General features: G+C 44.4%; 1 long non-coding RNA gene across 1 annotated transcript; it reads left to right on the forward strand.

Annotated features, from left to right (window-relative positions):
• Positions 22,287 to 43,173, forward strand: LOC108637426. The gene is made up of 3 exons (XR_001919074.1): positions 22,287 to 22,601; positions 41,687 to 41,806; positions 42,898 to 43,173. It is a non-coding gene; the product is annotated as an uncharacterized LOC108637426 (long non-coding RNA).

The following is a 72,089-nucleotide window of genomic DNA, read 5'->3' on the forward strand; positions in this document are numbered from 1 at the left end:
TCTAAAACTGTATGCAAGATTTCCAGTATTTTTCTGGGGCGATTCTCAAAGTTACATAATCATTTCCACATCAGGGCCTTCCCCCTTAAAGGTTAAGAACCTCTTTGTTTGACTCTGAGTTATTTGAGGGCAGGAACATTGATCTTCAACTTGCATCCGCACTGAGATGTTTTTCCTACCTTCCCAGGCCTGTGTGGTGGAAAAAACTGGGAATTTGAAGTTAAACCACCACCCTCCCCGCCATGTGACTCTGACTTTTTCAAACTCTCTTAGCCTTAGTTTTATCAGCAGAGTGGATATGGTTAGCGTTAGTCACTCAATGATGTTCTACTCTTTGCAGCCCCATGAACTGTAGCCCGCCAGGCTCCTCTGTCCATAGAATTCTCCAGGCAAGAATATTGGAGTGGGTAGCCGTTCCCTTCTCCAGGGGATCTTCCCGAACTAGGGATCTAACCCAAGTCTCCCACATTGCAGGCAGATTCTTTACCATCTGAGCCACCAGGGAAACCCAGATATGATAATGACCGTGGCAAAAAATAGCTAAGCATACAAAAAACATATAATGTATATATGTGTGTGTATGTCTGCCAATTTGCTTGATTCTTTGAAGGATTTCTGCAAAATCCAGCTACAGCTCTGCCTGTCTCTGCTGCATCCAAGGCAAGCCGAGATGAGGAGAAAGCTTGGGCTTAAGCTGACTTGAATAGACAAACAAAAAGTATAAGGTTGAGGCTTTGCCACCATATGCTAATTTCACCCAGATGGCCTATGAACTGGGTATCCTTACAGATCTCAGGTGATGAATAAATCTCTCCACCTCCAGGCAAGAATGTTTTCTCCCACTACGGATGATCCACAGCCCTTGAATTAAAGGGCCCCTTGTGTGTGGCCCTGCTTAATTCAGGTTGTGGGCTGCAGTCTATCAAGTTCATGGTTTCCTGCCTTTAAACAGTGTAAGTGTTTTGAGAGCACGAACTTTATCTGAATCCACCACTGACCTAGCACAATGCCAGGAGCCCAGCAAGTACTCAGCTAATGCCAGAGGAATCTGAAGTTCTTAATGACCAAGTCTGTGGCTGAGTTTAGCCTGAAATTATAAGTAAACTGTGTACGGAAAAGCCTGTATAGTTCCCTCTGGCCCCCAGAACAGAAAATGAGCAGGTGGTGTTCATCAGATTATCAAATAATAGGAGTGATAATGGTGATCTTTGAAGGAGATCACCCCTCAGTCATCTCCCGATGCTCCATTTTTATATTAATTTTTATTGGAGTATATTTGTTTTAAAATGTTGCATTAGTTTCTGTTGTACAGCAAAGTGAATTAGCTATACATATACTTATATCCCCTCTTTTCAGATTTGCTTCCCATTCAGGTCACTACAGAGTTTTGTGTTGAGCTCCCTACACTATATACAGTAGGTTCTTATTGCTGCTAAGTCGCTTCAGTCGTGTCCGACTCTGTGCGACCTCATAGAGGGCAGTCCACCAGGCTCCCCCATCCCTGGGATTCTCTAGGCAAGAATACTGGAGTGGATTGCCATTTCCTTCTCCAATGCATGAAAGTGAAAAGTCAAAGTGAAGTGTCTCAGTCGTGTCCGACTCTTCGCAACCCCATGGACTGCAGCCTGCCAGGCTCCTCCGTTCATGGGATTTTCCAGGCAAGAGTACTGGAGTGGGGTGCCATTAGCTATCTATTATATTCATAGTATCAAAAAATGGTGTATATATGTTAATCCCAATCTCCCAATTCATCCCACCACCTCTCCTTTCCTCTTTGGTATCCATACATTTGTCCTCTATTCTGTCTCTGTTTCTGCTTTGCAAATAATTTCACCTATACCATTTTTCTAGATTCTACATATAAGTGATATTACATCATATCTGTTTTTCTCTTTCTGACTTACTTCACTCTGTACGATGGTCTCTCGGTCCATTGACTCCATTACTCTTGATTCCTAAACTCTGCTTCTGCATTTTGAGATGTTCTCTGGATTTCCTTCCAGAGCCATGTAGGTTATTCAGTTTCAATCACACAATGGCTGGGCTGGTTTCCCCAAACCCTGGCAAAGTTTCCATTGCCCACAAGATGGCGTTGAGGGGTGAACCAAACACCCCTAGGTCTGGATGGCCTAAGTGCACAGTGCTGCTATAGCTTAAACGTCTCATCACTCTTTAGCAGGATCTGCTTACAGGTTGGAAGCAAAGAAGGACAAGGGACTTGGTTAGATAAATCAATTACCTGGCATGGGCCATGTTCTACGTTAAGTGTTTTGCATCAGAGCAACATCTCAGAAATTCCCTAGAGTTCCCTGGCAGGTGCTTGGTCTTTGTATGCTAAGCTAAACTGGATTGGTTTAACCCCAAACCCTTAGAAATCATATCTTCTTTACTTGAGTTTCCATTATAGATGGATAAATATGGGTGTTCATTCTGCTAAAGAATGGAGGCATGATATTCCTTACAATCCCTTGAATTCCAGCCCTCTCTGGATACACTGGAATAGATTTCACATGCGGAAAATAGGGAGGGTGCCACTGAGAGTATAGATTCTGGAGAGGAAAGAAACAGGGTCTTCTGGAAAGACATGTGGACCATGAGGACCCCGATCTACAGCTCCAAGTCTGCTTCCCAGAACCCTGGACAAATCACAAGAAGCCTCCGTGTTCTGGCTGGACAATTGCTGTGTTTACCCTGAGTAGCTTACATTATTGAAATGATCAGATATGCTAAGGATTGCAAATCTCTATGTGGAAAAAAAGGCGCTATGCCAACTATAAAAGTCTATACACAGGAAGAGAGCATGTATTACCTTTGTACATGAGTCTGTACATGAGCATGTACATGAGTCTGAGCAAACTCCAGGAGATAGCGATGGACAGGGAAGCCTGGCACACTGCAGCTCATGGGATCCCAAAGGGTCGGACACAACTGAGGGACTGAACAGCAATAACGATGGTAGATGACATCAAATTCGGTCATGCGTTAGGATTCTAGAGTCAGGTCTGTGTCTGAACCTCAGCTGTAGCTTTTATTAACAGTGAGACCTTAGATGAATCATGTCATTCTATGAGCCACAGTCGCTACCTCTGTAAAATGGGATGATAGGACAAACTTGCTAGAAATACCATGAGAACTGAGATAAATGTATTCAGAATGATGCTTTAGTTGACACTCCAAATGGTGTTACTAATAATATCAGTATTGTGGACAACTTTTATTTCGTGCATATTGTGAGCTCTGGTGTGCCATATATGGCTTGTACTGACTCCCATAAGCCAACTGTGCACATCTCTTTCTAGTTTCATGTTCCATGACATACTGGTAGCTTGAAATCGGCCATGAGGAAGCTATTTACACCACAGAAGTTGGCAGATTCCACAAATCGGAGCTGTTGGTTTGTTTTTATTTCCAGAAAGTTAGTTTACTATCATCCCACTGGCTCTGAATTTTGAAGGTGTTTTAGTTCAGGTCCTCTAGAAACAGTTCCTGAGATAGACATTCATACACAAATAAGTTCTTAAGGGTGTGCTCCCAAGTGAAATCTGTAAAGGTGTGAGAGAAGCTAGGCATAGGGAAGACACCAGACTGAGCAGTAGTTACAGCTGAAGGCTTGTCTCAGACTCATCCCATAGACAGCTCTGTAGGCTGAAAGGCACCTCAGAGTTCCCATCCTAAGACTAAGGGGCCAGAATTTTCCACTCTCATATTAACTGGCCATTGGCTACTGACCACCTTCTGGGTGGGGTGTAGCCTTGCAGACTTTTCTGGGTGAGACAGCTCCTGATCTTGGGAGTAATTCTCTGGAGAAGTGTCTAGCTGTGAGTCACTGACATCCTGTATTGTGGAGAGACAGATGGCCCAGCTCAGTAAAAAAAAGGACCTGAACAGGACACCAACCATATCCACCGCAATAAGGAAAACATTGCATTGTTCTAGACATTTGAATTGGGATAGGTTTGGAAAGCCTCTCCTATGTGTGTAATGCAATGCAGAAAGGTTGTTTATTCAATCAATAAACGTTTACTTCTTATGGACTGCGTTCCTGGCATCGGGATAGATGCTGAAGATTGAGGGATGATACACTCAGATGTGGGATCCCTGCACTGGAGGAGTTTACATTCCAGCCCTGGAGACAGACACGAACCTAATACTGGGCATAAATAAACACATATTTACAACTGTGATGATAGTTGCTGTGAAAGGGGATAAGAAAGTAGTACAGTCCACCCTCCTTATCTGTGGGTTCCACATCCCCAGATTTAGCCAAGTGGGGATCAACTGTTGAAAAAAAAAATTCAAGATGTTTCCAAAAAGCAAAACTTGGATATGCTCTATTGCCAGCCACTATTTACATAGCATTTAGACTGTATGTAAAGTCTAAGCTAGAGATGATTTAAAGTGTACAGAAGTTTGTATATGGGTGAAATGCAGATTTTATGCCATTTTTATCAAGGACTTGAATATCCTTGAATTTTGGAATCCCTACAGAGTCCTGGAACCAATCCCTTGTGGACACTTAGGACTGACTGTCCACTTGGATGTAGAGAGAGGGGTTTGATAGACAGGAAGATCCCTGAGGATCTTCCCAAAAAAGTGACAGCTGAGCAGAGATCTGAAGAACCTGGAGCTCTCTGCATGAGTGTGTGCTTAGTTGTGTCCAACTCTCTGTGACCCCATGGACTGTAGCCCACCAGGGTCCTCTTGTCCACAGGGATTCTCCAGGCAAGAATACTGGAGTGGGTAGCCATTTCCTTCTCCAAGGGATCTTCCTGACCCAGGGATTGAACCCGTGTCTCCTGTGTCTCCTGCATTGGCAGGTGGATTCTTTACCACTGAACCACCTTAAAAGGCCCATTGGAGCTCTCTAGGTGCGGGGATGGGGTGGATCTAGAAGGGGAAATCAGTCCTGAATGTTCATTGGAAGGACTGATGCTGAAGCTGAAACTCCAATACTTTGGCCACCTGATGCAAAGAGCTGACTCAGTGGGAAAGACCCTGATGCTGGGAAAGACTGAAGGCAGGAAGAGAAGAGGATGGCAGATGATGAAATGGCTGGATGGCATCACCCACTCAATGGCCTTGAGTTTTGAGCAAGCTCCAGGAGTTGGTGATGGACAGGGAGGCCTCGCGTGCTGCAGTCCATGGGGTCACAAGGAGTGGGACACGACTGAACTAAAGTGAGGAGGGGAAAGCACTGATTCCAGGCAGGGAAGTGAATCTTCCCAGCAGTCTGGCTCCTGGGTGAGCTTGCATATGGAGATTAGTCCCTGAGACCCAGGGAGTGGGATGGCTCCCTGAGGCCAAAAGGAGGGGTAAATGGGGAAGCAAAGGAGAGTTACCTCTGCTCAGAGAGCAGCACCCAGAAGGCAGACCATCTCTTCTCTCTTTCCACTGAGATTCCAGCAACCTCTATTTTGAAAACAAGACTATTTTTATGCTCTCAATATTTTCTACGATTGGTTACTTTCTGTTTCTCTTTGATGTTTAAAAAAGTGCCTTTTGAAAATTCCTGCCCGATTTAACTGTGCCAAGGAAGTCGGGGTTGGCGGGTGGGTTTGGGGGGGGGGTAGTGAATTGTCTCCTTGCTAAAACCTGAAACTGGAAAAAAAAAAGGGGGCAGGGGTAGTGATATGGATATGCAAAATGTCTATAAATGTGTGTGATTCTGTGAGCACATGTGCGTGTCTGTGTGTGTGACCAGGGCTGAGGTGGAGAGTGGAGGTGGGGGAAGGGAGGGGATGATGGGGCAAGACCTGGAGGGAGGAGGGGAAGTGGTTCATTGCTGCTGCTTGGCCAGTTATTAAAGAGAAACAACATTCCCAGCAGGAGGCAGAAGGGCCATAAAACCAGTGGCTCCACAATTTATGATGCTAACTGAGATTCCATAGTTGGAAGCGAGACTATCCCCTGAGCATCAAGGTCAACAAGCCAGCAATGCCCAGGCTCCCAAAGAGCTCCCCAGTGCCCCCCTATTAATCAACCCATTGCGGAAAATGCACCAATGAGCTCTGCTCTGGAAACATCATTAATAAACAGGGACAGGCCAAATTGCTAAGAATTCCAGGATAAGGGCAAGAAGGCAAGGAAAAAAAAAAATATTTATGTACACATATGTGCGTGTTTGCATACAGGGCGTAGCCTATTATGCATACTGGGTCATCTATTACTGAGGTCATATACAAGTGTGTCTATTCATTTTCCATATATTTTATATTCTAGGAGAAATTTTCAAGCTTTAGAACCTTGCCAGATGGAATTAGAGCAATTGTTCTTCTGCGGAGACTTTGGGAAATTAATGAGGTCCTTACGCAGAGTCATGAGAAAACAGAAATTTGTTTCTCTAAGTGCCCAGTTTCCAAAAATACAGCAGCCAGGATCCCAGAGAGAGCGATCAGTTTAGTGGCTAATCTTGAGGCTCATCAGTGGCCCCGGCGTATCTTCTGGGTTTATTGCAAGTCTGAATAGAGCTTTAATCAGCTTAGCCTAGCCTGGTTGCTGGGGCGGCAGGGGGGACTTCAGGCAAAGGGCATTTTCCTACAAATCCTCTGGACACCATCTTCTCTGCTTGGAAAGAAATGGATCATTCTTTCTCCAGCTCCATCCTGGAGCCCAGAGCTTAACTCTCTTTTGTGTTTCCCGAAGAAAGCAGGGAGGAGATCTTTGCAATTCGAATCCCAAAGAGCATGCATTCTCTCTGTGTTTCAGGCTTACATACTGGATGGGGGTTTGGACCCCAAGTTGAAATCCCAGCCCCGAAAATGTGTTTCTGTTTTAATGTTCTATCGTCAACACTTTCCCTGGATGCTCTGTTCCCGTCAGAGACCACCCTGAAAATGAGAACTCTGTGCCACCTTTGTCACCCTCCAAGCCCCGCGGGACAAGTCTTTGGCCAGTAGGGTGACCTCCCATTCTGAAGGCTTCCCGCACAGATCGCTAGTGGTGGGGAAAGGAGCGCTCAGCTCTGGGCCCCCGCCTCTATCCGGCGAGCCATCTGGGCCCAAGCTAAACCAAAAAGCTGGCTTGCTTCCTCCCTCTGCTCCAGTCTGCCTCCAGTTTGGAACAGGAGGGGCTTTTTGTCAGCAATCAGCCCCAAAGGGTGTTTTCCTATTGCCTAACAGACCTCAGGAGCAGAAATGCTGTCTGTCTGCCCAGTTCCTCTGTCCCCTGCAGCTCTGTCTTCTGTTTGGAGCTCTCTTAGAGGGAACCCAGGGAATTTATAATATGTTGTGTTTGGTCTGAACAACAGCAAATGACCCCGGGAAGATTTTAAAGTGCTCTTATTAACAATGTAGGGCAGGGCATATATGTATTTTTTTACACTGATGTGTATCAAGATGGTTTATAGAGGATTTTTTAAACTGCCCTTTATTGAGCATGTACTATATACCAGCACTATACATTAAATATTTATATCCATGATGCAATATGCTTTGATGAAATGAAAACTTTAAGGGACATTTTCAGAACTAGTGAGTATAAGAGTTGGGGGGTTTTAACTTAAGTCCATCGGATTCATAGGAGGTTCTGTCACCATGAGTCTTAGTCTACATGTCATCAAATATCGGAACTTCCAATAAACAAGGTTAAGCTCACTACACTGACATTTTTGCAAGTGGACCACTGAACTTGTCAGTTGGTAAGTTAGTAGAAAAAAGAACTTTTACGTCAGGGGTCTTTGTTCTGTGTCTCTGAATGATGAAAAAGATGGGAGAGGAAAGCTTTTCTCCTTCTGCTCCAGTCTCAGCAGAAAGTACTTACCTTCCTCACTAGTAGTAGTGTGTGCCTGCTCAGTCATGCCTGACTCTTTGCGACCCCATGGACTGTAGCCTACCATGGGATTTCCCAGGCAAGAATACTGGAATGGGTTGCCATTTCCTACTTCAACCTTCCTCATTGAGCAAATGCAAAAGGCACTTACTAAACGACCAGGAATGGGATTCAGGCATCCCATCATCCCAAATGTGCCCTGGGCAGGAGTGACCTGAGCTAGGAGGATGGCATTTGGAGGACCAAAGGCAGACTGTAACCAAGAACCAAGTTCAGCACTCACGCCAAGATCAAGTGCCTCACTCGTTGTGGGAACTTAAGAGGTCCCAGTTCTCTGCACACACAGACAAGGTGAGGGCCGCTCTCTGGGCTGACATCCCTAGGTATGGCTCTTGATTCGCAGAGGTCTCAGAGAGAAAGAGATTCAGGCTGTGGAACCAAGGAGAATGGGGCAGACGGTGGGTACTGGGGATGTTTCCTTTGTGATCTTATTACACTGGGGGAAGACCCACAGTGCTCCTAATGGCCCCTGAGAGAGGAGGTCTGTTAGCTGAATGGATGCACTTTGTTTTTAATTAAAATCACAGACACCCTGACCTTAACAAGATGAACTAAAAGTGAGGAACTCACAACCAACCTCCAAGGCAGCTTTAGGAAACCCAAATTTGAGTCTGCCCTTAACAGTTTCGTGACCTCGAGCAAGCTCTGTTACCATGCTGCGCTTTTGTTTCACCATTCACGTGGCCAGCAGTTAATAATTCTTGTTGATCTAAATTGTTACACGCATGGGCTTTTCCAACCCAGCTCTGAATATAGACTTCAGCTACCATAGGACCATCATTATTCATACTGAGCCTCAGAAAGAGGGCAAGGAAAATTAATCCTCACTGAGAATTTACTCTGTACCAGGTACCATGTCAGATACTTTGCAAGCACTAATCCGGTTTCATCTTCATCCTGCATATCTTCAGCTCTATGGATAAATAAGTTTCAGAGAAGTTTCGAATGCTCTCTGATCGCAGACAGCTCTGAGGTGAAGCTGATCCGATGCTATGCTCAAGCTCTCTCAGATTCTTGGCATCACATTTAGACATTTCTACACTCGCATCAGAAAGAAGAGGTGACTTCTTTTATTCTTCATGGTGTGTGTGTGTGTGTGTGTGAGTGCTCAGCTGTGTCTGACTCTTTGCGACCCCATGGACTGTAGCCACCAGGCTCCTGTCTATGGGATTTCCCAGGCAAGAAAACTGGAGTGAGCTGTCATTTCCTTCTCCAGGGCCTCTTCCCAACCCAGGGATCAAACCCACGTGCCTGTGTCTACTGCACTGCAGGCAAGTTCTTTACCACTGAGCCGTTCCCTCTACATTACTTTTATTTGCAAATGGATCCTGCTTGCTCAGCTGGCCCAGTTATTTTCAAAGTAATGTCTTCATGCCCAGTTGTTCATCCATCTCCACTCATCCAGGTCTAAAGGACTATAGAGGACACTTCTTCAATCTCACTTGAATCTAAATGCCCCGAATCCAACTTGTCCTTGAGCTAAGTCCATGGAGTAGAGGAGGTGTGAGAGACGTTGACTGGGTCCAAAAGATGAACAGGTCTCACCTCACATTCCCAATCCACTTCCACCACGACTTCAAAATGTTTGGTCCACAGGTTGATTTTCCACCACTAGTGCTCATGGAAGTCCTGTCTTAGCCAGGGCCTGGAGCTCCGGAGCTGCACAGAAGGTCCTAGGGTTATCAGTGGGGATAGCTTGGCAGGCTTGACAATTCAGAGGTGTAGCAGTTTCAGTATTCTTGCCTGGAGAATCCCAGGGATGGGGGAGCCTGGTGGGCTGCCGTCTATGGGGTCACACAGAGTCGGACACTGACTGAAGAGACTTAGCAGCAGCAGCAGCAGTTTCAGGAAGGGGAAAGTAACTCAGTGCTTGTGTATCAAAAGTCAAGTGAGCCAAGTGGTTGTTGATCAATGAAAAAATGAATTACTCAGACTTTGAAGACAAAGCATGCTGCTACGGGAGAGGAGACTCAAAAATCAAAACCTCTAAGCAGAGCTTTACAACCTTTTTGGCACCGGGGACTGGTTTCATGGAAGACAATTTTTCTGTGGACCAAAGTCCACAGAAGGAGGGAGGCGGGGAGGGGAAAATTGTTCAAGTGTGTTACTTTACTGTGTACTTTATTTCTATTATCATCGCATCATCTCCACCTTAGAGTACCAGGCATTAGATCCTGGCGGCTGGGGACTCCTGTGCTAGGGTCAAGTGGAGCCCTTCAGCTTCCCACTTTTACCTTTTTTTTTTTTTTTTTTTACTCCTTTTACTCTCTCTACTCAAACCTATTTCCATGTGATGGAGCATCAGAGTTTCATGTCCTGTGTCTCTTGTTGGCCAACTCTTTGTGACCCCATGGACTATAGCCCACCAAGCTCCTCTGTCCATGGGGTTTTCCAGGCCAGAATACTGGCATGAGTTGACATTTCCTTCTCCAGGGGATCTTCCAGACCAGGAATCTAATCCATATCTCCCGCCTTGGCCGGTGGATTCTTTATCATTCAGCCACTAGGGAAGGCCCCCCCACCCCCCGCCGGCCCCCGTGTCTATTACTTCACTGTTAGTACAGAGAGACAACGTCTATCTCAAAGAACTCTTGAGTTTTTAGCGTCTGATTTCTTTTTTCTTGCAGGACCAAAGGCCCCTGCTCTGCTTGGCTCTGTCCAGTTCTGTCTGGCTGTGCTCTGTCCTCTGAAATAACTTCTCTGCTTCAGTTTTCCTTCTCCTTTCCGAAGCCAGTCCTTCCTGCTTCTCCTCTGGTTTTTCTAGTGAAGCCCATGATGCCAATTCCAGCTGTTTATAATCACCTCCCTCAGGCTTCTTGGGGTGAATGACTCAGCACTCTGCCTTATTTTCTTTGTGTGTGTGTGAGTGTTCAAGAAACCAGATATTTGTTTAACATAGTCCCTGCAATGTCATAATCACTAGATCTTCCTGCATGCTTCCCTTAAGTAAGTTGCTCCTACAGTTCTCAAGTCACTGAGTAAAGAAGGTAGATTTTGAAATTAGAAGTAACTGGACTTGAATCCACCTCTAACTGAACATCCTGGTTATTTAGCCTCTCCAAGCCTCAGTTTTTTCATCTGTAAATAGGGTTCATGGCACATATTTCTCAGGGTTATTACACCAAGCCTCAGTTTTTTCATCTGTAAATAGGGTTCATGGCACATATTTCTCAGGGTTATTACAAAGATAAAATGAAAACATGAATGAAAAAGGCCTGTTGAAGTGCTTACCTACTGGATTTTTTTTTTAACTCAAAGCATATTACTTCTTTTTTGTCTCAGATATCCAGTCAGCAATTAAATCGAATGAATTCTTCCTTCCAAATGTCTTGCAAATGATCTCATTTCTACTACTCCTTTTTTAATCAAGGTCATAGTGCTTAGTTCTGAACTATTAAAATGCTCTTCTGAGTGATTTTTTTTTCAGCTTCTCATCTTCAACTTTTTGTATTAGATTAATTTCTCTAAATTATGCATTCTATTCCTGCTCTAGGATCAGCACCCAACCCTTCAAGGTCACTCTTAGCTGCAGGTTTGAGTTTTATCCTTGCGGATTCAGCTCTCCCCACCCAGTTCTCTGAGCTAGCATCTATCAAAGCATGGTGCCCAGGTTGCCTCTGGGCATGCTAAGGCATGCTGTCAGAGACACCCCCCCCCCCACACCTCAAGAAATTTACCCTGGTATCTAGACTTCCCATAATCTTGGCCCATCTTGCTCTCCTTCCTTTCCATTTTATCTCGTCTTGTCTTTGCATTCCAGAGAGTCTTCCATCTTAAAACACTGAAATGGGACTTCCCTGGTGGTTCAGTGGTTAAGAAGCCTCCTTGCAATGAGGGAGACGTGGATTCAATCCCTGTCGGGGAACTAAGATTCCACGTGCCATGGAGCAACTAAGCCCATGCGGCACAACTTCCGGGCCCTCGTGCCACAGCTAGAGAGTCCACGCACTACAGCGCAAGATCCTGCAAGCCTCCAACAAAGACCCGATGCAGCCAAATTAAAAAAATAATAATAAAGGATATTATCGTTAAAGGAAAAGACTAGGCACTGAAATATCACCAGATAAAGAGTCTGATCATTTGATCCATGGAGACTAGGGTTTGAATCTGGACTGCAGCCTACCAGGCTCCTCCATCCATGGGATTTTCCAGGCAAGAGTACTGGAGTGGGGTGCCATTGCCTTCTCCCAATTTTAAGGAGTAACTTAAAAAGTCACTTATCTCCCGGTCATCAGTATAAAATGAGGAGGATGACACCCATATTAGATAATATTGGGGGGACTACATAAGAGCACAGGGTCAAACTACCCACTGACCAATGGAAAACACTCAACAAATACTCATCCTTCTTTCTTTCTACTCTGGTGTTGCCTTCTGTCCATCAGAGAAGGGATCGTATCCTCACGCTCTCCACATTGCGTGTCACCTCTTTGCTTCACCAACTCTCTTTTTCTCGTGTTCTTCTTTCTGTTCCTACTAACTATTTATGTTAAACCAATCCACCCTGTGGGCTTCCCTCGTAGCTCAGCTGGTAAAGAAGCTACGTGCAATGCAGGAGGCCCTGGTTGGATTCCTGGGTCTGGAAGATCTGCTGGAGAAGGGATAGGCTACCCACCCCAGTATTCCTGGGCTTCCCTGGTGACTCAGCTAGTAAAGAATCCACCTGCAGTGCAGGAGACCTGGGTTCAATCCCTGGATTGGGAAAATCCTCTGGAGAAGGGAAAGGCTACCCACTCCAGTATTCTGGCCTGGAGAAGTCCATAGACTGTCTCCATGGACTGTAGAGTCCATGGAAGGTCTCAAAGAGTTGAACACAACTAAGCAACTATCGCTTTCAATCTACTCTGTAATGACAATGGGAAAAAGAACACTCGGAGTAAACATTTTTATATTTTTGGACACCAAGCAGCATATAACCAAAATGCACAATGAAACAACTACAGAAATAAGAAGGAGACATCGATGGAAACACTTTCAGAGGATCAGGAAATATAGCCTCATCTTCCTCAGCCCAATATGCCTTTGCAGGAAATATACATAGGCTCCAATTAGAAAATACTGGTTTTGTAAAATATCCATGGGCCATCAAATAGCATCTGTTAGCCAACACAGAAATTCTCCATAAGGAACAAACTCAAAAATCAAGCAACAGCAAAAACCTGTGGGCACTATTCAGACCCCAGCTCATGTTCTTCCTCTTCTCAAGGACTTTCTAAAAGCCTTCTCCTAGGGCTGCAGGCAGCATGGACATGATGGCTTTTCTGAAACCCAGTTGGCCTTGCTTCTCATTGGGAGGGCTGCCATGCTCCCTAAATGCACTTCCTCCCTCATGTCCCATCTTAAAAAATTGCAGGAAGTTTGTTTCTTTCATTCATGAATCCAGTTGCCCATGTGGTCATTCATTCCCTGATGCATTCATTTAAGATATTCACCTATTGAAGATAAATAACCACCCAAAGGCATCCCTGGCAATTAATGTTTACTCCAGAAATCATCCTGGGTCCAACCCATGGTTGGTGTGCAACTCAGCAACTCAGTGGTGCAAACATCTCATATTGGGCAAGGTGTTCTACAGATTTAAGGTTGTTAAGAAAAGTAAATTAGGACACTTGCTTCATGAAGGAGTGGAGAATGGGGTTAGCATCACATCTCTGATTTTGAGATGTGAAGGACAACTTCACTCCTGGCCTCTTCTCTGTGAGCCCTATGGCTCCACGTCTTCCATGTTGTCTGTCATCAATCCCTGAATGAACATGAGACGACCTGGTGGCCATGGATTCTTGGCCGGTCTTTCCATATTACTGATCCCATATTACTCCTCCTCACCTGCCTGCCTTCCCTCCGTTGGCTGCCCTTGCCTCCGCAGCCAGGACCAGCCTCACCTGGAAGGACCTCAACATCTAGGATAAGGTCTCTCAGAGTCCTCTGTGTCTGGTCCTCCTAGCTTTACCCAGGTGGTATATCTGACGCTCATCATCTGTAAATACAGTCTTGTATCCCCTGGGTCAGTTCCAAACAAGGCAGACTCAGCCTCACTGGGGAGTGGGCTCTCCAATGAATTTTGCATTCTGACACCCAATTTTTGCTACTGGGTTCCATGTTATCCATTTGGTAAATAATTAACCATCACCTACTAAGTTGGTGTCAAGGATCTTAAATTCAGAGATGAATAAGACACAACATATGCCATTTAAAGAACTATTAGAAGATGTCCTTAGTGGTCCAGTGGATAAGAATCTGCCTGTCAATGCAGAGGACATGGATTCAATCCCTGGTCCAGGAAGATTCCACATGCCACAGAGTGACTAAGCCTTCAACCCACAATTACTGAGTCTGTGGCTGTAAGGAAGAATAGCCCCTACTCACTGCAACTAGAGAAAACCCTTGGCACAGCAACCAAGATTCAGCACAGCTAAAAATAATTAATTAAATTTTACAAAAAGTAACTATTAAATTAGTGGAAAAGATCAAATATTTTGCAAATAATAAGCACAATACAGCTTCATTAGCTGTATTACTTATACAACTCAGACAGTGAGACATACAAGTTCTTGGGCTTCTTTTGCCAGTTAGTAGCTACATCTTCTCCTAATCTTCACTCATTCTTTCACTTGACAAGTGTTTATTAAGGACTGAATATATCCTAGGCCTTAGGGAAGAAAAGCTATGACCAATATAGACAGCATATTAAAAAGCAGAGACACTACTTTGCTGACAAAAGTCCATCTAGTCAAAGCTATGGTTTTTCCAGTATTCATGTATGGATGTGAGAGTTGGACCAAAAGGAAAGCTGAGCACCAAAGAATCGACGCTTTTGAACTGTGGTGTTGGAGACTCTTGAGAGTCCCTTGGACTGCAAGGAGATCAAACCAGTCAGTCCTAAAGGAAATCAGTCCTGAATATTCATTGGAAGGACTGATGTTGAAGCTGAAACTCCAATACTTCTACCTGATGCGAAGAACTGACTCAGTGGAAAAGACCCTGGAAAAGATTGAAGGCAGGAGGAGAAGGGGATGACAGAGGATAAGATGGCTGGATGGCATCACTGACGCAATGGACATGAGCTTGAGGAAGCTCCGGGAGTTGGCGATGGACAGGGAGGCCTGGAGTGCTGCAGTCCACGGGCAGCAGCTGAGCACAACTGAGTGACTGAACGGACCTGAGGGTTGCAGTAATGAAATCACAGACGCACTTTTCACTGTTACAGAGTTTACAGTCTAGTGAGAGATGGAGATTAAAAAAAAGGTGTTAGTTGCTAAGTCGTGTCTGACTCTTTGCAGCTTCATGGACTATAGCCCACCAGGCTCCTCCATCCTTAGGGTTTCCCAGGCAAGAACACTGGAATGGGTTACCATTCTTTTCTCCAGAGGATCTTCCCAACCTAGGAATTGAACCTGGGTCTCCTGCTTTGCAGGTGGATTCTTTGCCATCTGAGCTAGCAGGGAAGCCCCATATAATTACAACTTGTGATGAATTTCAACATATACTTATTGAGGGCCTGCAGTGTCTCTGGCACTGTTCTAAACACTGTGGACATGGGGACAAAATGACATCCATTTCCAAACTTCCTAAACCGTCTAGAGAGCAGTTAAGAAAAAAGATAAAAAGGGAACACATGTCCTCAGCTCAGTTCTCTATGAAGACACAGAGGAGTGGGATGGGGTGAGTGGGAGGGAGGCTCAAGAGGGAGGGGATATATGTATTCATATAGTTGATTCACTTTGTTGTACAGCAGAAACTAACATAATGTTTTTAAAGCAATTATAAGACCAATTAAAACTAAACAAATAAAAGGGAACCTGTGTCATAATTTAGTGGTCAGTGCCAAGGAAAAGGGCTTCCCAGGGAGCTCAGTGTTCAAGAATCTACCTGTCAGTGCAGGGGACACAGGTTCAATCTCGGGGTCAGGGAGATCCCCTGAAGAAGGAAATGGCAACCCACTCCAGTATTCTTGCCTGGAAAATCCCGTGGACAGAGGAGCCTGCCAGGCTACAGTGCATGGGGTCTTAAAGAGTCAAACATGACTAAGTAACTAAGCGTACATGCACAGTAAGGAGTAAAAGTGTAAAACAGAAACAGGGGCCAATGGAATATTGGGAACATTGAAGATGGAGTTATATTGTTAAATGAGAAGGAAATGCCTCCCTGAAAGTGAGTTTTTAAAAAAAAAAAAAAACAACAACTTTGAAGCAGTGAGGTCACAAGGCCTATGGACTTTTGAGAGAAGAGCATTCCTAGAAGAGGAAATGGCAAGTGGGAAAGGCTTGACGTGAGTGTATCGGAGTAAAGAGAACACAGCACAGCAATAAAGACGTGCAGAGGCCATCTCCAGTGGTCTAGTGGCTGAGACGCTGTGTTCCCAACACAGGGGGCCTGGGTTGGATCCCTGGTCAGGGAACCAGGGCCCACATGAGGCAGCCAAGACCAGGTTCATCCAAATAAATTTTGAAAAATAAAATAAATGGAATTTGTTTAAAACATTTTTAAAGCCCGGGGACATTCATTTGACGTGGTCAACAAAGGCCTCTGTGGGGAGATAATCTTTAAGCTGAGATGGGAGACCGAGGCAGTGCTTCTCTCTGTTACATGACTGTGTTCCTTTTAGGATTTCTGTTTCTGATTCTAACCGCTTCCTGTGCTTAGGACTCCTTCCTGAGAAGCAGACCCCACCAATGGTGCCCGATGTCTCCCAGGTCTCTCCCTCCCGGAGCTCTTAACCAGGACAGTGCTCCAAACAAGGATGTCACTCCAGCATAGTCGTGCCCACAGATTTCTGATCTCTTTGCTCACATGTCCGCTTTTTGCTCACAACCCCACAGTGCCCCACTGTAGAAATGAGACCACCCCGGGAACCTGAAAGAATTTCCCATGTCCATGTGGACAACTAGGACCCCTCTCTCCATCAACAGTCAGCTTTCCGGCTGGGCAGGTTCCCTCCATTCCAGTCCAGCACCAATTCCTCCTCCAGACGCCTCAGGCTTCTGAGGTCCTGGCAGGCCTGGCAGCCAGTCCTGGCCAAGTTATGACACATTCACGCTGCCCTGGAAAAGGCAGCAATATAGCTTCTGGAGACTTGATGATTTATGGGGCTTCAGCCTACTTGGAAAGCCTACAGAGAGAAATGACAAAGGAACATGAGCTATGATGAGTTCTATTCAGTTCTCTTTTGCCATTTACTAGCTATACATCTCTAGAAAAGTTGACTTCACTGAGCCTCGGTTTCCTCATTTGTAAACTGGGCATTCTTTCCCTACTTCGCGGCTCTTGAAGGATTCAATAAAAATAAATTAACTGAAGTATCTGACACCTAATAAGTGTTCCAATGAATGTTTGTTGACTATGAAACTTCAATCCCCTCTTTGGTTTATGCCAGGAGTCAGCAATCTATGGTCTACAGGTCAAGTCTGGCCCATGGCTGGTTTTCATAAATAAAGCTTTACTAGAATAGAGCCACGATGTTAATTTGCATTGTCTATGGAAGGCTTTCATGCTACAAAGCAGGTCTTGTGCCACAAAGACCACATGTCCACAAAGCCTAAAACATTTATTACCTGGTCCTTTATACAACAGATGTGTAAATCTCTGGTTTATACCATCCTGGGACATCTAGCACTATGGTTAAGCACAGGCTCTGGAGTCAGGCTGCCTGGGTTTAAATGCTGATTTTATCACATACTAGCTTTGGAAATCTGAGCAAATTATTTAACTTACCTGGACCTTAATTTCTACATCTGTATTAATAAAGTGGGAATACTCATTTATCACATTTGGCTGATGCAAGGATTAAATAAGCCAGTCTAATACAGAGGATAGCACACTTGCCTTGCAAACAGTTAGAGTTAATCAACATAACAGTTATACTGTCAGTGTTATGTAATACTACAGATGGCATCCCAGGAGTTTCTCCATCAACTGGAGCTAGGAATAGTTTTCAGAATCAACCTGAAACCCAAGGATCCTGCTTAATGTGCGTATTAGGCATATAAACATCCCTCAAGGTGGCTCATACATGGCCCAAAATTCCAGGATCTGATCCCACTCTTTCTAATTCTCCCCGTGGATGCTTGCCATCTTCTCCCTCCTGGAACCTGGTTGTAATCTGGCCTGAAGATTCAGGCCTCCAGATGAGGACCTCCTTGCCTTGCTTCAAGCCCAATGAGGGCATGCAGTCCCTGCCAGTGAGTCACTTACCAAGCCACCCTGAAGTGAAGGGCCTCCTTACTAGCAAAATGTCCTGGGCTTAGCAGAGACTCTTTGTGACCCCATGGACTGTAGCCCACCAGGCTTCCCTGGCCACGGAATTCTCCAGGCAAGAATACTGGAGTGGGTTGCTGTTCCCTTCTCTAGGGGATCTTTCTGACCCAGGGATCAAACCTGAGTATCCTGCATTGCAAGCAAATTCTTTACCATCTGAGCTACCAGGGAAGCCCTAAATCAACCTAATCTAACCAAAACAGTTGTTTGTCCTTTTTGGAAGAGGGTTGTATAAAAAGTCTAAGTCATAAATTCAATCACGTGGATTTACCTGCTGCTTCTATTGACAGGATCACAGCCTCGTGTTAGCAGATGAGTGTCTGCTAACTCTCAGAGCCCCAGATTTCCTGAGACTTAACACTGCCCACATCGACAGGACAGATGCGTACACTTTTGAGCAGCTATCAAATTCCTGGAGATGACTCCCCATGTGAATCAAAAGCAGTTTGATTAAGAGCCAAGCCACCTGTGGGGAGTGTAGCAGAAAGTGCCGCCACCCCACCCTAAATGGATAAAGACATTCATGCTGCAAATCAGGGGTGCCCGCACACACCCCAGGTGTGGCAATATTAGGAGGCAACAGTCCTGTCCAGGGATCCACGTGACTGTTGAGTTGGTTTGTCTGAACCAAGAAAGTCTCTTTAGCAAGTATGGACACCTCCTTGAAAAGTAAAGATCTCAGCCACAAAAGCTGAGAACAATCTTGCCCCAGTGTGAGATCACTTTCTAACTTAAATAACCCCAGACGGGCCTTGGCAAACTCTCCAAACAGTTGATGAAGGCATTTGCTAAGGAAAAAAATTCAATCAACTTCTGTTACTGACACCTTCTTTCTCTGGCTTTATTACCACCCCAGATGCAGAATTTAGGATTCTGAGGGCAAGAGAGTCCCAGTAAAGGGCTTCCCTAATTCTAGAGCAGGGCTCTCCAGAAATCTGTGTTGACTTTCTGGTTGACCAAGCTTCACTTTCAGAGAAGGCAATGGCACCCCACTCCAGCACTCTTGCCTGGAAAATCCCATGGATGGAGGAGCCTGGTGGGCTGCAGTCCATGGGGTCGCACAGAGTCGGACACAACTGATGCGACTTAGCAGCAGCAGCAGCAGCAAGCTTCCCTTTGCACAAACCAAAGTCATTTATATATTATCTGATGCTATTCTATGAAGTGTTATTCCAAACCCAATTCCTCCAATGTCCTCTTTGCTAACAAGACCTAAATACATCTAAATATAATGCTGGCAGATTTCTTTCTGATGTCACCTAACTAGATTTTTCCATTCTAATTTAGACAGCGATGAGATCGAGGCTTTCATTGCAGCCTGTCTGTCAGTCCGTCAGTCAGATTGGTAACACATTTGCACCATACCAGCCAACCCACCACAAAGCCTGCCATGCCCCAAGGCAGCGTTCAATGTGCTCCAGAACTTGACTAGGAGACTCAGGGGGAGCGTGATGGAAGAGGGAATTACTCTTGCCAAATTTTGCAGAATTTTTAAAAGACATCAGATTTCCCACAAACTTGGGAGTCCTCAGAGTTGGAAATGAGATGCAGAGTGTCTCCTTACACAGATACACATATGTACCATCCCCATGCTGCCTCCAGGAGCTGGGAAAAGGCACGAATGGGCTGCAGAGCGTGTCCATCTAAGGACCACAGTTCAGGGCTGGCCTTCGACTCCTCTCATGCCCGGAGGCTCCAGAAATCCAGACTGCAGAGAAGTGAAGGGAGAACATATAATCCAGAAGCCAAGTTCTTTCCCGCCTCCTTCTTGCTATTCAACCACTTGGCACTTGAAAGATGTTTCTCATTAGGGCTGATGCAGAAGCTGAAGGGAAGACCTAGATGGCTGAGTGATGGAAATCCTCTTCCCCATGGCAGGAAGATGGTCCGAGCCACCTTCCAAGGTTCCGCAGGAGATACCTTGGAGAGACGCTGGGGGAGGCCACTCTTGAAAGCTTTGGAAGGTCTGTGAGGCTCATGCCCAGTGCTGGCCTGACTGCAAAACATGCTCCCTGTCCTTCTTCCTCATCTGTGGCTGAGATGAAACTTCCCAGCAGCATGTCTATGAGAGGCTGAAGGGAAGATCAAATGAGGCAAATAAATCCCTCCAGTGGCTGCCACGTGGGGGTGACTCCACCCATGACCGAGCATGTTGCCCTGAGGATTGACATCAGTGGGTAAATTTAGCCCCACAGTGAGTCTGTCCCAGGTATATACATTTCCCAAGTGCCTCTGGTGAGCTTAGAGCAGTGCACGAAGGCTTCCTGTTTTTTCTTTATCTCAGTTGATCTTCCATTCAGCCTCTCATAGACGTGCTGCTATGAAGAAGTTTCATCTTAAACCCAGAGCTAGGTCCTGGTGATATGGTGGTTAACAAAAACTAGAAAAATGGTGTGTGTGTGTTCAGTTGCTCCGTCATGTCCAACTCTTTGGACTGTAGCTCGCCAGGCTCTTCTGTTCATGGGATTTTTCAGGCAAGAATACTGCAATAGGTTGCCATTTCCTCCTCCTCCAGGTGATCTTCCTGACCCAGGGATCGAACCTGAATCTCCTGTGTCTCCTGCATTGTAGGCAGATTCTTTACCACTGAGGCATCTTTACCCATTCTGGGGAAGCCCAGAAAAATGACATAGATGATCTTCTTTGCAAAGCAGAAATAAAGACACAGATATAGAGAGCAAATGCATGGATACCAAAGGAGGAGGTTGGGATGAATTGGGAGATTGAAATTGACATATATACACTATTGATACTATGTGTAAAATAGATAGGAAAGATGCCGAAGCAGAAACTCCAATACTTTGGCCACCTGATGCAAAGAGCTGACTCATTGGAAAAGACCCTGATGTTGGGAAAGACTGAGGGCAGGAGGAGAAAGGGGACAACAGAGGATGAGATGATTGGATGGCATCATTGACTCAATGGACATGAGTTCTGAGCAAACTCTGGGAGATGGTGAAGGACAGGGAAGCCTGACGGGCTACAGTCCATGGGGTCCCAAAGAGCTGAACACAATCGAGCAGCTGAACAACCACCATAAAATTGGTAACTAATGAGACCCTGCTGTATAACACAGGGAACTCTACTCAGTGCTCCATGGTGACCTGAATGGGAAGGAAATCCAAAAGAGGGGATAAATGTAAACATAAAACTGATTCCCTTTGCTCTACAGAAGAAACAAAAACAACATTGTAAAGCAACTATACTCCAATAATAATTAATTAAAAAAAAAACCACAAGGCACATAGGTCAGAATCCAATAAAAGAGACCTGTATTCATCAGATCATCATATCCACAACTGAGCTTTTCCAAGGTGAGTGGCTGATGTATTTGAACAGAGAGGGGTGCTAGGCAAGATCTGGGAAGCAGAGCATCTTGGTTAAGCTTGGAGACATTGGAGCCAGTCAGCATGGGGTCAGATCTCAGCTCTGCCTGTTTTGCTCAGAGAGAGACCTTGGCCAAACGATTTGGTCTTTCTGGTGCCTCATCTGTGAAACAAGGCTAATAATAGTACCTACGTCATGCAGTCTTTAAGGGATTAAGTGAGATCATATTTGTGAGATACCTGGACTGGCAAGGGGAGGATGGAGTGAAGGGACACTCACTAAAGGGCCCTGAGGGGGTGAGAGGGCATCATTCTCACCCAGCTGATGCAGAGAGTGGAGTCCAGGGAGGTGACCTGACTTCCCCCAAGGTCACATGCTCTGTGTTGGGGGTGGCTACCCGCGCTCCCCACCAAACCCGGCCCTCTGCTCCCTCCATCGCCCCGCCCGGTGGAGGGACACACGTCAGGGGAGGGACACACGTCAGGGGAGGCACAGCCTTGGGCACGGCTCGCCGTCACTTCCACAGAAGCAGCCTCCCTATCATAACATATCTCTGTTTAAGAAACATAAACCACCCTTTGGCAGCTTCTCAAGTAAATGTCAGCGTCAATAAAGAGCTCCCGCCCCTCATCCCCGCTTTGCAGCATGGACTGCAAGACCCAGCCTTATGGGGAAACACATGGGAGCTTACCCAACAGGTTTCCCCAACAGCCATGCCAAAACTGGCAGGCCCCAAGGAGCCCAGACAGGTGGCGGGGGGCCCTCTCCTGGCTGCCCCGTGCCCCCTCTGACCCAGCGCAGGCGGCCTCTCTCTACTCCTGTCTGAACCTGCTGCCTGGGAGGAGCTGATGTCAGTCATCCCGCCAGTGGAGCTGCGGGCCACCTCGGGCTCCCATCCCGGCCCTGCACAGGTCCTAACTCCTCCCTGCTGGCATCTCTCCAGCCATGGCAGACAGCCCAGCTTGGGAAAGCACTGGGCTGGCCCAGTGGTGAGTGTCCCAGCCGGGTAACCCAGCCCCAGCTTGACAAATAATATCTGCAGCTTGTCTAGCCTGGCAGTGAGAGCCCGGCCAAAGGGCCAAGTTCCAAGCTAGGTCTTCAAAGGACAGAAAAGACTCTGGAAACTACATGACAACTGGCCACAGATCTCTACGGAGTTATCCTAAGAAGAAATCACACCCGGTCCCCAAACGGTGAGTGTAAATGGCTCCTCAAAAAACCATTTGCTGTGCCTGCCCTTCCATTTCTAATTAGGAAGCTCCTTGCATGCCTGGACTATCTTGAGGCCAGATCATGTTCACATTCTCTTAAGATGGAAACTAAGGCCCTGCTGAGAAATACTCAAGGGCTCCTGAGGACAGCCAAGGTGGTGGGGAAGCAGGTGCTGGGCCCAGAATTGGCAGAACAAGCTGGAGGGCAGTCAGATTTAGCACCAGAAGACATAATAATATAAGAGCAATAATAATAGTTGATATTTTATGCCAAACATTTTACATGCAGGACTCATCAAAACCTTACAACCACTCAGGAAAGTTGATCTTGATAATTTCCACTTTATAGACAAGGAAGCCTGAATCTGATAGAGAAATGACTTGCCCAAGTCCACTCAAATGAAAATGGTAGGGACTTCTCTGACAGTCCAGTCATTAAGACTTCACCTTCCAGCACAAGAGGGTATGGGTTCAATCCCTGGTTGAGGGGCTAAGATCCCACATGTCTCGCAGCCAAAAAAAAACAAAATTAAAGCTGAAGTAGTATTGCAACAAATTCCATAAAGCCTTTAATAGTGGTCCACACTAAAAAAAATCTGAAAATAAAAAAATCGATAATGGCAGCCTTCATGCAAACCCAATATGCCAAACTCCAGGGCAGACCCTCGATGAATAGTGGGAGCAGGAATCTCCCTGCTCCTCCTTGTAGACTGTTGGGTCATGGTTCTACAAACTATGGAAACTAACCTCTTTGCTTCTGTTACTCTCAACCTGGACCTCAAGAGCTTTAGATCCAATGCCAGGTGTGTAAATTTGAGCTATCTTCATTGAGTGTTTGAAACTGACCAAATATTAGTCATTGGCCAGGTGACAGACAGGATGGGAGTTTGGCATATATGGAGATACTTCCCAGCCATGCCACAGAAGGACTACACAGCTTTGGGAATGTTCATATACTTCTTTAAGCTGTAGGCTTTGTATCTATAAACCAGGGGTAGTTATTGTATTAGTGAGCACGGCAAGAGTGAGGACATGGTGGAGTGTGCATCTGAAATGTAACAGTCAGCTAGACTGCAAACTCTGTGAAGGCAGGAAGCAATAATGTCTTGTCCCTGCTGCATTCATAGCATCTAGTCTTCCACCTGATACATAATTTGCTCAAAAAATTTCTGTTGAAGGATGAATATGCAAGGATGCACAAATAAGCATGTCAAGGGTTACATGTACAGCCAACAAGAAACAAGGCGTATGACCACGGATGGGGCATGACTAAGCAAATCTGAGGACTTGTATGAAATAGGCTGGTAAACAATCATTAAAGAGAAGGGGGCAACTCCGAATGTAATCCTACAGAAAAGTCAGCAGAGTATATCAATAGGAAGATTGTACAGCAGTGTGCCCTTACAGTCACATTCTTGAAATCCATTTGAGATGAAAATTTCAACACAGATATAACACAAATGAACTTATAAATGAAACATGCACAGACTTGCAGACATAAAGAACAGACTTGTGGTTGCCAAGGGGGAGGGATGAATTGGGAGTTTGTTATCAGCAGATACAAACTCTTATGTATAGAGTGGATAAACAACAAAGTCCTACTGTATAGCCCAGGAACTATATTCCATCTCCTGAGATAAACCTTAATGGAAAAGAACATTAAATATATATATATATATAGGGAATTCCCTGGTGGTCCAGTAGTTAGTACTCTTCACTTTACACACATATATGTATATACATATATATATTCATATACATATATATTTGTATATACATATAACTGAATCACTTTCCTATGCAGCAGAAATTAACACAACATTCAAAATCAACTATACTTCACAAATGGTAAATAAATAGCAAAATTTCAACAAGGAAGGACAAGTAGAGAAGGAAATACTGTTGTTGGTGTGGGGGTGTTTTCACTTTTTACCCTGTGCATTTGGCATTGCTTAATTTGTTTCGACAAAGAACCTGGGACACTTTACTTATGTAAAAGTGCAATCAAACTTATTCTTACATCTTAGATAAGTGAGTAGAAGACTGCGGGCTTCCCTAGTGGCTCAGACAGTAAAAAGTCTGTCTGCAACACAGCAGACATACGTTCAATCCCTGAATCAGGAAGATCTCCTGGAAAAGGGAATGCCTACCCATTCCAATGTTCTTGCCTGGAGAATGCCATGAACAGAGGAGCCTGGCAGCCTGCAGTCCATGGAGTTGCAAGGAGTCGGACATGAATGAGCGACTAACACATTCATACTTTCAAACATCTTAAGCACCATGAATAAAGTAGGCCCCACAAATGTTCAATCCCTTTCCACCCTTGCTCCTAAAGAACATTTCTCACAGCCCTGTATTGCGGTGATCAGAATGAGACATGCAAAAAGTTCTGCTTCAGTTGGTTTTGTCCCTCAGTGTGTGTGGCCCTGAAACATCCGACAGCACCCAGCCTTCCAGAGTTTTCTGGCTTGGTCTTAAAAGGACGCATGAGCTGAAAGCACAGCCACTGGTTTGCCCCAAAGCAGAAACAGAAACTTGGATGCTTTGGCCAAATGTGAAGTCAAAGGTTTGGGTGGGCTTCTGGGCCATTTGTCTTAGAATTCTCTGAGGTTTTGGCCTGGCCTTGATGTAAAAGAATATTCATTGTTCCAAAAATCCTTACCAAAAATTATAACTTCAATTTAAGAAGCTGCAGGTCAAAGAGACAAGCAAAAAGGGTAATTACTTAACAATGCAGGAGTGATCTTCTGAGTCTCAGGCCAGAGAGCTGAGCTAACAGTCTCTCAGAAGAGCTGAGTTCCCCTACAGCTAGCGGGGCCTCCATTGACTGCATTTGTGTGTCTAATTAACAGACAATTGCAGCACTTCCTTGTCTCTGCTGTGTAGACCAAACCATCACCACGCAGTCCCTGACTTTGGTATGGTGGTTATAAAAACAGGAACTTAGGAAACAAACATTGAGGAGGTACCTAATATGTTTCTGGAACTACTCTAGATATTTAATGGAGAAGATTTCTTAAAATTTTCAAAGCATCTTATGAGGTAGTTTAGATTTCCCCCTTTTAGAGATGACTCAGAAAGGTTAAACACATGTTCCACAGGATTTAATGGTAAGACCAGAAAGGAAATTTTGGCTTGTCTTTCTCCAAAGCCCATCCCCACCCAACACAACACACTCAACATCACACACACACACACACACACACACACACACACACCTCTTCTCACTGTAACTACTTACCCAACCAGAACAGGTGATCGTGGGTGATATTTTATATCCAATGTTTTATACCCTCTGAGAAAACAACACACCAAAAAACATTGTCATCCATCACATTGCATATGAAACTGCTGCTGCTGCTGCTAAGTCGCTTCAGTCGTGTTGATTCTGTGCGACCCCATAGACAGCAGCCTGCCAGGCTCCCCCATCCCTGGGATTCTCCAGGCAAGAACACTGGAGTGGGTTGCCATTTCCTTCTCCAACGCATGAAAGTGAAAAGTGAAAGTGAAGTCACTCAGTCGTGTCCGACTCTTAGCGACCCCGTGGACTGCAGCCCACCAGGCTCCTCCATCCATGGGATTTTCCAGGTAGACTCTAATAATTTTCATATTGTTTGTGGAGTCCTTTGCATGTGTGCATGCTAAGTTGCTTTAGTCATGTCCAACTCTTTGTGAGCCTATGGAATGTAGCCTTCCAGGCTCCTCTGTCCGTGGGATTTCCCAGGCTGGAGTACTGGAGTGGGTTGCCATGCTCTCTTCCAGGGGATCCTCCTGACCCAGGGATTGAATCCACATCCCTTATGTTTCCCACATTGGCAGGCAGGTTCTTTACCACTAGTTCCACCTGCAAAGCCCTTGGGGTCGCTTAGGTGTTTATAATCCTGATCTCCTTATACCAATAGTCAGGCTCTGTTCAACATTCGGTGTACAGCATTGGCAGATAGCAAGTCCTGCCACACTTCACAGCCTAGTAGGTGACTGTGCCAAACCATAGCAGTCACCATTCTCGCTTCTCCTTCTTTTTTAAAAATTTACTAATTTGGCTGCATTGACTGAGTCGTTGTGGCACACAGGCTTCTCTCTAGTTGTGGCATATGGGCGCCAGAGTTCACAGGGTCATTAGCTGCAGCACTCAAACTTAGTTGCCCAAGGTGTGTGGAATTTTAGTTCCCCAATCAGGGATTCAGCTTTTATCCCCTGCATTGGAAGATGGATTCTTCACCACTGGACCACCAGCAAAGTCCTACTTTTCCTTCTTCTTAGGGACTATGTGTAGGAAGCAGACTCAGTTGCTCAGTTGTGTCTGACTCTTTTTGACCCCAGGAACTGTATGTAGCCCACCAGGTTCCTCTGTCCATGGACTTTTTCAGGCAAGAATACTGGAGCAGGTTGCCATTTCCTACTCTGGGGAATATTCCTGATCCAGGGGTAGAAACTACCTCTCTTGTGTCTCCTGCATTGGCGGGTGGGTGGATTCTTTTTCACTAAGCCACCAGGGAAGCCCCCATACTACACTTGATTTTAGCCAAAATGTCTTCTTAGGGACTATCAGAGCTTAAAAGTTCCCAAGAGAGCATCAGCTCCAACACCTGAAACTACTCATGAAGAAACCACGCAGAGGAAGAAAGTCCTCTTTTTAACATCAGATGGCAAGTCAGTGGGTGATTCTGGAGTGATGTGTCCTCCGTGGCTCCCTGACTTTGAAGAGCTAACGTCTGCAAGCCAATCATATGTGCATTTTAACAGCTTTGTTGAAATAAAAGTTACGTAACGTTGAAGTCACTTGTTTTAAGTGTATGGTTCAATCACCTTTTGTACATTTACAAAGCTGTACAATTATTGCCGTCTAATTTTAGAACATACTATCACCCCAAAATGGAAACTTTGAACCCACTTGCAGTCACTCTTCCTTCTTACTCCAGCACCAGATAATCACTACTTTCTGTCTGCATATTTGCCTTTTCTGGACATTTCATATATGTGAACCCATATTGGGTTGTCCAAAACATTCATTCAGATTTTTCTGTAGGATCGTACAGAAAAACCTGAATGAACTTTTTGGACAACACAATACAATATGTGGTCTTATGCGTCAGACTTCCTTCACTTAGCATGACATTTAGAGGTTCATCCCCATTGTAAATATTCACGTTCCATTCATTTTTATTAGCAAATAGTATTCCATTAAGTAAATGGCCAAATATTACCATTTATTCACCAGTTAATATATATCTGGGTTATTTTCACTTTGGGCCTACTGTACTTTTACTCACATTTCAACCCCATATGACTGGTGACGCGCGTGACATACATAAAGACCATGGACTACATCTAGACTCAGTTGAAGAAGTGCCCTTAATAATTAGTGATGTCTGCCCCGGTCAGATAGTAGAAAATTGAGGCATGCATGCGAATCATAATTACATCATTTCTTGTCCTAAATGGGGTAGTCACATTTCTCCCAAGAAAAGAGTTTAAAAAAGGCAAGACATTGCAACTAGGAAGAATCGCCTCATTTTTGGTGAAGAACATACCTTGTAGGGTACATTTTATTATTAAACAACCAGTGGTCTTTAGCATATTTTTCCAGAAAGGCAATGGAGCCACACTGTCATGACTTCTTCAGGCCAATTCCTTACCAGGCTCAGGATTGGCATCGTTTATGTGGCCAAGGATTGGTGAACACAGCCACAGTTATGGCCCCAAGTGGCTGATGAGTTAGCATTCCTGGTGATCATATCGACAGCCAAGATTTTTCTTTTTTTTTTTTTTTTTGAGTAAAAGTCAGAAGGGTAGTTCTTTACTTTCCTCTTGGGAATACAGAAGTAGGCTTAACTCTTTCAAAACTCTGGGCTTGCTGTTGTCTTTGCACTGTTGGCCATGAAAAAACATGGGAATTTGAGTTGGCCTGATGGAAGAATGTAGAAATCATGGTTTATATGAATACGCCCCAAGCAAAGAACCTGGTGTCACTTTAAGAGCATGTAAAGAAAACATTGTTGGTGTCAGGGGGAAAATGGGAGGGAAAAGTCAAAGTATTAGAGAAGGGTGAAGAAGAGGATAAGGCAGAAATTTATAAATGAAGAGTAAAATAAACCATAAATGTTAAACTGGTGGTTTGTTAGCCAAACCCAGACCGCAACAATCTTTCTACTGTTCAAGGCTGTTTTTCAAAAAGAAATGAATTTAACACCTAAAAATAAGGAAATTTGGTATAAATTTCTGAGTTTCCTACTTGTTAAAAAAAAAAAAGAAAAGGAAAGGAAAAGGAAAAAGGAAGAGAGAGAGAGGAAGAAAGAATGGAAAGAAGGAAGTCCGGCAAGCATTTGCTATAGCAGAATAATGACTGCTCCCTGAGTCTGGGGCACGGATGCTCCAGTTTGCCACAGTCCCCACCATACCCTTTTGATTATATTCAGCAATCTGACAAGTTTGTGAGACCCTTTGCATCTACAACACCTCATATAACTATGTTTACATTGGCTCAATCATCCCAGACATCTGCTGGGCCCCTGTGTTACCACCTCTCTTTCAGAAAATGAAATGAAATTCATAGAGATTAAGCAACTTGCCCTAGCTCACCATCAGTAAGAGTGAAAGTTATTTCTCATCAACAGAGCTACTGCTTTTTCCAGTGTATCACACCTTGGCAAGCAGAAAAAAAGAACTGATTAAATATAAAGCAAAGAATGGAGCAAAACTGAAGGGAAAAACTGGGGCAGAAGAAGAAGAGGGAGCTTTTTCAAAAGAACTGTTTAATGAATTTATTGGAAATGAAGCTAGATCACGGACTTACCCAATGGAGGGCTAAACACAAGCCTAGTTGGACACACATATTCTTTGCCCTCTTTTCTAGAAACAAGTCCAGGCCTCCCAGACAGAAAATGCTCTTTTTTTTCTTTCTTGACTCATAAAGGCAGCTCTGAAAAAGCATTTGGGAGCTGGCTAAGGAATAAAATAACTTGTTCAAATTAGCAAACATTTTCCAAATATTTCTTAAAGAAAGAGTTTCCTACGTATCATTCCCAAACCTCACGGCATTAGCAAAGTCTCCAGGTGGCTCCAGAAATTCAGCTTTAGGCCACAGTTGCTATCTGGTGGTATAACCCATCTCAGGGACTGATCCCAACACTGTCAATTGTCAGAGATTATTGGGGCAGCTTAAGACCCTGTTGCCCACTTTGTTACGCTCTGCCAGAGAACCTGAGATCTCCCCTGAGAGTCACCACGTGTACAGAAATAGAGGAGAACAGAGAAAACAAGCATTTCTTTTTGCAACTTTGAGATCTATTTCTGGGGTTGAACAGAAGCCATTAAAACATTCCCATGACTCTGTGCCAAGCCCCCAAATTACTAATGACAGACATGCTGGCTCGAAGGGAGTCATTGCTGGCAAATAGCCCTTTGGTATCTTGTTAACAGTAATAACCCCGAGCCTTTCATTGAAAGATCTCAAAGCACAGGGCAAGACTTAATTGACGCCCCCCCTTAACTCTGTCCCTGAAAAAGGTAATTATCACTCTAACCCTCAGACAGTTTACACAGGGGTTAAATGAGCGACAGAGGTTGAATGATTTATCCTCGTTTCATACTCTAAGTTGAAAGGAAAAGTATAAATAATGTCATAACTTGGGGTGAACTCAGATATGCGAGTTGGAACCAGTGAGAGAGTCGAAGCAGACAAAATGAGAGCCTGGGGAGGCTGGCATGATTGGAGATACCTCTGACTAGTAGCCCTGGACAAGCACCACTTTCAGAGGTGCTGATCCGAACTGGGTTTACCCTAAGGATGTTAATCCTAACTACCCAGTCTAGGTTAGAAGGAGACATATCAGAGCCAGAGTCCTGGAAGGGTTGTTGTTGTTCAGTTGTTCAATCATGTCCAACTTTTTGTGACCCCATGGACTGCGGTACTTAGAATTCCCTCTCCTTTACTACCTCCTGAAGTTTGCTCAAACTCATACCCATTGAATTAGTGATGCGATCTAACCATCCCATCCTCTGCCATCCCCTTCTCCTCCTGCCCTCAATCTTTTGCAGCATCAGGATTTTTTCCAATGAGTTGGCTCTTCGCATCAGGTGGTCAAAGTACTGGAGCTTTAGCTTCAGCATCAGTCCTTCCAATGAATATTCAGGGTTGATTTCATTTAGGACTGACTAGCTTGATCTCCTTGCAGTCCAAGGGACTCTCAAGAGTCTTCTCCAGCACTGCAGTTTGAAAGCATCAATTCTTTGGCACTCAGCTTTCTTTAGCCTGCAAGGAGGACACCCTCAAAATTGTGTATGCAGTTTCCAAAATGAAAGTTCATGCTTGGTTGCTTGGAGAAAAATAAGGGTCTTATCTCCCTGTCAGAGAACCGGGGCAAGAGCTGGAAGTGGATCTGGCCCCCAAATAAATGAGGGCTTCATCCCAGTGGAGGATGTGAATTCCAGGCATGGAATCTGAGGCAGTCACCCGAATCTAGAACCTAAGCCACTAAGGAGATGATTGCCACTGACATCACAAATCTCTCCTTTCTTCTGTAAATCCTCATCTCAGTAAGTGGGACCTCTCCTCACTCATGTACCACAACCAAGGTGCAAGGGTACATCTTCTCCACTGCTTTTTATATATGATCTCCACCTTCTGATAATACAATATATCTCCCAAATCAATATTCTTAGCACCATTCCCACATGCTTTGACTTATTTAAGACTCCATCAAATTTTCTCTGGATTATTTTAGCAATCTCCAATTTCTGTTGCTTTTACACCTGCTTGAAGTCAAACAGTTCTTTATGATACTATCCATGGAATATTCCGGAAACACAAATATAGTCATGGCACTTATAAATTGCCCTTAAACCCTTCAACTTCCCTTCCACTTGGAAAAGTGCAAAACAAAACTGCCAATCTAATATTCTATACTAACAAAATCATATTTTAAAAATAAAGATGAAATAATGTTTCAGATAAATAAATAGCTGAAGCAATTTATCACCAGCAGAACTTCTATACAAGAAATATTGAAAATTTTTCAGATAAAAAGAAAACGGTACTAGATGAAAACTTGAATCTATACAGTAGAAATGAAAAGCATTAGAAATGGTATGCATTTGAGCAAACATAAAACACCTTTTTTCTCATTTTTTGTTTCTTTAAAAGACATTTTTTAAGTAAAAATAATACTACTTACAACAGATGAGTAAATAACTGAATGAGAGCAAAACTGGGAGAGGATAAATGGAAGTGTGTGGTTGTACAATTCTTACATTATTCAATAAATTACATATGATGTTATTTAAAGGTAGAATGAGACACACTAAAGAAGTATATTGTATTCCCTAGAGCAGTTAGTAATAATAAAAGCAAGAAATAGCTAATAAGCTAATAGTGGAAATAATAGGATACTAATAATTAACGCAGAAAACACTAAGACAGGAGGCAAAAAATAGAAAGAAAAAAAAGAACGTTAGGACAGATAGAAAAAAGAACATTACATATCTAAACCTACCATATTAGTAATTATATTGAAGTTTACTCATCTTGACACTCCAAGAGAAGACATTGTGGGAGGAGGTAAAAAAACAATACCCAAATATATGACAATAGGATGAAGCACACTTTAAACATAAAGTCACAGGTAAGGGAATGAAAAATTATGTACCATGTAAATTCTAAGGAATAAATTAAAATATCTATATTCATATTATACAATGTAGATTACAGGATAAGCAATATTATCAAAGATTAAATTTGGCATTCCATAGTGAAAAACTGATACATATAGCCAGAAATCATAGCACTTCCTAAAGTATATGCAACTTTAAATCTTTGGGGAAAGTCTCCCAAAGTATGCGCAAAACCTCTAAACCTAAAACCACTGTGTAGTGCTCAGAGATATGACAGAAGCCCTAAATAAAACAAGAGACATACCATGTTTGTGGATCAGAAGAGTCAATATTGGTATAATAATTCTCCCAAGATCAATCTATAGATTCAACACCATCTCAGTCAAAACCCCCAGAGACCTTTTGCATAGCAATTGACAACTGTTCACTAACCATGGGAGGATTTTGTGTTTGTCAGTAAGATTCCAATAAGTATACACCAGTCAATAATTTTTATTTTTTTTAAAAAGATACAATGATAACAATAAAAATAAACTCACCAGAAATTTAAAATAATTTCTGTGTAAAGGAAAGAAGGAGGTCAAAAATAACATTGTGAATTTAAGTATTTTGCACAAGATGAACTAAACTTTAAAATGAAAGTGGCAAATTACTTTGGGATAGCAATTAAGGTTTGAGTGGACATAGGGCTAAAGACCTCAGCTAGCTTCACTAATAATAAAATTAATAAAGTTACATTTTTGCACATCTGAGTACTTTGCCTATGAAAATTCAGATCTTACTCCTTGTTAACAAGATACCTATGCTTCACACTTGAGGCATGAGGATCGCTATGTTCTTGGAAGACCTGGTCCCCAGGAAGATGACTTGTGTGGCACAGTGAAGAACTGGCACTTGGGCCCAGGATTAAATTCTAATATAGAATATCACAGTGTTTGAAAGGGCCTAAAAATGAATTTGTTCCTCTGAACTATAAAAAATTTCTGGTGGAGAACATTTTGGCTTCTAGTAAAACAGGAGTTCACTGCTTTGAATGGGAACTCATTCCACTATCATCATGCTTTATTAAGATGCCCCTGAACTTGTGGTGTTGAGGAATAAACACATAAATGCAAACTTAGTCTGCCCTAGGTCAAACACAGGGACTTTCACCTTCCTCAGTCTTGACACTAGTTATAGTTGATTTTGCCTGGATTTTACAAGCAATTTTAAAAGTTGACTTGCCATGTATGAATTAGATATTTTTTCCATCAAGAAAGATAAAAGACCACACACTTAACATAAAAGCAGAAGTTTATATTTCTACTCATGAATTTTCAAGGCATTCACTTATATCTGTTTCTCTTAACGGACAAGGTCTTGCTTTAATGTGAATTCTGTTACACATCTTAGCAATACTTTATTTGATTGCTTTATTGAACACTTAGTGATATTGAATTTGTACCTTTGAAGGAACATTGGCAAAAAGCATGAAAACTTTGCTGACAGCAAAAGGAACACTTTGAGGAGGCTAGAGAACAATAAGGAACCACACAAGAAGTATCCTTAGGATGCTGACGTAAGAAGGCTTAGGGTGTACGTGAGCAAATAGTCAAGGATTCCCGGAGGAAAAAATCACCACAAGAGACTACTTCAGCAGCTGCATCAACCAGAACTTGAATAATGCTTTCTTATCCTCAATCTTTAAGACCAAACTACAGCTTCCAAACTAGCTCTACAGCAGTCTAGGAAGAAAGATGCTAGGAAAATGGTGTTCTTTGGCAACTGACTTGGTGCTGATGGAGCTGCTTTCAAGATGTCTCACTCACATCACTGGCAAGTTGATGATGAGTGTTGGCCCAGAAACTCAACCCAGTCTGTGGGTCAGCGGGCTTTGGTTCCTCCCTGTGAGAACCTCTCCATAGATGCTTGAGCTTCCTACCAATATGGTGGCTGAGTTCCAAGAGTGAGAATCCCTCAAAGAGCAAAATGAATGGTGTGGCATTCTTATAACCTAGCCTCAAAAGCCACATTGCATCACTTCTACTGTACACCATGTGTTGAAGCAGTCAGAGACCCAGGCAGACTCAAGAGGATTCGACATAGACACCACCTCTTGAGGGGGTAGAATTCCAGTGTGTCAGATGAGCCTGAGATATGGGAGATACAGTGGCAACCATCTTTGGAAGACATGAAATGCCAAATGAAATGACTTTCGGGACTGTCCTCCACCTTTCCACCCCTGTATACCCACTATAGCGTGATTACTTTACACATAGAACACAACTATATTTTTACTTTGTTTTTGTAGCTTGCTGTTTTCTTACTCCCTTATTGGATGTGTATTTGCTTATAGTCAAAAGCTTTACAATCATTAGTTCTCATCTTGGGTGGCAGAAGACAAGTAATAGCAAGACCATAAGGATCCCCTTGCCCCTGACAGACATTACCCAATCTGAACAAATCCAGTTATTACCTCTAAATTATTCTTCACACCGCTTTTTCATGAAATCACTACCAGTAGTTCATGGTAATGATGTGGGAAAAGTTGCTTTTACCATCTCAGTATAGTTTCTGTATCTGACTGAACCAGGATGTTAGAAGCTGGAGAATAAGAATCTGGATGCTAGGGGTGGTAGAAGTTCAAAGAAATACATGAAAACAAGATAAATCACTGTACCACAAAAATATAGGATTGGTCAAAATTTTCATTTGAGTTTTCCAGTTACATTGCATGGGAAAACCCAAACAAAACTTTTGGTCAACCTACTATCTGGCTGAGACAACAGCCAGTCTGGAATACAACAGGTTCAATTTAGGTTTAAGATGAGGCTGAGGATGTTTATGGAGACACATCTGGGGAAATCTATTTGGTGCATAATGTAGGGGCTTAAGAGTTGTACTATACTGGTACCAAGTTCAGGGTAAGACTGTGACCACAATTCTGCTCAAGTGGGCAAAATGTCCTCTGCTCAATGGTCAGGGGATGTATAGGGACCAAGCAGTGGTTAGGGACTAGCCTTTGAGATGAAGATCACAGAAAAGGCTCCCGACAGGAATTCCCTAATAGGAAAGGAGAAGCTGAAGCATGCGCATTCTCCAGACAGAACAGGTTCCCTCATAGTCTGAATACCAGGTTGACATGATGAAATCAGAATTCAACAGAAGAAGACTGATCTCATCTGGTATTTGGTTGCACTAGCCATCAACAAAATTTGAGTCAAGTAAATTTAGCATTGCCATGCCATGCTGTGTTCAGTCATGTCTGACTCTTTTTGGCCCCATGGGCTATAGCCTTCCAGGCTCCTCTGTCCATAGAATTTTCCAGGCAAAAATACTGGAATGAATTGCCATTTCTACTCCAGGGGACCTTCCTGACCCACGGATCAAGCAGGCATCCCCTGCGTCTCTTGCATTAGCAGGTGGATTCTTTACCACTGAGCTTCTGGGAAGCCTAAATTTAGCATCAAGACCATGAAAATATTCTGAATAGCTCAGAGTAAATTATGAAGAAAAGTTACATACTATTGTCATCCCTCCCCTAAACACAATTAAGATGCAAAAGAATATGCTTAGCATGGAGCATTTTGCACAAAAGTTTTAAATATACAAAACAATGCTATATATGATTATGAGTAAATGTGTATTGTGAAAATAAAGGTTAATACATGCATAGACAGACTATACTCCAGTTGCATAATTGTGGTTATAGCAGAGGGTGGAGGGAAATTTGGGTAGAGGAATATGCCTGTTTCCGTAACATTTTAGATCTCCATCTTAAAATACCTAATGCATACACAAAACACAACCTGTCGTGTTTTGATTGATACTTTTATTTTCTGTATGCTTGAATATTTATCATGTAAATAGCAATCAATAAAGAGATGGAGATGAAGGAGGATGAGAAGGAGACGGGGGCATGAGAGAGAAGTACAGATTTTTAAAAGAAAGTAAAAAATTAAGGGAATGGCAGCCCATTCCAATATTCTTGCCTGGAATATCCCATGGACAAAAGAGTCTGGTGGGCCTCAGTCTTTGGGGTCACAGAAGAGTTGGACCTAACTTAGCAACTAAACAACCCTGAAGAATGAAGAAGAAAAAGAAGGTGAAGGAGGAAGAAGAGGAGGAGGAAGAAAGGAAACTCTCAAATCTTAGTGAAAGACAAAAAGCTCAAAAGTCCGTGTGTATCTCTGCTGAAAACTTGACAGCCTGTTTCTGATTCAGCTAGACAAAAGAAACGCATGAAAGTGACTCAAAATGTAAAAACAAAATAAAATGGAAAAGGCGAAATCTGCCCTACCAGATGTCAAAACATACTAAAAAGCTACAGTAATTCAAATGCAGAATAAAAAATACAAGTATTAAATAATTCAAAGTGTGGGGTAGGATTATTAAATAAACATGGCATGGATGATGGGTTAAATATTCTGGGGTTTAGAGAAAGACAAAATACCCCCCACCATCACTTACCTCGTATAATTGACCTAATTTGATTTAAACTGATTAAAATTTCAAAGAGTAAAGATGAAATGTTAAAAGAATTGACAAAAACATAGTCTGTGTGTCATCTCATGAGAGAATCCTTAAAGAATCTGCATGTGAGGTTTTAAAAACATTTGCTTTATTCTTCCTTACAGACAAATTTTCTACCGTTAGCATGAATTGTTTTACTTATTTTAATTAGATTGTAAGTTATTAAATTATGATATATTCATTATAAGGTCGAGAAATACATGAAAGAATAAAACACAAACTAAATTCTCTCCCTTACCTCATGCCCCTGTCCTATTCTCCAGAAGTTCACCTCAACATCTTATATGTGCCTATAGGCACAAATCTATATAAATACACAAATGTCATATATGTGTAGCAACATCATACATATGTGTGTTTTATATTTATAGTATGTGTGCATATATAGTATTTTAATCTCACTACACATAAAATTTGGTACAATTGTGTATATATATATGTGTGTGTAAATGCCATATATATATGCACATATATGCATGTATTTTTTTTTCATCGTTGTATCTAAGACTTTAAGGGAGGAGAATTGCTATCTACTGACACCTGCAGATGGCTGGATGCATTTTGGTTCACCTGCATCAGTTATATCTGGCTAGGATAATGCCAACATCCACAATACCTTGGTGGCATTCAATAAAAGAATTTTTTGCTTATGCTTCTGGGTAAGTTGGGAAGTAATCTAGAGACTCTACTGATTTTTGACTGGGTTCGCTCACACATCTAACTTAACTACAATGATCTTAACTGTAGCAAGTGGAGTGGCTCTGCTCTGTTCCATGTATCTCGTACCCTCCAGCAGGCTGGCCCAGGCATGTAAGATTATGGCAAGCTGCAAGAAAGCACCTGGAAACAGGCAATGCCTCTTGGGTGGGCACTTTGAAATCATAAGACAAGGAGTGCAGATACGAATAGAGATGAAGAACTGGCTTCTTTGTTGCAACCTATCATGCTGCCATGAACTTCCTGGGTGCCGGGGCAGTTTCAGTTTTGAATACTGTGATTGATTCATTCATGGAGTTCCCAGCCAGTGGTTAATGTAGGCACAAACACAGATACAGGTCTCTCCTGCTTTTCAAAAGTTCACTTTATGAAAGACCTACATTAGAACCTGTTTTCACTAACCGAAGGAAATCCCAAGAGAATTTTCACTTTTACCAAAAAAAAAAAAAAAAGGCATAAAGGAAAAATAGAATTCAGTGTTGGTTTGGCAGTAAGTCTTTTAGAGACAGCATGCACCCCAAGCAGAGAGAGAAGCACCACCAAGGTACCTTCCTCAAGAATGACACTCAGCATCTCAGCGTCAAGCTGCCATAGCGTCTCTGTTTTATCTCGATTTTATGCCTCTGTTAACAAGATGTGTCCTAAGATAATTGCTTCTTCACTTAATGTTGTTCCAGCTTACAAAAGGCTCACAGGTACCCTCTACTCTCAGCAAGGAAACCTGTAATTCTCAGAGGGAGTAAAATAGAAGTAAGAAGGTTGGCACTGGGGACTTAGAGTTGGGTGTGATCCTTACTAGTTATGAGGTGAGGTTGGAGTTACAAGAACCCTTCTGAGAGTGGTTTGCCTTTGATTTGATCACTAAAAAGTAGGATGGACTTTCTGATATTAATTACTCACAAATGGAGACGGGAAAAGGATATTTTTGACAGATGGAAGATACTGAGTTAGGGACATTGAGAACATGATCGTATCTGCTGATCTCAAAGAGCATGGAACTCGAATGAAAGCTGAGATCGGAGAGGGGATTTAGGGGAGTTCTTAGGGGATTTAGATGTGGGATGTGGGTTCTGGGTATTGATTTGCAGGTTACAGGAGCCTATGGCTATTCTGAGCAAGAAGATGATGCTTCTGAGGGAGTGATGGACAGACTGAAGAGAGTAAATCAGGGAAGCAGAGACGTGAGTCAGACACCTGGGGTCCAGGAGCTAAGGCTCCACACTCCCAGTGCAGGAGGCCCAGGTTTGATCCCTGGTCAGGGAGCTAGATCCCACATGCTACAACTAAGAGTTCACATGCCGCAGCCGGAAAAAACAACAACAACAACAACCAGATCTTGTGTGCCTGTGTGCCACAACTAAGACCTGGTGCAGCCAAGTCAGTAAATAGTTTTTAAAAAGAGATAGTGAAGGCTAGAACTAGGACATTTTCAGTGGGACTAGAGAGACGGAAGAGCAACATCAGAGAGATTACGGGGTCAATATCATTAGGGTTAGGGAGGAATGCGTTGAGTTTGGGATTAACATATATACATTACTGTATTAATATAAAATAGATAATCAACAAGAACTTACTATATAGTGCAGGGAACTCTACCCAACATTCTGTAATAATCTACACGGGAAAAGAATACATATATACACACCCACAACTGAATCACTTTGTTGTACACATGAAACTAACAGAACATTTTAAAACAGCTATACGCCAATACAAAATGAATTTTTTTTTAAATTTTGAAATACATCATAAAGATTAGAAAGCTGACTGTCCCTGGTATTCCCAAGGAATGTGGTCAGAAAGGACAAACATTATAAGAAAATGTGCTTCACTCTTTTCACTCCCTGATGGCTCAGATGGTAAAGAATCTGCCTGCAGTGCAGGAGACTCAGGTTTGATCCCTGCTTTAGTAAGATCCCCTGGAGAAGGGAATGGCAACCCACTCCAGTATCCTTGCCTAGAGAATTCCATGGACAGAGGAGCCTGGCAGGCTATAGTCCATTGGGTCACAAAGAATTGGACACGACTTAGCAACTAACCCACAAATGTGATTAAAGCATTTAAAAACTATTTCTAGTAGCACTTCTAATGTCTCATGTGGCTTTCTCCCACAGTCACCTTACACCCAAACCTAGAGGAAACTAAGAGACATTTGTAGAAGAAGCTGGAAGATGTTGCCTGCAGTCACCTCCAGCTTAGAGATATGGACTTCGTGGTGGAAAGACACAGGAGTGACTGGGGAAACATTTCAGTATGACTCATTCCTTGATCCTGCTGAAAAGGAAGGCCTGACAATGAATTCACACAGATGCTGTCATTGAAAGGGCCCCCATTTCCTGAGTCTTCAGTCTGTTTAGGTTTCCATTCGCCCCTCCCCACTCTCTATACATTTGCCTAGATTCTTCAGCGGTGACATAGGTCATAGCTGAACAGATAGATATCATCATAATTTGATATTGGCAAAAATACATATTTTTTTTCTACCACAGTGATTAATAAGAACGAACTTTAAAATCAACCTGCCCATGGTGCACACATGGGAGGCACTTAGAATAGTGTAGCACAGAGAAAGCACCCCATGTGTGCTGGTTATTAATATTTGTATTTAGATTAAAATGAAAATGCCATATTTCTGCTCTAAAGGAGTCTGTCCAGCTTCTCCAGCTCTCCAGCCAAGACAGACTTCTATTTGCCCTGAGAAAGCAAGTAAGCCTAGAATTACTCTTGTTGTCTTAAACTCATCTTTTAAGAGTCGTGTCCAACTCTTTGTCTTAAAACTGGGTCTCTCTGTGGTCACCCAGTGATGCTGTGTTGCCTGGGTGAATGGATTTTGACTTGGGCCTGCCTTGTACTGTCGATTAGTTTAGTACGAATGCACTGTCCTGACCTCCAGTCCTCTTGGCTTGGGCCCTGACACCTGTCCGGCCTCTCCCCACACATCGATGCCATTCCCCAAGCCAGGCAGCCTGCCCAGAGCCTGACCTGGCTTGACTGCCACTCCAGGGAGACTCCCTCCTGTCGTCTTAGGCCCCCAGATCAGACATTTTTAGACCTTCTTTCCGGACTGGCTCATGTCCTGGTCACCACACCCCTTGCTCATCACTCAGTACAAGCCCTGCCCCGACCTGGGTCCATCCTTTCCCAACCAGCCCGAGCTTCTGCATTCCCGACATGTCTCCATTCAAGGCATGATATTGGGGTTCTTCGCATTCCAAGTTCCCTTCTTTATAGATGAGGATCTGTGGCTTAGGGAGGGGAAGGGCATTCCCCCATGTCACACCCAGAGGGTGTGACAGACGTAGGGAAAAACCCCAGCCTCCGAGGAACATTTGTCTTGGAATATTGTTACGATTCCAAAGAGCTATGGCTTATGTTTCCTTGGCTTGTCCTCACACAACCTCTGAGAGAATTTCTTTCCAAGACCATGCTCCGCAGGTAATTCCTTCCCACCGTGGAGTCGAGGTCCTCAGATATGAATATCCTCACCCCCAGTGTTCAGGAGTTGTCAGAGCATCAGGGTCTGTGATGGTGGCTGAAACAGAGAAAGAGAACAAACACTGGGATCCTTGAAGCAGAAAAAAGCATCAAAATCTTCTCTTGGTTTTCTGTGAGCTGGTAAAATCATGAAGAGGGCCAAGGCATCTGCAGAATTGTTTCCATTCTCCACAGTGTGTTGGCCCTTTGTCAGAGCCCGTTAATTGATACACTGAGATACTTGAACATCCACAGGAGTCCTCATGGTCACTTCCAGAAAGGCCTGGAGATGTGCCAGGCAAACGTACAGAAAGTCCTGATTTAGAAGGATTGTCGCTCCCTGGGGCTTGGGAATCCTTCCATATTTAACTCTGCGCTCACTGCCATTGTGTTCCCCATCCTGGGCATTTCCATACCTGGTCATCTTCTGAATTTGGTCAAAATAAAGCGCCAGAGGAAACAGTCCTAGACTTGAAATATTTCTGAGTCCCACATCCTTCATCTATTGGCATGTGGTTTAGTCTCCATCTATTTTGCACAGCTCCTGGGAGCTGCAGCATCCTGTTCTGAAAATTAAGAAAAAAGAAAGAGAGAAAGGAAGAGGGAAAGAGAAAGAAAGGAACGGGAAGAAACAATTCTGTCTTGCTCTCCACACAGACTTCCACTCTCCCGCTAGACCAATTTTGCAATGGCGCTTTGCACGCTGCAAAACTGTTCAACAAAAACATTCATCTTCTTCTCTTACTATGCAGCACAGGTCCACCAAGGAGAGCAGAAAACAGAGGACGTCAAAGGCGGATGGGTAGCAGGAACACAGTCTCAAATATTCCGTTTCATCATCTGCAACATGGAAGCAAGCGTAGTGTCACTTTGTAAGGATGCTCTAAGATTCAGAGGATAATGATGGGCTATGGTGACTATTTTAAAACATGAGTCTTGGTTTGAAAACACGGACTCTAGAACATCCTTTGTTGCTCCTGTTTATCCTGGGGGCCTTTCTGGTCTCTTTGCAGCTCCCCTGAAATGGCAAGGCGAGGTCCTCCCCTGAATTCTGCAGTGTTTTGGAGACAAGTTTCTAAGGCTCCAAGGAGTCTTTTCTAAAGGCCTTAGGCCAACTGAAGGGAATGAACAAGCAAGAAATAACCAGAAATATTCACTTAGAACATAGAAGGGGTCTCCCACAGCTGACTTTAGGCCCAGAGCAGACCAGCCTTTTCTTAGTTCTCATCAAACCTCACCAGCAAGGAAGTGATGCTGAACCCATCACACTCTGGACCACCCTAAAGACATCAAACCTCCTCAAAGGCTGAAACTAAAGTGGAGAGACTGGGAGGTCCCTTCCATGCCTGCTAAGATGGAATGTTCCAGCTTAGCATGGCCTGGTCCCCAGATGATTAACACTGGGTGTGCCTTCTTCCTTCAGGGGACTTGAGGCCCACCCACAGGGCCATAGATTTACAGAATAGGCCTGAAGAGATGATCGTCAACAGCAGCAGCACCAAACATAGACATCGGCAATTGCTCTGAAGGTGGGAAAAATAATTTGAAGGCAGCAGAACAGTGAGAAGCAGGAGAAAAGTGGCTTCTCCAAAGAAGCCCTATACTGATGCAAGGATTTAGGATCAACTCGGTATTTTTTTATTCTTCCCCGCAAGACACAAAAGTGGAAGAAAATATCTCCATAGAGAGAAATGCTACGCTCAACGAAATACATAAATTATTAGAGGTTAGAACCAAAAAGCCAGCCAAAAAAGATCAGCCCTCCAATATAGGACTTCGTTGTTACTACTGTTATTAAGTCACTCGGTCATGTCTGATTCTTTGTGACCCCATGAACTGTAGCCTGCCAGGCTTCTCTGTCTGTGGAATTTCTCAGGCAAGAATACTGGAGTGGGTTGCCATTTCCTTCTCCAGGGGATCTTCCTGACCCAGGGATCAAACCCAGGTTCTCTTGCATTGGCAGGCAGATTCTTTATCACTGAGCCACCGAGGAAGGCCTGTATAAGACTAAGCCACACTCTTGCTCCCTGGAAGAGGACTACCTGACAGCAAAAAAGGGGAGACTTTGAGAAGACAGAGGCCCTGCAGAAGGAGTGTTCCAGAATGTGTGAGAAATCCTTGGTCTAACTTCACTTCCCTGTTCTTCAGCCAGGCTTTGTCGGGGTCTATGCATATATGTATGTATTAATATATGTATGTCTGTCTTTACAGCAGACAGAATAAAGGGGAAAAAAGCGTTCCTGCTACAGGACTTTACCTGAAATCCCGCATAACATTCATAATAATGATCCCGTCACTCATCAGAGATGCTCCCCGGGGCGGGTCTCGACCGCCTGGCAGCTCTCTGATCACACAGCCAGCTCATGCTGTAATTGCAAACACCCTGCCCCCAGGACGTGTCCACTGACGTGAAGGCACGCGGGCTTTGCAGGTGTCTGTAAATGTAAGTTCAAGGGGACTTTTTAACATCAGAAGTGAAAATATGAGAGTCAAGAGACAGGTCCCCTGCGCCCTGTTGAAGATCACAGTTGAGATAAGTAGTGGGAGGCAATTGCTCTGAAGGTGGGAAAAATAATTTGAAGGCAGCAGAACAGACACAAGGTAATTACCACTCAGACACAGCACAGGCGAAGAGGCCCTTGCTTCTAGAGGAACGGGATGTGAGCAGACTGAGCAGGGAGGAGAGGCTGACTCTCCTGAGTGGGGTGAAAATTCAGTGCTATGTCCTGATAGGAAGGCCGGCAGAGACAGAAAATGCCCCCCAGATACCCTTTCACGCTTACAAATTTGTGAGCCAGGCTAGTTATGGACTTTTCTCGTTTTCTCAGGTTTTCTGACCTGTTTTAGAGGAATCGTGTGTGTGTGTGTGTGTGTGTGTGTGTGTGTGTGTGTCTGTATTTTAAGATGATGGAGAGGACATGAAGATTTGGGGGAAAGAGGGACAAAAAAGAGACACTGAAGCAAAAATAGAAACACACGACAAACGTATGGACACCAAGGGAGGAAGGGGGGATGGGATGAATTGGGAGATGGGGGTTGACATATATACAGTGTTGACACTCTGCATAAAATAGAGAAGCAATGAGAACGGACTACACAGCCCAGGAAGCTCGATTCAATGCTCTGTGGTGACCTAAATGGGAAGGAAATTCAAAAAGAGGGATTCTATGTATACATATGGCTGGTCGCTTTGCTGTGCAGCAGAAACTAACACAACAAACATTGCAAACACATTATAACCCAATAAAATTTTTAAAAAGAAAACACTATATACCATCTTATTCTAACCATATGACCCTCTATAAAAGAGGCAAAACTATGGAGATGGGAAAAGACCAGGTTGCCAGGGATTTGGGAAGAGGGAGGGAAGGAGGAGTAGGTGGAGCACGGGAGATTTTAGGGCAATGAAACTCTCCTGTTTGACCATGTATTCTTAGATACCTGCCACTATGGAATTATCAAAAGTCATGGAATATACAACATGAAGAGTGAGCCCTAATGTCAACTATAGGCTTTAGTTAATAATAATACTAAGGTATTAATTTTGACTCATCAGTTGTTACAAATGCAGCCAATATACCACACTAGTGCAAAAAACTTAGTAAGGGAAACTGCATGACAGAGAAGGAATAACTCTCTGAACTTTCTACTCAACTTTTGTTTGCTTTGTTTTGGTTTTGATTTTTAAAGATGAGGCACTTTTGAAAACATTTATTTATTTGGCTTCATCGGCCATATGGTGTCTAGTTCCCTGACCAGGGATCGGACCCTAGCCCCCTACACTGGAAGTGTGGCGTCTTAGCTACTGGAGCACCACGGAAGTCCCTGCTCAACTTTTCTGTAAACTAAAAACTATGCTAAAAAACGAAGTCTGGTAATTAAAGAGGGAGAAAGAGATGCAGGTGGGAATGTGGGATTAAACATTTAAACAGCCCCTCCCCATCCAGACAAAATGTCGGCAGGCTTGTAACTAGAAGAAAGTAGGATATCAGGGCCCAAGAAACGCCCTCAAAGTAAAAAATTAGAAGTGTCTGAAACGCGACTGGTTTGTAATCTGATTTCACTAGAATCTAGAAAGTAACTAAACCCCTTCTACCCCAGCAAAGGAAAAGAGAGAGGGAACATCACAGGGAACACGATGTCCGTGCTTCGTGAGTGTCTCTGGTGAAGAGCTGGTTGAATGTACTCATTGTCTGTTCATTTCATCCTCATCCATTACCAACTTGTGTAAAACAAAATAAAAATCAGTTACTAGAAAAGAATGATCATGATCCTGGATACCAAGTTCTTATTGAAGCTTATGATGCTTGTACTCAGCTTCTGTGCTTCTTTACAGAGGGTTGATAACAAAAGTTCACAGACAAGCACCAGTCACAGGAAAATCACACTTTGAGAAATGTTCAAAGGTAGGGGAATGAATCTACCAGAGACCCAGGCACCCCAGGAACCCAGGCATCTAGCAAACAAAACAAAACCCAGCTGAGAAACATGGGAGCATTTACCAGCAAGGTTTCTTGAAGACCAAGAACACCAACTCATGCCTGTGTGGTCACATTGTCCTTTAGCCTTCTCCCTTCCAGTACCTTTCACTCAGAGTCACAGGTATCATTTTCAAGGACAAGCATGATCACGTCGCTTTCTTACCTGACCTCAGGTAGGTTTCTGATTGCTCAGGATGACTGGGCACTGTTCAGCATTTCATTCATAACAAACTGGCCCCTACTTGCCTCAGTACTAGGGTTTAAGGCAGGAGGGATGAGATTTGATTGAAGTGTGTGCACACGTGCTCATTCGCTCAGTTATGTCCAACTCTTTACCACCCTGTGTGAACTGTAGCCCTCAAGGCTCCTCTGTCCATGGGATTTCCCAGGTAAGAGTACCTGGGAGTAGGTTGCCATTTCCTTCTCCAGCGTATCTTCTGGACCAAGGGATCAAACCTATGTCTCCTGCGTCTCCTGCATTGTCAGGAGGATTCTCAACCAATGAATCCCCTAGGAAACTCTTGATCCAAGTAACCACATCCAAAAGTTGTTACCCTAACCCACTAATATATGTTACCAAGTGAGGGTAAGTTTGATTTAAAAGCATAGAGTCAAGCATAATTACTTAACTAATTCTGATGATGGGGGACATTCACCAATGGAATTTCCTTTGAGATAAGTGAAGACATCCCAAGCAGAGAGGCCAGCACCAATAAAAGCATCGAGTCATGGGAAAATGTGGAGTATCCATGGGCCCTCAAGAAATTCCATGTATCTAACAGTCAGGGAAGAGTCCCAAGTCTTCTTCCAGTAAAGGGAATGGCAATAGCTACTGGAGAAAGACCGAGGTTTACTTTCTCTGAGTATCTGGCAGGAAGATAAGCTTTTCTTGCCTCACACTGAAATAGAAGACACTTAATTCTAAGAACTTACCAGAAACCGGGGGCAATCTACTGATGAAAGAGAATGCTCTGAGTGCCTTGGGCAAAATTTAACCTTTACATCAATCCAATGGGACAGCCTCTTCTCCCCATTTTACAGATGAGCAGACTGGGGCTCAGAGAGAACAACTGATCTCAGCCAGTCACACAAGAGTGTCCAACACACCTGAGTTTCAAACCAAGGTCTACCTGCCACTGAAGACTGTGTATTTTGCACAAGGTAATTTTTATGCTCCTAAGTGTGTAAGGAAGGAGTTATTGAGAGGCAAGAGGAGGGTAGAAGGCAAAGAGAATCACATTTTAATTCTGTGTTTGCAAATATATGTTAAAGTTGGGCTATTTCATAAGAATGGGCCTTTGCTGAGTGTCTACTGTCTCAGCCACTGTTAGGTGCTTTGTGTTTCATTTACTTCATTCCTGCAGTGATTCTGCAGGTAGATGTGGCAGGTTGTATTATAATAATATTCCCAATTATACAGTCACATTGTCATGTGACTCATTGTGCTTCTTTGTAGACAGAATAAATTTTCCTATCCTAATAACAGATTGAGTGATGTGACTGTCTTCAGGATTCCCCAGTGGCTCATCAGTAAAGAATCTGCCTGCAAAGCAGGAGCCACAAGAGACAAAGGTTTGATCCCTGGGTTGGAAAGATCCCTTGGAGAAGGAAATGGCAACCCCCTCCAGTATTCTTGCCTAGAGAACTCCATGAATAGAGGAGCCTGGCAGGCTACAGTCCATGGGGTTGCAAACAGTGGGACATGACTGAAGCGACTTAGCAAGCACACACAACTATCTTGGACCGACTGGATGAAAACAGATGTGCTCTTTGCCCTATGAAGCTCTCAGAACAAGTTTCTGCTCTCTTCCTTGCTCTCTCCTTCTGCTCCAAGAATAGATCACAGCCTGGGTCCTGGGATAAGAAAGCACACTGAACAGTCATAGCAGGGGACCTACAACTTAGTGACAAATGAAAGTTTGTTTTAAGTCAATGAGATCTTGGTGAAGCTTGATAATTCAGCCAAGCTGACCGATACAATTGGTGCTTTATAAATGAGGAATTGAAGCTGGGAGACATCTTTCCCCAGGTCACACAACTTGTAGAGATAAAAACTGAAATTTAGACCCATTTCTATTGGATTTAAAAGCCTGCATCCTTTTCATTAGCATTTTGAAATCTCTCTACAAAGTCCAGGGAATCTAAAGTAACTCACATAAGGCTGCTTCCAAGGCACAAAACCAGGGCGCTGTCTCTGGAGTCCTCATCCTTTCTACAGTTCCTATGCCTTCTCCATCCACCAGAGCCCTGCCAGAATCTCCGCACTGTCTGTGAATTGCTCCTTGGTTTAACCCCAGCCCAGTGTCCCTTCTTCTTTCTCTTCACTTCCTTAGCATTTACATTGAATGTCCCTTGGTCAGAAGCTTGGTAATAGGTGCTTGTGCTTAGAAAACAGACACAGACCAATATGGTATTATATACAGAAGAACAACACAATTAACAACCTATTAATCAAGCGTGAGAAGAATGAATATTTGAACTGTAAGGAGCAAATTTTAGGTTGCAGCATACACTTTGTTAGTTTACCAAAGTGGGAATACAATCACTGACCCTATCACCCATTCTGAGCCACCATCATCTCCTTCCTGACCTTCTATAACAACCTCTTGAGTTGTCTCCCTGCTCCTATTTCTCCCCTACAGACACTTCACGCTTCAGTTAGGGTGAGCTTCTGAAAATGGTCGTGACAGTCCCTGGCTTAAAACATTTTGGTGGTTTCTTACAGCTCTCAGAAGCAAATCCTAAATGACCTGGCTCCTGCCAACCTCTCCTAATTTGTCTCATAGTTTTTTATTCTTTGCTTATTATGTGCCAGACATAATGACATCCTTTTAGTCATCAAGAGGCCAACTTTTTTTCCCTAGCTTATAGTCTTTCTATGTGCGATTCTTTCTCGCTTGAAAACTCTTCCTTCTCCTCTTTATAGTCTCTGCTGAAATGTCAGAAATGGTGCTATATATAGGGGCTCCCAAATCCTTTTCTATATCCTTCTTCTGGGTCACCCAGGAAATGTACTTTCCAGCCTGCCTGTCTTTAGATGTGATCACGTGACTACTTCAAGGCAAATCAAATGTAGGGTGACATTTATCTAGCAATTGGGCTGTAGCATTGTCCACCTTCCTTCTTTTCCTGCCTTGAATCTTGACCACACCATCTACTTGATTAGTATTTCTGAAGTATTCAAATATGTGAGAGGCTATGTGAATAGAGTCTTATGAAAATAAAATGGGTTAATCGATGAAAGCAGTTAGTACAGTGTCAGAGCATAAGCACTCCACAAATATACCTAATTATGAACAGGAAAATTGAGACTGAAGGCCTTTTCTTTCTTTCTTTCTTTCTTTTTTTTTTTTTTTTGTCTTTTGGCCGTATGGCATGTGGGCTCTTAGTTCCCTGACCAGGGATGGAACTTGCACTCCTTGCCTTGGAACTCCAGAGTCTTCACCACTGGCCCACCAGGGAAGTCCCCTTTTCTTTCATTTCTGTACAGTGGAGAGGAAAGGAAAAGAGATGAGGATAGGGTTTGGAACCAAAGGTCTATGATTGGCAGTCTTAGCCGTGGACATCAAAAGCACACAGGTGGGTAGAAAGAAGCGGCCTGTGACCGTAGACAGCAGAGATGATGGCAGACTGAGAAAGGACTCCACTCCACAAGTCACAATATTTCCTTATAATATCAACACGACACTGCAGCTGCTAGTAAGGGTCTCAGGCGCTTCTGCAGTGGCACCACAAAATTATTGGATGCACTGATTGGGCTTAGACTACATGCCAGGTTTTAGCTGGGTTTTGCAATTAAGTTATAAATAAATCTCCATCCCTCCCCTCAAGGATCCAGAGAGAGAGACAAACATGGAAACAAATAATTAAAAATAAAATATGACCCATAGTAAGACAGAGGCTGGGCAAAAGGAGACTGGAGTAGAGAAAACAGAAGGAGCACCTCTGTCTGTGGATTCACCGAGGCTAAAGAGACAACCTCGCTATTGGACCTAAAATAGGAAAGTACAAATTTCCCAGGAAGACATAGTGGGAAGGCATTATAGGCAGCGGGAACAGAGTCATTAAAAGCCTCGCAAAATAGGAAGGGCAAGAGGTTCTGGTGGTTAAAGCATAAGGTGAGGATATCATCTATGTCTTGGAATGTGTGATGTTGCCTTTTGCATTTGAAAGACACATGGGAGGAGACACTATAAAAATAATTTAGAAACAGAGAACAAAATTAGTCTACTGGTGAACAATAAAAGCCTTACTGATTGTGTTGGGATAGTTTATTTTCTTTTGTTTGTTCAACCTGAAAATAGAGATGATTTCTAAACTCTGATCTCATCGGGATTCTTTTTAACACATACTGTTCAAGCAGCGTTACACCAGAAAAACAGACAACTCAAAATTAGAAAAGAGCAACCCAGAACACCTCTACCCTAATAACCACATGCGTTCATATTCCCATGCTCCTTCAAGGCTTCACTTTGACTGTCCATCCCTGTCTCAGGAGACTGAACAAATGGGAGCAGGATTGGACTGCATTTTAATCATGGCAGGACACCGCAGGGATCCCTGGAGGAGATGCTTGGATTTCTCGTCCCTGGAGAACTTAGGCTAGAGATTGATTATGTATCAGTCAGTCAGTCAGTTCAGTCGCTCAGTCGTGTCCGACTCTTTGCGACCCCATGAATCGCAGCACGCCAGGCATCCCTGTCCATCACCAACTCCCGGAGTTCACTCAGACTCACATCCATAAACCTGCCTGAAAAAGGGCTACTGTCATCCGCTCTTCAAGGTACAGATTTCTAGAATATGGACAGTCAGCATAAGTTTCTAGCTTATAGATTTTAAAATCTTGGATCCAGAGCCATATGACCCTCTAAAAACAGATGGTCAGAATGTAAGGCAGCGAAAGAAGGAGGCTGGAGGGTGGCTCAGCCCAGACGGCTAGATACTTGTCACTATTACCTGAAATTTCATGTAGGGAGACGGGGGTCCATGGAGGGTCTTCAGGAAACCAACAGTCACCTGAAATTGTACACCAAATTTTTTTTGGAAGTACATATGTGCTTTTTCCAGGAAGAAGGTTCTCTGCTTATCAGAGACTTGGTGTGTAAGTCTGAATTTTTGTTTGGTTGTTTTCTAGAAATGTTATAAAAAATTACAAGCTCAGCAATAGGTTTCAACTAGTGACCCTTGACCTCTGGTGTATAAATACCCCAGCTCCCTGACTCCTCAGATGGGATGATTCTCTAAGCGCTTATATTACACAGAGCTCCAGACATTCCCCACAGGCGTCACCTCCAATCCCCCACTATAACTCACTTGATATCACATTCTTCCTTTCTGCCTTGTCTCATTTCCCCATTTCCTTGTCTGTGTTGGACCTCCCAAATAATCTACCTGTACTGGAATCTTGGTCTTGGGGATCTGCTTCAGGGAGTACCCACCCCAAGACAAACCCTCAGCATTTGGAAACCCTCAGAGTTAAATGGCTCAGCTATCAGGGTTCCCAGAGAAGCCTGCACCTCCTCTCAGTGGGAGAGACCTCACTTCAAGCCACCCAAATACTGACACCAATCATCAGAGTGAATAACCAGCCAGGGTCTGTCCGCAAAGCCCAGTCTTGCCCACGTGTATCATCAGCCAGGCTACCTCCATGCGTTGTGAGCTCAGCACCTCCAGAGGCAGACCACCAGGGTGTTCCTCCCTGGCACAACCCTCCACCTTCCAGGGAGGCCAGCTGAGAATAAACCTGTCTCTTCAGGTAAGGCAAGAAGCTTCCTTGCCCTGCCCTGGCAGCCAGAACATGTCTGGCCAGTTATTGCATCTTTGGTCCAGATGTCATTCAAAGGTGAAGCCAGGACTCTTTGTCCAAAACTTGGATTCAGAGCCTCAACTGGACACTCCCATGACCTCTTGCCCATTTTGGATCCTCAGAAATCACTCCTCATAACTTTATCTCCCTTAAAGAGAAGCAAGAGGGGTCATCACCAAAGACTCTTCAATTTTGCAAGCAGGTTGCAAACCCTGCAAACTCCCAGGCCAGCCCAGCCATCCTGGATGTACAGTCTTTATTCCTTTGAGAAGCCCTGAGGTTGGATCCAGACTGAGCACTTACAAGCACAGGCTCTGAATCATATAAGTTCTTGGCAAACTTCAGCCTCATGTCTTCTGGGTTCTCCCAGTGTTCATGGAAATAAAGCTGCAAACTCTTTGAGTCAACTATTTGGTTCCTGACCACCATGGGTCTTTTCAACTATAAGGGCAGGGACTTTTCCATAGTGTAAATGCAAAAACTTAGCTGAAGTAAAACTCTTCAATTCCTCTGTAGTCTGAAGGTATCATGGTTTTTATTTTGATTGTGAAAGCACTCTTGACAGCAAACACGTTTGAAACTTCCCTTTCACAGCCTGACTCCAGATTGTCACCACTCTCACCTACTCCCTAAAAAAACGCTCCTTGCCCATTTCTTGGTCTGTCCCACAGATCGATAAGTTATGCACATAAACTTAGCATCTGTTGCATATCCATCAATGCTTGAAGTACCATATGGCCACTAAGAGAGAAGGGGTCAGATTACTGCTGCTGCTAAGTCGCTTCAGTCGTGTCCAGCTCTGTGCAAGCCCATAGACGGCAGCCCACCAGGGTCCCCATCCCTGGGATTCTCCAGGCAAGAGAACTGGAGTGGGTTGCCATTTCCTTCTCCAGTGCATGAAAGTGAAAAGTGAAAGTGAAGTCACTCAGTCATGTCTGACTCTTAGCGACCCCAAGAACTGCAGCCTACCAGGCACCTCCTTCCACGGGATTTTCCAGGCAAGAGTTACCTGGCTTCATATCCCTGGGCTGTCTCTTCCACACTGTGAAATCTCAGAGACGGTTGGTTAACCTCTTTGGGAGAGTTTTAAAACACAGTACCCAGTTCTTTGACTCTTTCCCCATTGACAGTTGAAGACTGTGTCCCTTTCTTTCAAGTCTATACGGACTTGGGACTGCTTAGACCCATAGAGTTTAGTAGAGGTGACCAATGTCACTGTTACAAGGATAGATCATAATAGTCCAGGCAACTTCTGCCTGGATTCTAGGAGCACTCACTCTTGGAGTCCTGGGCCACCATATAAGAAGGCTGACTATCCAGAGACCACCGTGTTGGCATGGCCATGGCAGATGCTCCAATCTACATTTCTGGCTGAGCCTAATCTTTGGCCAGCTCCCTAAGCACCAAGTATAGAAGTGGAGAAATCATCTTAAAAGTGGCCTCCCCAGCTCAACTACCCCAACCCCAGTTGTTCAGGTTACTCCAAACACTCATGAAACCCCTGGAGAGGACCCAGACTTCATCGAGCAGGGGAATACTGTCCTGCTCTGCCCTTTCCAAATTTCTGATCCATAGAATCTATCAGTCAACTAAAATGGATGTTGTTTTATGCTATTGTGTGACAGTTTGTTACACAGTGACAGCTAGCCAGAACATCCCTTAATCCCCAGTTTTCTCATCTGCAACACAGTGCCATTAAGGGCGCCTGCCTTGTAGCATTTCTATGAGAAGTCAGTGATGGCTATGCATCTGGTGAACTTCAGAAGCACACAAATGATGGTAATTATTATTATCATCACATTCACTGTTTCATTTAATTGAAGAACATATGGGTTAAATATACTTGACGGGAATCCCCCAATTATTATTTTTTTTTTTTTTTTTTTTTTTGGTGTGTGTGCAGCCTCTTCTAATTAGAGAAATAAGAGATATTTGTGGGAAAGATGAACCCAACTTTCAGCTAAAAATAATTGGTTTGCGAGGTTGCAGAATGTTATTAGTCTTTAATAGGTACTAATACAGATTTGGTAAATGTATTCCTGGTGGGGGGTGGTGGTATCTATGTGTAGCTGTGACTCCACAGTTGTTTGACATCCTCCCTGGGCCGAAGCTTACAAATTGATTGACATAGACATAACAAGAGGCCCGGAGATCGTGCAGATGTACACAGCCACATACTCACAGAAGGCACTGCAGCATGCAGGGGACCCAAGGCAGTAACTGACACTCCCATTAGTGGGCTTCATCGCTCCTTCCCGAGCCTAAACACTTTTATTTTCTCGTCCACAGATCGATACGGCTGGCAGGGAACTGTCTGTCTGCCATGTCAGAACAGTGAGACCCCAGCGGGTCAATGGGCCCCAGCCCCTCCTTGGGGTCCTCACGCCCAGCCAGGCTGAGCAGATGTCTGAGATGCGGGCTGGACCACACTTGAGCATCCAGCCGTCAGCGTAGAAAATCAGATCTGATCGGGCCTGCAGAAGATAAATGAGCTGGAGTCCCCCAGCCCCAGATTTGGTCATCTCTTTATGAGCTCTGAAGGGCCTATTAGCAGCCCTGATGAGGACTGGGGGAGATGAAGTCGGGCTCGAACAACATTAGCGGGCAGAATCAAATCACTCCCAGTCTCCCTGGGGAGAAGGAGACCGACGGGCTTTCAGACGCTGCCTCCTCTCCTCTCCATCGCCCAGATTTATATGAACACTCAGTGGGGAGAACAGGAATTTAAAAAAAAAAAGCGGTAAGCACTTTTTTCCTTTTCCCCAGTAGAATCGCCTAAAAAATTCCTCATATATCTAATAGCTTCTCCCCTGGCAATTTGATGGCCCCACTTAGATAGGTGTGCTCTCATTTTCCCTTTCTGAGTCTCTGCTTAGGAAAGGCTGCCACCGTTGAGAGAGGCCAGATGAACCAGCTCCCTGATCACCCTTCTGAGCGCTGCATCCCAATCAGTTCTCTAGAAACTGGAGCTGCCTTCAGGGTGTTGAGGCCGTGTGGGGTGGGGGACACAGGACAGGGATTGGAGGTCCAGCTCTTAGTTGCTGGGAGATGGCGGGCCAATAATCCTCTCCATCCACGGTTTACTCTTCTGTAAAATGGGACAGTTGTTTCCATGCCAGTGTGGCTACTGTGAGGATCAAATGAAATCAGGAGTACATAGCTGATGAGACACTCATGGAAAGTCTCTCTTTCCCTCCTTCTCTCTCTCCCTCCACTCTTATCCAGCGGAATTGCCTGGGCCCAATCAAGGAGCATCAAGAGGACACAAAGAGCTCCCAAGGGGTTCACCAAGATAAAGATGAAGATCGTTAAATCTAGGGCAAGATTTGGAGAAAAGGAAACTCTTTCCTAAAGAAAACCACAGGCCAATTAATGCATACATCACCCTTACCCTGCATTTTGGATCGTGTGATATGGACCAAAGAAGACTTTAGTACCAATCCTGACTTGCCAGCTGCATGAGCTTTGTCTGGTCAATTACCCTCTCTGATCCTCCATTTCTATATTTGTAGAATTAGTACAATGATACTATTTGCCAGAAAATCACGTGAAATCCTTGAGTAGCTGACACCAACGTCAGGCTCCATAAATATCTGTTACTTTCTTGCTTCTTTTCTTGTTCCCGTCTATGGAATGTGAACTGTTTGCCCTCCTGCCTTGCCCCACACCCTTGCTCCTCACTGTGGGTCTGTCTCTTTACCTGACTTTATTCTTTATCTGCTCTGGGTCCACCTGGCTCTGGCAGGCTTCTTGCTCAGAGATCCCTCCAGCCCCCTGGTATTCAGACATACAATGGTCATAATCCTGCTCACCTTGTGAGTTGTGATTATTCATCTGTCTCACTCTCCTACTTGATTTAAAACTCCCTGAGGTTGGGGACTGCCTTTTATTGATGCAGTAATCATTCATTGAGAGGTCTTAAGTATTTGCTTTTCAAATCCAGAGACCACTATGTGTTGAGCACTCTGCCAAAAAATAAGAGAGAGCAGGGACTTCCCTGGTGGTCCAGTGGTTAAGCCTCCACTCTTCCACAGCAGGGTCTTCCCAGGCGGTACTACTGGTAAAGAACCCACCTGACAGTGCAGGAGAAGTAAAAGATGCAGGTTCGATCCCTGGGTCTGGAAGATCCCCTGGAGGAGGGCATGGCAACCCACTCCAGTATTCCTGCCTGGAGAATCCCATGGACAGAGGAGCCTGATACGCTACAGTCCATGGGGTCCCAAGGAGTCAGACATGACTGAAGTGACTTGGCATGCACGCACTTCCACTGCAGGAGCTGTGGGTTTGATCTCTGATCAGGGAACCAAGAACCCACATACTTCATGGCAAGGCCAAAATTATTTAAAGAAAAAAAATAGCGAGCCCCGAGTGAGACAGGACAGACAAGGAACTTGCCCTCTTAGGACTTAAGTTCAAGGGGTCGGGGGAGGTGGGGAAACAGAAACCAAGATGAAAGTGATCAGTAAACAATAAGATAATTAATATCTGTAATATGTCCCCCAAAGATGAAAACCAAAGGACTGAAATGAGAGAAACTGAAGGAAGTAGCTTTAGGCGGGAAAAGCTTTGCAAGGAGGCTCTATTCAAGCAGAATGTCACATGAGACACAAAGGTGAACTCTGAGGGGCTCCTGTGATGGAAGGAAGAAGCATCGTCCTGGTCAAAAGCCAAGAGAATTTCTTCAGAGAGAGGGAATACGATCTGCAAAGATCCTGAAGTTGGGAAGAACTTGACAGCTCTTGGAGTTAAAGGAAGTTATCGTACCCAGACCAGAATGAATGGCCGGGAGACTCTGTGTGGTAAACACAAGGAAAGGAGGCAGGAAGCCAGTCCCAGGGCTTGGTAGGACAAAGTAAGGTATTGAGATTAAAGGTCAGCAAACCCTGGCCCACAGGCCAAGACTGGCCTGCCCTGCCATCAGTTTCCATAAATCATGCTTTGTTAGAATGCAGCCACACCCACTCACATTTGTACAGATCTACGCAGGGTCCAGGGCTGCTCTCGGCTACAATGGCAGGGCCAAGTATGTGCAACAGACACCTCACAGCCCACAGCCAGAAACATACACTCTCTGGCCCTTTACAGAAAAATTTTGCCGACCCCTGGTTTAAACGATGCAACAGACTTAGAGAACAAACTTATGGTTGCCAGGGAAGGATGGGGGGAAGGATAGTTAGGGAGTTGGGGATGGACAGGTATGCACTGGTATATTGTAAATGGATAGCCAACAAGGATCTACTGTATAGCACGTGAAGCTCTGTTCATTGTTATGTGGCAGCCTGGATGGCAGGGCAGTTTGGGGGAGAATGAACATATGTGTGTGTGTGGCTGAGTCCCTTTGCTATTCACATGAAACTGTCACAACATGGTTAATTGGCTATTCTCCAATACAAAATGAAAGTTTAATAATAAGAAGAAGCCAGTGTGAAGGGTTTATAACTGAGGCGGGATGTGTCTGATCAGACACTCAGTTCTCAGCTCTGACTGGCTTCTCAAAGGTGCTTGTTGAAGCTGTGAATGGACCCTTAGGTGAATAGCACTTCATTATCCACAGCCATAGAATATGATCCCCTCTAGGAGCACAAATAATCGGGGGTTTACAGGACTGAGTGGGCACCCTCCCCCCTCAGTCCATCCATCAGAGGAGACTCCATTTTTCATAGTGCTAACAGCTGATGGATACTTAGAAAATTGAATGTTTGATGCAGCTTCAGATTGGAAATAGCAGCGCAGTTTTCACCACAGGGAACCCTCTTAATGTAAATCCAACCCAATTACACGCACGCAGGCAGGCACCGAATTTGCAGCAAGACAGAGTTTTGCCCAGGAGCAAATGAGGCACAGCTTGGGAAGGGGAAGGAAATCTGCTGGGAAGGGTGCAGGATCCGCAGGAGGCACCTATCCCGCCCCCCAGGGGCCGCTGCTCTGTGACTCACGCGTGGAGGGTGCTGGGTGGCTGACAGAGTCCCAGAGGAAAAGGCTAGCGTGGTTTATGCAAACGCACGACAAGCTGCACTTGGTAATTGCAAAACTGTGAATAGGGGAAATTGCTCCAAAATCATAACTAACTTTTTGGTCCTGAAGGCCCTCCTTCTGGCTGGCTAGAGATGACCAAAGCCTTAGAGAAAGTTAGAGACTGGGGCTTTGTTGTTTTTTCTCAATCACTGCCAATAAAATTTGGGAGTTATGTGCAAGACTGAACAGGTAGAAGGATGGGTGTTCTCAGGCTGAGTTGGGCTGGATGCAGAATTGAGTAGGTTAAACCTCTGTGCTGCGGTCAGGGTCCTGACGAAGGAGACACCTCTCCAAGTGCTGCACGTCCCCCCGTTCAATCTCCCTCCTGAAATCTAGGCTTGGGGGACGTTGCCACCACCTGCTGGGGTCCCCTGGGTCCTCTGAGAAATTTGTATTTGTCCGTTGGGGCTGTCATAAAGACTACCACAAGCTGTGTGGTTTAAAACAATAGAAATGGGACTTCTCTGATAGTCCAGTGGATAAGACTCTATGCTTCCAGTGCAGGGGGCCCATGTTCGATCCCCGGTCAGGGATCTCAGATCCCACATGCCTGGAGACCAAAACACCAAAACATAAAACAGAGGCAATGCTGTAACACATTTAATTGAAAATATGGCCCACATTTTTTAAAAATCTCAAAAAAAATTAAATTTTAGAAAACAGAAATTTACTTTCTCATTGTTCTGGAATCTGAAAGTCTAAAATCAAAGTACAGGCAGAGTCATGCTTTTTCCCAAAACTCAAGGAGAGGATTTTCCTTATCTCTTCATGGCTTCTGTTGGTGGCTGGCCATCCTCAGTGTTCCTTGGTTTATAGCTGCCTTATTCTCTGCTCCTCTCTACCCCTTGGCACATGGCCTTCTCCTTCTGGGTCTCTGTGTCTGAATTCCCCTCTCTTTCCAAGGATAGCAATCACCGGATTAGGGACCACCCTTACCCAATATGACCTCATCTGAACTCATCTGTCTGTCAAGATCCTATTTCCTAATAAGGTCGAATTCATGTAAGTGCCAGTGGTTAGTACTTGAACTTATCTTTTGGGAAACATAATTCTACCCATGTAGGTCAAGGTCCTGTGGAAGGGTCCTATAGAAGGAAGAACCCACCCATGGCATAGATTAGGCTATTAGGAACTATTCTCACTAGCTAGAGAGGGCATTTGGAGAAGGTAGGTATATTCCCATGGATATGAAAGCTCTGGGTGTGACAATCTTAAGTGCTAAGCAGAGCAGACAAGCTCATGGAAGACTGGACTTCCAGCCCAACACAGGTGCTAGGTACCCAAAACACTCCCTTCCCAGAGGTTCTTTTCTCAGCTCTTTCTCCTAGTACCTCCCAGATAGACACCTTATTCTCTACCTTTCACCAGCTCTCTACTCCCCCATGCTCCCCAGCCTATCTCCCTCTCACCCACATCAAAGGCTAGTTCTCTCCTTCCCCTCTGCCGTCTTTGGTGGCTTATAGAGGAACCAAAGGATTTCCCAGGTTGTGCTAGTGATAAAGAACCCCTCCTCCCCACCAGTGCAGGAGACAGAGAGACTTGGGTTCAATCCCTTGATCAGGGAGATCCCCTGGAGGAGGGCATGGCAACCCACTCCAGTATTTTTGCTTAGAGAATCCCACGGATAGAGAAGCCTGGAGGGCTACAGTCCATAGAGTCAAAAAGAACTGGGCACAACTGAAGCAACTTGGCATACAGAGAAACAAAATGATGCTTAAGACATGAGTTTAAATGGGTTCCCCTTCAGCAAATGTAGGAAGGGCTCCATCAGTTTTTTTAAGTCATAATAAAAATAGTAATAAACATCGACTAAGTTACCTTCCTGGTGTGAAGATATTTTCCTTCCATCTTAGAAAACACATCTTTTTGCTAAGACATGTCTGACCAACAATATCTGATGCAGCAAAGAGAAAAATAGATTGAGCATCAGCGTAATGAAAGTTGGAAGTTCCTATGCCCCGCCAACCTCTGGCCTTTGGTGTGGTCAACTCTTAAACTCTGCAATGTGCAGAGAAGGAGCTCCCTGAAAATCCTGCAGCCTAGTTTAAAAAAGAAACTTCCACTCAAAGCTGAGGGCTCAGAAAAAGAAAAAGCCACCTGCATTAGCATGTCTCAAGCTGTAATGTGAACACACACCACCTGGGAATCTGGATAAAATGCAGATTGCGTTCAGCAGGTCTGGGCTTCAGCCTGAGAATCTGCTGTCCTTACAAGATCCTAGGTGATGTTGTGTGGCTGCCTGTCCCCTGACCATATCAAGGATCTACAGAATTGCTCACTGTGGAGCTTGTGTGTCCAAGTCATGAGACAGCCAACCGCCATGTTGATCCCCTTTAGTCAACACAGGAAACCATCCAAAAAAAATGCTTCCCATAAGAGTCTACAAAGCTACCTTCATCTTGAACCCTTGAAGTGAGGGTTTAAAAATATGGTTATGTTTCCCTAAATTGGCACTCATGCCAACCAACTTTTTGCCACTAACTACATAATTTCTATAAAACCCTGCGATTCTAGGAAAAATAAAGATTTTTGTCATTTTGCAATGATCTTGATTATGGCAGGAAGTGGGACAAAGGTTTCATACTGGGATCTGCATCCTTGCCGATGCATTGAACCCTCCTTCAAACCCAGCCAGAAAGATGGAGAAATTGAGGCCTGGGGGAAACAAATCCAAAATTGGGTCTAAGTGCCAAAATCATTTCACTGGAACACAGTTGTACTCATGGCCTCTGTTAATTGGTTCGTCATTGGTTTTTCCTCTTTGATGTTCAAGACTGATTTCTCTTTGTGGGGACCCAATTAGAGTCAGACAGCAAGGAAGTTGCAAGTCACCCTCTGCAAACCTCAGCTTGCTCCTATTTAAAGTGGGTATCCAGGGCTTTCTTGGTGACTCAGTGGATAGAGAATCCACCTGCCAATGCAAGAGACATGGATTTGATCCCTGGTCCGGAAGGATCCCACATGCCATGGAGAATCTAGGTCTGTGTGTCTATTAAGGTCTATTAAGCCTCTGCCCTAGAGCCTGGGAGCTGTGGCTACTGAGCCCACACATTGCAACCGCTGACCCCCATAAGCCCTCTGCAGCAAGAGAAGCCATCACAATGAGAAGCCCTTGCACTGCAACTAGAGAGGACGCCCCCCGACACACACACACTTGCCACAACTAGAAAAAAGCCCACACAGCAATGAAGATCAGCACAGTCAAACATCAATAAACAACTTTTTCTTAAAGAGTTGGGTATCCGTGAGGTCTACTTCATAGAGCTGATCGAAGAACCCATCTTAAGGGACTTGCCCTGCAAGGATCTCATACAAAGGGACTTAAAACTTATTCTGCTCTCTCCATTCAACCATGGAAGCAGAAGGAAGGGAAGGGCAGGAGCCCGAAATCACTGTTCCTGGTCCCAGAAATCCACTGCCCAGTCATTTCCTGCATGTGCTAACTTCCCCTCCATGCTGCCCAGTAACAAGGCTCCTCGCCCGTGACAGCAGGGCAGGGAGTGGCCAGGGCTGACATGACATTGTGACTAACTGCTGAATAAGTCTTGGGGGTGCCGGGACGAGGATTTCTACCCCCACCCCATAATTTCTTGACCTTTTCTGAGTGGGGATGTTGGGAAATTGACCACAGAAGAGGTGACTTTTGTGTATCTGGGGTATCTGAAATCACCAATTCCTTCTAAACCTGCACAGAGCATCATTTACTGGTTAATATCTCAGCTCTGGAACCCAGCTTGGAATCCTGATGCTGACTTTTCAGGAGTAGGACCTGGATCAAAGTTCTTAGCCTTTTTCTGCCTCAGTTTTCTCACCTGTAAATGTAATGTTATTGATAAGGGCACAAGAAATAACTACGCTCCACTTACTCGTCTCGTGGTAAGCACTCAATAAATAATGATGATCACTGATATTTTCATTTTGTTTTCATCTTTGGCAGCTCTCCTGCCTATATAACTTAAACCTTTTCTCCATAACGTCTGTCTTTTCACAGTCTGAGTTTAGAGAAACAAACACTACTAGGTTTCTTTCTTTTCTTCTTTCCCCATAATCAGAGTTCTAGAGTTTTCTGTGAAAGTTTTTTTTTTATTTTAATTAGACAAAAGACAAACATTAATTTTTCAGCTTTATTGAGATATAATTGACATACAGCATTTTGTGCATTTAAGGTATACAGCATAATGATTGATATATGTATACCCAGCATTTTCAAATGGAAGAGTCACTGAAAACAAATTGCCTTGAGTTCTGGAACAGGTTAGTGTTGAAAAGAAACTAGTAAGGAGATCTGATTTAAAATGCTAAATCAAACAAGGAAATGGTATGTTGGAAGAACGTGGCAAAAGATTCCTAGATCTCATTTGGGCTCAACAGGGGGAAAAAAGATGATTAACTGGTGATATCCAATACAGCCACAGAAATGGGAAATTGACAAACAAACAAACATGCTAATCATTTGTTTTCCACCTGGTGTAGAAGACAGAGCACCTGTCTTGGAGTCAAAAGAGTGGATTGAGTCCTGACTTGGCCCCTTAAAGGATGGAGAGACTTGAAAAAGATATCCGCTATTCCAGGTCCCGATTCCTCATTTTTATGAATGGGGGCTGCTCTGAATATTCTAGGAAATTAATACACATAATTTAGACATAGACTAATGGTATCAAATCTCTCTTTCTCTCTTCTTCCACCTTGATCTCTCCTTCTCTTTCTCTCCCTTCCTCTTTTTCTTTTTCCCTTTATACTTTCTGAATACTGGTGCTCATGCCATTCTTTCATTCCTGTTTCTCCAATGATCCATCCCCCAACAATTTCCACTTGAACAGGAATATTTCAGCTCTTCCCCCAAAGCAGAAGTGTCGGCCCCCAGCTCTAAACCTATAGGATCGGAGAACCTCGTCACATGGCTGCTGCCTTGCCGTAGACTTTCACAGAATGACACTGCTACAGCTTAACCTCTCAAAGTCTTCACTAGCTATTCTAAAAAACAGTCCATTCCATCGCCATCACTGATTAGCTAAGCTCCTCCTCCATGTCAGCTCTTTGTTGGTCATGGAGATACAGACATGAAAGAGATTGTCTTATGTTGATTATACAGAGTAATTAAATTACCTTAGGGGCTGAGGGCAGAATTCCTACAGGAGATCACAGCTGAACTGGATCTTAAAATTTATTTCAGCCGAGCCGGTAGAGTTTATGTAAGGCACAGGGATTCCCAAGCATGAAAGCAAAGAACCTCAGAAGTGGGTGCATTCTAATACCGTCAGCTTCCCTGGGAATAGCTTCTTCCCCCCTCCCAAGACCATCCCGCCCCTCACTCCCACCTCATTTCCTAGAATACCTCTTTGCCTCCATCTCATGATCCAGGCTTCCATCTTTCACCCCAGCATGAGTTACTTAGCCTGTATCTCAGCCTCACTGTCTTAATTACCATATAATCCACTGGTCCAGCCCAGTGAATTTCAAAGAATCGCCCAAAGGGAACACCCACATGAAAACCACCTGGAGAGATTATTAAAAATGCAGTGTCTGGGGCCCCACCCATGGTTTTTCTGAGTCAGAAGAGCAGGGAGGAGAGTACAGGAGTCTGCATTTTCACAAGATCTCCCCACAGCTTCTCTGCACACCCAAGATGGAGAGCTATGGCCCTTGCCCTTGCTGAGGTCACACAAGTTATAACAACCTGTCTTTCCTGGGAGTTTATTGAGCACCTTCTATAGGCTGAGCATTCTGTGAAAATGTTCATATATATATCATCTTTTTAAAAGTGATCATTCCCAGGACTTCCCTGGCCATGCAGTGGTTAAATTAAGACTTTGCCTTCAAATGCAGAGAGTGCAGGTTCCATCCCTGATCAGGTAGCTAAGATCCCGCAGGCCTCATGTTCAAAAAGCCGGAACGTAAACAACAGATGTAATATTGAAACAAATCCAATAAAGACTTAAAGAACGGTCCACAATTAAAAAAAAAAACTTTAAAAATAAAGTGACCATGCCATTAATTTGTACCCTGGTTTGAGCCAAGTTCAAACATCACTACTTTAATTCTCCCAACAACTGTATTGATAACTGCACTGAATAAGAATAAACTCTGCAAGGCATCTTTTCCTCTTGCACAGTTTGAAGTTGGGATGCAACACCAGTAGGTCCTATGTGTGGACAGCTTTGTGCCTCCAAGTGTGACCGTGTGGATCCGCCCAGTCTGGACAAAGAGCAGAGAAGAAGGGAATCCACCACATAGAGTAATGTGGCCTAGGTGGGCCTAAGAGGACTTAGATATTGTCCTCTGAACTTTCGACTGGTGGATTGAAGTCTTTGATGAAATAGTCAGATAAAAGCAAAGGATGTTCTTAGTAACCCTCTGCCCATGCATGTAAGGAATAGGGTGTCTGATGTAGGGTTCTTGAGTAAGGCTGACTTGGATTCAAAACAAGCCTCTGTCACTGATTTTCTGAAAGAACTTGAATGAGCCAGGTGAAATCTGGATGATAATAGCATTTACGTCCGAGGGTTTTAGGAAAATTCAAATGAGATGTTACATGCAACACATCCAACATACTCCAGGTTTTCAATATGAGGATGCTGGTGGACTTCACGGCCCCTCACTCTGACCTTCACACTCATTCTCATTTCTACCTATGCTTAGAGAATCCCCAGACCCATTTGCTCCTTCACAGACCCCAATCGTCTGCTTTCTCTTCTCTTTGTTTTCCTCTGAAGCTCAGATCAGCTCGGCAGGGAGGTGAACCTAGACAAGAGACTCTCATTGCTAGGGCATCACCATGAACTGGGAGAAGTCCCAAGGGACTGCCTTCATGGTATTAAGTGGGCTTCAAGAGCTGGAAACAGGATGAGGCAGGATAAGGGCCCAGCTGTCACTTACAGGCTGCCTGCAGCCTGGCTTTACAGAGGTTGTGATGCTGAGCTTCACAGTGCTGACAAGAGGGCTGGTTACAAGTGAGTAAGCTGGGCTGGATTTCAGCTGTTTCCGGCAGGGATAGGGGAGCCTGGCTGAGCTGGGAGTGGAGCTGAGTGTTGTGCCAGGAAAACAGAAAGCTCCTGGCATTTGCACAGAAGGCACACTCCTTCCTCCCTAAGCCCCAACATACACACCAACACAGGTCATAGGATGGTCCTTATCCTGATGGCAGGCACCCTGTCCACCTCATCTACCATTCTAGCCAGCTCAAAGATGAGCTGTTGAATCAATGGCCAGAAGGACTCTCAGCCTTGGTTGCAGAAGGATCCTTCCCGTTCTGGAATTTCAGACAGAACTGACCTTCTCACACCTTTTTGAGGGAAACAAAATAAGGTTGATGCCTCCTATGGCCAAGAACACTGCTAGGAAACTTACACACTTTCCCACTAAATCTCCTCTTCACAGCTCTACTAGGTGTACACCCCAAGCTTCATTTTATTCGAAGGAGCCTGATGTACTTCAGAGAAGTTAAGTGATTTACCCAACATGATGCAGAAAGAAAAGACAGAACTGGGTTATGAATCTCTGAAGCTCTCCATCCAAGGCAGGTGCTCTTTTCTACCACATCACCTCAAGGCACTGGAGACCCCTCTGCACATCTTAGCAGTCAAGAGGATTCACCTTGCCCTTCCTTCTATTTATACCTTAGAGAGAACTAAAGGGGTTTTTGCTGGTCTTTGTTTCACTGGACCATTTTCACCTCATTACAGCCTAGAACAGCTCTATCCAATAGAAATATAATGATAGATATACAAATTTTAAATTGTTAGTGGTCACATTAAAAAAAAAAAGCCAACAGAAACAAGTGACAATGTAATATTACTCAGCCATAAATAGGATCAAATTTGAGACAGTTGGAATGAGGTGGATGAACCCAGAGGCTATAATGCAGAGTGAAGTAACTCAGAAAGAGAAAAACAAATATCATGTGTTCATGCATATACATGGAATCTAGAGAAATGGCCCTGATTAAACTATTGCAGAGCAGGAATCGTGATGCCAATGTAGAGAACAAACCTGCGGACACAGTCGGGGAGGGAGGAGGGGATGAACTGAGAGTAGCGTTGACAGATATGCACTACCACGCGTAAGATAGATGGCTAGTGGGAACCTGCTGTGTAGCACAGGGAACTCGGCTCGGTGCTCTGTGATAACTAGAGGGGTGGGACAGGACAGGTGGTGGGAGGGAGGCTCAGGAGGGAGGGGATATGCGTATACCTATAGCTGATTCCTGTTGTACAGCAGAAGCTAACGCAATATGGTAAAGCAATTATCCTCCAGCTGAAAATTAAACAATGTGAAATCTATTCTAATAATGTATTTGACTTAATCTAATACATCCAAAATATTGTCACTTCAACATGTAACCATTGTGGAAAATCATCAGTAGGACCATGAAAATTATTAATATCAAACTAAGTTTTGGATAGTCAGTGTGTGCTTTACCCTCCAGCACATCTCAAGCTGGATGAGCTAGTTTCCAAGTGAAGTCCTGTGGGACAGAGAATCCCTGCGTAGATAAGACCCAGCCTCCAGATGGTCAGTGTTGAAGATGGAATGAAAAATAGCAAGGAGCCATGCACTGTCGCTGGAGTCCTGGCCTCATGGGCCCCTGCTACAGTTGGCCCTGGGTGACCCCCAACAGCAGGCTGCCTCCTATTCAGATTTCCAGGGAGGGTCAGAGAGCCCCTCCAAGATGGTAGGTTGCAGGGCTACCCATTTCCCCACAGAAGTCTCAAATCAACCCTTGTATGCATGCTAAACTGCTTCAGTCCTGTCTGACTCTTTGTGACCCCATGGTTCCCATGGACCCACCAGGCTCCTCTCTCCAGAACTCTCCAGCCAAGAATACTGGAATGGGTTGCCGTTCCCTTCTTCAGCAGATCTTCTCAACCCAGGGATCAAACTCATGTCTCTTACATCTCCTGCATTGGCAGGTGGGTTCTTTACCACTATCACCACCTGGGAAGCTCTCAGATTAACCCAGGAGATCTTTGAATCCCAGCTGAGGTCCTCCCCTGGAAGCACATGGTTTGTCCCTGTGTGTTGACCTTGCCTCTCCTTCTTTGGGTCTGGTCAGCCAGAAATGCCTGAGAATGCAGCTCCCCAGGCTGCCGAGTGGCCCAGACGAGCAGGAGGGCTGTGAGCCTGTCACCGTGGGTCAGAGCTCACAGTGCAAGGACTCCTTCCTCCCCACTGCATGTCAGCCCTGCCTCCTTATTGGAAGCTTTTTCTCACCCCTATCTCAGGCCTGGCTGGGCTCCCCCCACACCCAATTTTTCAAAGACTGATCGATCGATTGATTTGGCTGTGGCGGGTCTTCGTTGCTGTACAAGGGCTTTCTCTAGTTGTGGTGAGCGGGGGCTCCGCTTCCTTGCAGTGCACGAGGTTCTCATTGCAGTGGCTTCTCTTTTGCAGATCACTGGCTCTAGCTGCAGAGTCTCCAGAAGTTGGAGCACTCAGGCTTAGTTGCTCCATAGCATGTGGGATCTTTCCCAACCAGGGGTCAAACCGGTGTCCCTTACATTGCAAGGTGGATTCTTAACCACTGGGCCACCGGTAAAGCCCTGGGCTCCCCTTTGGAAAGTCTTCAGCTCACAACGTGGAAAGCTGCCAGGCTGGGCCAGAGAGCTTGGAACCACCCAGGCCCTTTGCTAGAGACAGAGAATACCTGAGGTCCATTTGCTGAAATACCATCCACTCCCAACAAGCACCTGGTACCTGACAGGTTCATCACAACTTTGGATTATGTTTGTTGAGCACTCACTACAGCCTAGGGACTGAGAAAAGCCCTTGTCATGGATTATATCACTCAATTTGTTCTCCACATGGCCACCTGAACCAGCTTCTTTGGACTCACAAAACTGATCGTACAACCCCCTTACTTAAAATCGCTTCCATGAATTCCCAGTGCTGCGAGCAAAGACCCAAATGCTCAGCGTGGTCTCTGAGCCCATCTGGCCCTCTTTCCTCCTCCTCTCTGCCCTCCCACAAGCATCTTGCTGGCTGACAGGGCACTCGGCAGGGCTGGGTGTTTGCTTTGAGACAGTGGCAGGAGTTCGTGGGCTGTCTCTGTTATTGACTGTCTGTCCTCACCTCCTCGGTTGTCATCCAGGGTGGATCACACAGAGTGTCCAATTATTATTCACTGTGACTTCACACACAGCGTACCAGCACAGACACATGCCTGCAAGACTGCTCTTTCCTATCTTAAGCTTCTTCAACAGTGCTCAGATGCTCACTTGCCAGAAATTCCCATGGATTCTCCCAATTAGTCTAGTTCCCAAGGCAGCATCACCAGCTTACTGGGCGGCAGAAGAGCACACACCTCTGAATTTAAGCAATGTCTGATGCCCAAGACCCAGCTGCAACTCACTCTGGAGGGAATGCAGTGATGCCTCCTGTCACCTGTGCAGCAAAAGCATTCCCCCCGCCAGCCTCACCTCGCCTCCTCCAGCCTCCTGAGACAGACAAGACAATCCCCCGACAATTATGATGTCCATTTCACAGATGAGGAAATTGAAGCTCAGAGATGTGAGGCAACTTGTTCAACATCCTACAGTCAAGAAGCAACAGAATTGTGTTTTCCACATACGTTCAAACTTGTGCTCACCTTTGAAGGGAAGGTGAGAGGTTACTGGAGGGGCAAGCCTGCACCCCTGAGCCCCACCCTCCTGCAGAGCTACAGGGGAGGGGACTTCAGGGTCCAGGGTCAGAGGGCTTGGCTCCCAATCTTTGCTAAACATGAAAGAGCAGACTCAGTCTTTTCTCTCGGCAACTCCACACAGCTTACTAGGGTTCTCACCTCTTCCTTTTATCCCAAGTTTTGAGTTCAGTGTCCTCACTTTCCCACCAAAGACCTGCCAGGCTACACTGGGGTCAGAATGCTCAATCCCCTGAAAAGGAAAGTAATTTCCAGCATTGGTCCCTCAGAGGCCCCTGGGGGCACTCCGTCTTCTAAACATTTCTGGTCCAACTCTCTCAACGCCTTTGCCCCGTGCCCCAGTCCAGACCGCAGCATCTCTCACCTGGGCTAGGGGCCCAGCCCTCCCTGGCCTCCCTGACTCCAACCTCGCTACTTCCAGGGACTCTGGGTCCTGCCACAGAACTAGGACCACATGTATGGTCAAAGGCAATGCCGCACAGCGGAGGGATGGAGATCCCCCATAGGGTCTAGACTCACAGGGGCTGAAATTGGGCCTCTGATTCTCCATTGAGCAGATTACTTTCTGGGGCTGATTTCTTTGTCCGTTCATTGAAAATCATTCTATTTTTTCTAACTAGAATGGTTATGAGAATTAAATGGGTTGAAAAATAGTATAAACTCAGGTACTGCGTATACACTATTTTTTTACCTCCCTTTCTCAAGCCTCAGGGGCTGCTACTATAAGCCCATCTCTACAGAAATTGCTCCTGGTCGTTGAGTCTCACATTTCCTTTCCTCTCCAGCTCATGTCTCAAAGCTGAAAGCCTCGTGACTGAATCTACCCTCACCACCCAGCCCCTGATGATTCCTAATGCACATGTGATCATCTGTCTGGGGTTTCTTATCTGTCCAGGGTTCCCCCATCCCGTGTTTCTCAGATTATACCACTCACATCCACTAACGCCGGGGCCCATTGTCTAGAATACTCCCTCGCCTAGGATCCTGACACCCCAGACCAGACTGCTCTACCCAGGAAGGGTGGGGATTCCCAAGCTCTTGCCCTATATTCACCCTCCATCATCTGTAGCCTTGTTTTTCCATGTCTTCCTCTGATCACGGGCATGACATCACCCAAGAGCTAGGGGGAAATGTAGATTCCTGGACCCCACCAAGATGTTACATTTTTAGCAAACTCACCAAATGATCTGCAGGTCTACAAAGTCTGAGACCCGCTAACCCATCAGCCTTTGTCACGTGACGCAGCATGAGTGAGTCTGACCTCCACCCTCATCTTCCCCACATGCCTGTGAAATGCTGCTTGAGCCCCCTGCCTAGGAGCCCCCTCCTCCTCTCTTCTCTGGGGAAATCTTTGTCCTTCCTCCCACAGAAGCTCCCTTGCCACTCCTTTTAGGGAGCCTCCTTGGCTCCAGAAAGCCGAGCCGCTCATGCCTTTCTCTGTGTGTTTCACAGCAATTTGCCTGTCATTGTATGGTGCGGACCACCTTCATCCCTGGACCTGGGGATTTGGAGTCACCCAGGCAGGGTCTTACACTTCAGATCAGATGAGAGGGTGGGAGGAGGGTCAGATAATGGTCTGAAAAGAAGGTGAGCCTGTTTGAGCAGCCAATGTGCATATTTGCGTTCATGGATGGCTTTGCACTTTCCTTCTAAATGAGGTGAGTATCATCATTCAGCTCTGACAGGTGAGGAGATGGAGCTTGCAAAAGTTTATTGATGACTGTGATGCTGATACATGGCAGAACTGGGTCTCAAGTTCAGTTCCACTCATCTGCAGAGAAACTGTGACGACATTGACTGAGGGCTGGAGACAGTGGTCATCAAATGGCTGATGATAAGTCCAAGACTTCAGTTCGTCTGCTGTGCATGTAGGGCCCCTGAGGACCCCCTCTTTGCCCACAGCACATCTGTGACTCTCAGCCAGGCCTTTGACCCAGGGTGACCCTGGTCTGGATACCAGTGTCACCATCAGAAGTGTGGGATTTATTCACCACTTAGATTTACAGATTTGCTTTATACTCCCACAGAAATGCAGTCCAAAATGAATACATCCATCAAAAATCTATGTGATTTCCCTCCTTACGATGAGGAAGGAAGAGTTGACCAGAGAGATGGAGGGCAGAGGGGGAGGAGAAATTAATTTGATGTTGGGTTTCAATTATTGAGTTGCTAATCTAATCAGTGACAGTTTACCCTGTTAGATGTACAGCTTTCCAAAAATTAGAAATATCCTCTTTTTCCAAAAGGCTGTTGGAGAGGAGATAATTACCCCAATACAATCTGTGCTTATTCTCATAGTTGTCTTAAAAAAAAAAAAAAACACACACACACACACAACATTTCCTACATGTGTTCAGTGAAGCTGAAAATGCTATTTTGATAATGGCCCACAGAACGTTTACCAGGCCTGGATGACAATGTGAGACTTTCTTAAGGAAAGAGAAGGCAATGAAAAGCTATTATAGGAGTCATTAATGGGAACGGGAGGTCTGCCGGAGACATTGCTTTAATTCTCAGTTTTGCTGTTTTCTTAATAAGGCTCTTTGGAGATCAGCTCTGAAGTGTGATCTTGCCAAAACCCAGAGCCCTTGGCCCTGTCCTTATTCAACTTGACATTCCAAGCCTGAACCCTCCTTCCTGAACCTTGCTCCACTGCCATTTCTTAAAGACTGACTAAGTACCTATCACAGGCCTATTTTCCTCTTATGTAATGGCATTAAGTTAAAAATCATCTTTGTCTCCGCACTTCTTTTCTCCGAGGAAGACAGATAAGAAAAAAGAAGAGCAAGGGCGTGTGATGGGTTCTCTGGGAGGGCATGAAGTACTCTGGGGAAGCCACTCAATTTTCTGATCTCAATAGGACTTTTCCCATGTGAGAAACGAGCCTCATTATCTGGCTTCAGTCCTATACCCATCCCTGGACCCACTCCTGAGACCAAAAGTATGAAAAACACTGATTGGCCACATGATGATAAGCCCATCCTTGAAAATAACAGTGAAGTCAAACCCCTGTGAGACTGAATATAGGGGAAAGGTGGTTCCCCAAGGAATGTTGTGATCCTGTTACCAGAATCAGGGGGCATAGAGGCTGGACAGGCTAAAATAACTGCTGTCCACTAAGCAGGCAGCCACGTACTGCCCCCACCAGAAGTCATGCCAACTGCATGTTCTACAGATATAGGAATCTACCACTCCTAGAACGTGACCCCAAAGGGAGTTACTCTTAGGCAAGTCAGCCTCAAGTACACTCAGGGTCCTAAACCAAAGGTCCTGATACTCCCTGGGATCAAGGGATGCTTGCTTGTCTGAAGTTCTTGGATTTGGTTGTTCTCCCAGAACAAGAAGAGGAGAAAATTACCTTGCCATCCTCTCTGATTTCCTAGAGGAGGAGATGGAAGAAGGACTCCTCCTTCTGAATTGATTCTCTCAAGAAACTTTCCAGCTACATGAATGGTAACAATTCAGTGAGGAAATATTGTTCTGGAGAAGCACGTAAATCCTAAGAAGTTTTAAGAAAGGAGAAAAGCATTTTGCTACAAAGTGAGTGAGAAGTCAAATAAACTTACAGAAGAGACGTCATATTAGAAATCCAGATATAAGCCTTACAGAAATGAATCACAACAAATGGACTCAGGTCGGAAGAACCGGTGAGCACTTGTTGATACTTGCAAGTGTTCAAAAACTCTCACACACTCAACTTTTCTTCAAGTTCTTAAAAAGCATAAGAAGTGAGCAAGTTTCCTATTTGAGAAAACTCATCCCAAGAAATAAAGTAAATTCCCAGTTATGAGGGAGGGTAATGGAAAACACAGCCATGGGGATCCATGGATGTCTATTGAATTTAAAAGATTATGAAGAAGCGGAAACAATTGCATATCCACCAGGGGATGTCAGAATTCATCAGAGGAAGATAACTAACTCTATGTGCGAAAAGACTGGGTAAGCTTTTTTGTAGAATGAGACAACTCATCTAGGTGCAAAGACAAGGAGTGAGGATGCGTTTATTCTGGTCACAAAAGGTTCAGTGAAGAGGGACTGGAGAAGAAAGTAAGTGTGTGGAAGGAGGAAGGAAGGAGAGGCAGCCTAGTGGATCCACAGCTAATCGAGCTTCATGATGGATACCTGTCATTTGAGAATGGAGATGCTCTTTTCCTTTTAAATTCGAGGAAATCCTCCCTCCTTTCAGAGTCTGACCAAAGTACATGGCTGAGTTTGCA

Source organism: Capra hircus, chromosome 13 (assembly GCF_001704415.2).
Source record: "Capra hircus breed San Clemente chromosome 13, ASM170441v1, whole genome shotgun sequence".
Lineage (NCBI taxonomy): Eukaryota > Metazoa > Chordata > Mammalia > Artiodactyla > Bovidae > Capra > Capra hircus.